The 63,958-nt window shown below is 43.3% G+C and overlaps 2 protein-coding genes and 2 long non-coding RNA genes across 4 annotated transcripts in view; 1 reads left to right on the top strand and 3 right to left on the bottom strand.

Moving 5' to 3' along the window:
• LOC118365204 (ubiquitin-conjugating enzyme E2 Z) overlaps nt 1–204 on the bottom strand; it is an 18,624-nt gene extending 18,420 nt beyond the window's left edge. The window contains exon 1 of the mRNA XM_035747210.2: nt 1–204. This exon is cut by the window's left edge and continues 573 nt beyond it. The gene's annotated coding sequence lies outside the window, so the exon portion shown is untranslated.
• Nucleotides 205–3,570: 3,366 nt separating this feature from the next.
• On the bottom strand, nt 3,571–11,728 carry LOC118365203 (ATP synthase F(0) complex subunit C3, mitochondrial-like). The gene is made up of 5 exons (XM_035747209.2): nt 11,564–11,728; nt 10,096–10,143; nt 4,827–4,907; nt 4,116–4,294; nt 3,571–3,886 (listed from the first exon to the last, which is right to left on the bottom strand). The coding sequence occupies exons 2-5, from the start codon at nt 10,132–10,134 to the stop codon at nt 3,772–3,774; spliced, it is 414 nt and encodes a 137-aa protein (XP_035603102.1). The 5' UTR covers nt 10,135–10,143; nt 11,564–11,728; the 3' UTR covers nt 3,571–3,771.
• A 9,406-nt stretch (nt 11,729–21,134) lies between these two features.
• Nucleotides 21,135–25,008, bottom strand: LOC127914415 (uncharacterized). The gene is made up of 3 exons (XR_008088247.1): nt 24,573–25,008; nt 23,154–23,233; nt 21,135–21,346 (listed from the first exon to the last, which is right to left on the bottom strand). It is a non-coding gene; the product is annotated as an uncharacterized LOC127914415 (long non-coding RNA).
• Nucleotides 25,009–50,806: 25,798 nt separating this feature from the next.
• On the top strand, nt 50,807–57,428 carry LOC118364732 (uncharacterized). Its single transcript, XR_004821645.2, has 4 exons — nt 50,807–52,551; nt 52,622–52,807; nt 56,994–57,120; nt 57,277–57,428. It is a non-coding gene; the product is annotated as an uncharacterized LOC118364732 (long non-coding RNA).
• Nucleotides 57,429–63,958: the final 6,530 nt, after the last annotated feature.

Raw genomic sequence — 63,958 nt, 5'->3', positions numbered from 1 at the left:
GCATTGTATGCCTTTCTTCTCACCTCCAAAAGTAGCTAATCGTGTTTAGCTATGTCTTAAGAACCTACAAACGGTCCGCCAAAAAGTTCATGCTATAATATATTACCCGTCACATTCTCAGTTTTACCAGTCACCAACGCAGTTTGCGGTTTCAGCCTGTTTATCGCTTAGCTTTTTTCTTCGGTTTTCAATAACCATTTCCCCTCCACAGCACAGAATGCATTTACTGCCACCTGGTGGCGATCTTCAGCATTGTAGGTCCACTCTGCGTCCACACCCGATTAGAGAACATTCACCCCATTAAAAAAGGTGGAAATCTGAAAGTAGCCACATATACATTAAATGGTCACAATACATTAAATGGCTACATATGTATGGTTGTGTGTAACCTTTCATTTAACTAGCCACGTCAGTAAAGAACAAATTCTTATTTACAATTACTGCCTACCCTGGCCAAACCCGGACGATGCTGGGTCAATTGTGCGCCGCCTTATGGGACTCCGAATCACAGCCGGATGAGATTGATTTTAAAATCAAAGCAGGGACTGTAGTGACGCCTCTTGCACTGAGAAGCAGTGCCTTAGAACGCCGTTTCCAGTGTGCTGTTACATTTGTATTTGAGGGGTGCGCACCAAGAGCAGTCATTTGTATAATTTTACTTTGTCTGTAAAAACCATCAGCACAGGCAAGTCGGATTAGGTTAAATCAGAAACATTCCTTAATATGTCTGGGCTAAGCTATAGAACAGCGACCGCCATAGAAACAAACGGAACATTACTTTGTCTGTGGTTGCGCCTTTAAAATGCATAAAACCACTCTGTAGCCCAAACCGTTCAAAACTGAAGACCTACATTAACGGAGCTAAACATTTAAATAAATCTGGCCCAGATTGGAGAGATGCACTTAAAAGGGCAACACAAATGAACCACGAGTAAGGAACTATGAAAATATTTGTAATAAACCATTCTTAAATCTATACACATGTTTGTCACAGAAAATCGATAATTGCAGTATGAATCCGATGAAGGTCATTACCACTAAAAACATTTACAGGGACATTTAAGTGCGTAACAATTTGCCACAGTTCAAAATAAATTGGGAACTGACCTAGCGAATAAAACTACTCCCCTCCGTATTTATGTTGACCGTGAAGCTACAACTTTGAATTTGGCGCTATACTCCAGTATTCTGGATTTGAGCTCAAATGTTTTCAGGCAACAGTACATGACGTCACATTTTGAGGGCATTTTCATACATATGTTCTACCGTTAGAATATGTAAGCACTTTTCTATGACCAACTGACCAGATGAAACCTCTCCCGATGTCCTGTTAAATCCACTTTAGTGTAGATAAAATGTGACAAGTTAAAATAGACGAAAGCCTCAAGACCGTGCCATGGAGGATAAATGGGCAAGACAAAATATTTAAGTGCCTTTGAACGGGGTATGGTAGGTGCCAGGCGCACCGGGTTGAGTGTGTTTGCAACATTACTGAGTTTTTCCACTCAGTTTCCCCATGTGTATCAAGAATGGTCCACCACCCAAAGATCATCCAGCCAACTGTGGGAAGCATTGGCGTCAACATTGGCCAAAACACTTGACACCTAGTCGATGCCCTGACAAATTCAGGCCGTCCTGCGGGTAAAACTCATTAGGAAGGTGTTCCGAATGTTCTTTACACTGTATAAACTAACAGGGATGGACAACTTCAATTGGGGCGGGGGCCACAAAAAACTGAACTCAATCACGAGGGGCCGCAATGACTCATGGGTCTGACAGCGCAGACAAAAAAAGTTGTCCTAAAATTCTACACATTGCCATAGGGTGGAGGCAAATGCTTAAAGTTACTCAGCCAAAAAAATAATAATTTTAGAAATCCATCTCAGGACCCTGTGTTTCAAAAATCATTTGTAAAAATCCAAACTTCAGATCTTCATTGTAAAGGATTTAAACAATTTCCCCACACTTGTTCAATGAACCATAAACAATTAGACCTTCACCTGTGAAACAGCTGTTAAGACACAGCTTAGACAGTAGGCAATTAAGGTCAGTTCTGAAAACCTAGGACACTACTAAGAGGCCTTTCTACAGCCTGAGAAACACCAAAAGAATGATGCCCAGGGTCCCTGCTCATTTGCGTGAACGTGCCTTAGGCATGCTGCAAGGAGGCATGCAGATGTGGCCAGGGCAATAAATTGCAACGTCCGTACTGAGATGCCTAAGGCAGCGCTACAGGACGGACAGCTGATCATCCTCGCAGTGGCAGACCACGTGTAACACCTGCACAGGATTGGTACAGCCGAACATCACACCTGCGGGGCAGGATGGCAACAACTGCCCGAGTTAAACCAGGAACGCACAATCCCTCCATCACAGTGCTCAGACTGTTCGCAATAGGCTGGACGGAGGGCTTGTAGGCCTGTTGTAAGGCAGGTCCTCAAGACAGGCAACAACGGCATCTATGGGTACAAACTCACTGGACCAGACAGGACTAACAAGTGCTCTTCACTGACCAGTCGCGGTTGTGTCTCACCGCTGACAAAACTGAAGGTCGGAGTCGCGTTTATCGTCGTAGGAGTGAGCGTTACACCAAGGCCTGTACTCTGGAGCTGGATCGATTTGGAGGTGGAGAGTCCGTCATGGTCTGGGGCAGAGGGTCACAGCATCATCTGACTGCCTGCAGTGACAAGCGCAATCTCAACACTGCATTAGAGGGTAGACATCCTCCTCCCTCATGTGGTTCCCCTCCTGCAGGCTCATCCTGACATGACCCTCCAGCATGACAATGCTACCAGCCGTACTGCTCGTTCTGTGCGTGATTTCCTGCAAGCCAGGAATGTCAGTGTTCTGCCATGGCCAGCGAAGAGCCTGGATCTCAAACCCATTGAGCACATCTGGGATCTGTTGGATTGGAGGGTGAGGGCTAGGGCCATTCCCCCCCTAGAAATGTCAAGGAACTTTCAAGTGTCACGGTGGAGGAGCAGGATAACATCTCACAGCAAGAACTGGCAAATCTGGTGCAGACAATAAGATGCACTGCAGTACTTAATGCAGCTGGTGGCCACACCGTTACTTTTGACCCCTTCTTTGATCAGGGACTCACTCCATTTCTGTTAGTCACATGTCTGTGGAACTTGTTCAGTTTGTCTCAGTTTTTGAATCTTATGTTCATACAAATATTTACAGGTTAAGTTTGCTGAAACTGAACAGTTGACAGAGGACATTTTTTTTGCTGAGTTTATGATAACTGATGATCAACTGGGCCCCACCCCGGTCAGCGAAGCGAACATGCTTACATAGCTGGTCCCTAGACTAATTTACAAACCTAAAAATGCTTTGCTGACATGGTCTGAATTGGGTCACATCTGATGCACACTTACATTATGAAATTGTACCTTGTGTATTCTATTAATTCTAACTCAGCAAGTTGAGACCCAGACTTAATTGCTAAGAAATACCACATCCCTGTACTAGTACATTTAGCTTACATTGCATTCAATGTGATAAGGTAACTAGTACTTTTAGTTTCCCCATCTTTAAGTCCAAACACTGAAAATAAAGACTGACAAGTTTAGTTATCCCAACCATTTATTCAGACAGACCGTCTAAACCAAAGTGAGCTCTTACGTAAAACTTCTGAAAAAAAGAAAACATAAAAGGCAGGATTTGTAGTCGTAGATTTTGTTTGGAATGGCGGTGCCACGGCCTCATGAGCTTCAATTCCCTGGGAGAAAGGTGACGGGGCAGGGATGGGAACAGGGTGTGACTAAATTACATAGCGAACAGGATGAGGAACGCCACCATGAGACAGAAGAGCCCCATGGCCTCAGACAAAGCAAAGCCCAGGATGGCATAGGAGAAGAGCTGCTGCTTCAGGGAGGGGTTCCTGTCAACAAGAGAACGAGGACTGGAAGTTAAGCTTTGGCTGGACGACAGCACCAGTAGTAAATTGTTAGGTAATTATATGAACAGGCTCACAACACTTCCATCAATACTCTTGCGGTAAAACGTTAGCATTTCTCTACCACCCACATAATCACAACTTTTCATCAAGTTTTGCTTCTGAATCTGCTCACTCCCACAAAGGGTTGAATTCCTTTTCATTCATCAGTTACCTGGCATAGCCGATGATCAAGCTGCCGAACACAGTTCCAATTCCAGCCCCTGATCCAGCCACTCCCACTGTGGCGGCTCCAGCACCGATGAACTTGGCAGCCGTGTCGATGTCTCTGGAGACAGCGCTGGTCTGGAACCCCCGGGTTAGAAGAGAAGCCTCACCAACAGGCAATAGGGTCTGGGGAAGATGCAGGGGCAGAGCAGTCAAAATCAGAACATAGAGAAGCTTGAGAATGACATGGAACCGAGACAACCTGACAGGTGTAAATCGTATAAACACCCATCCCTCAAGTTTAAAAATCTAGGCGCACAGAAATTTAGGAGCACTATGAATAGTCTAAAAACCCATAATTTCTCTTCGCACACTGGTGCTCCCAAATTTAAATTCCACGTTGCACAGAAAAATATTGAAGGCGGATAAAGTGGTCACACTGGATAGTCCTGAAGGGACCCGTGGAAATGGTCACAAGGACACATAAGCATGGGCCAAGTTAGTATTTCACCAGACAAGGATTCAAAATGGTCTGGTGTTCAGGATAAATACAACTGAAGAGAAAATAAGGGTTACTGAGGTGTTGAAAAACAAACCTTATGAACAAGTGGCCTTATCACAAAAAGGGGCAATTGGCAAAAGGTTTACACAAATCTAAGCACAGAATTGTGAGCAATGTTAGTCACATGGTTTCATTTTGGTTTGAAGAGAGGCTCACCTGCTGCTCACTTCTGGCTTCAGGTCTGTTGAAGACTGAGACAGAGACTGGCCGGGCGAGGACTCTGGACCCCCCACGCAGCTGCAAGAGACAACTACACATCAGACTCCTAGACAGAGCTTGTTACAAGCTTCTAAGTCTACTTAAGTCATTACTATCAGACTGCCAAATGTAGATTACCCTGAGGTGAGTTCTGGAGCACGCCAAGATTATGACCCTACAGAGTTAGATCTAATAGTCTTAAAGTCTAGGAAGATAGCCATTCTAACAGTCTTGATGCCGCTATCATGATTAGGGTTGCAAAGGGTCAAAAACATTCTGGTAAATTTCCATGGGAAGTTAAGCCTGGGAATTTTGCTTAAATTCATCAAAAAAGTTGAGTTAAATAGTAATTCTAGGTTGTGTGGCAAATTCTGGTTAAACTCCAATTCAATGGAATTGCAACCCTCTGTATGCACAGTGTTTTTTCCCCATCACATGTACAGCGGATTCTCAAGATCTTGCCCACTAATGAGATGCTATTGAGCCCACGCAACTACACTGTCTGAGCCAAGGACTACATGCTTACAATACTGGATGGGGTGAATATATTTTATACAATAATGTTTTGTTAACTGGTAAATAGTAGCCTACAGCAAAGTGTTTAAATAATTTCTAACAATTTCTGCTAGTTAGTTTTAACTTGCTTGAGCCTGCTAACTGAGTTGTTAATTCACCTGTTTCCATACAGGTTTAATTTTAAAACATCTTACAAAAAGAGTTAAAACGGTTAAAAAAAAATCATAATAAGTTTAATTTAACTCTTTTCTAATCTTTACAGGAAAATGCCACAAGCACTGTGTGGGGACATTTCACTACAGTTAATTTAGAAGGAAAAGCAGTGTACATTTGCAAATACTGTGCCAAATCATGTGAAGAAAACAAATGCAGAATCATCTGGCCAAGTGCATAAAGTTCCCTCAGCGCTCACAACCGCTGACAAAAGTCCCTCTACTTCTATGAGAGGTGAAAATTATGAATAAACACCTTATCGATCGCAACAGCTCATGGTCCTCCTGGAATCAGAAGTTGTTTGACTCAATAGAGGAACATAGTCAGAAATGCTGATGGTCTTGCTCGAGCTGTGCACGCAACTGGTTCAGCTCTGACACTCACAGGCAATGTGTATTGGAAGAGATTTCTTGACGTTCTTCGCCCAGCATACACCCCTCCAACCAGACATGCTTTATCTACTCATTTGCTGGGTGCAGAGTTCAAGTGAAGGTCAAGCAAATCAGAGAAAGCAGACTATTGCAATCTCTGATGGGTGGTCAAATGTTTGTGGGCAAGGAATAATTAACTATAGAATCTCCACCCCTCAACCAGTATTCTACAAGAGCACAGACACCGGTCTCTTCAGTGCAGATGCACTGAAGGCAGTCAATGACCTTGGACCATAGAAGGTATTTGCACTGGTGACAGGCAATTCTGCAAACTTGAAGGCTGCTTGGACTAAAGTAGAGTCCTACCCTCACATGACACCCATTGTCTGTGCTGCTCATGCATTAAATCTGTTCCTCGAGGAAATCATTGCACTGAAAAGAATGGATATACTCTACAAGAGAGCTAAGGACATGTTGGGTATGTGAAGAGTCATCAAGTTATAGCAATCTATGTCACCAAGCAAAGTGAGAAGAATAAGAGCACCACATTGAAGCTGCCCAGCAACACCCGTTGGGGTGGTGTTATCATGTTTGACAGTCTCCTGGAGGGGAAGGAGTCTCTCCAAGAAATGACCATGAGTCTGCCGATAGACAGCCCCCATCAAGAGGATCCTACTGGATGATGCATTTTGGGAGAGTGGTAAGCAGCCTGTAGCAGTAGCCATTGCACAGATTGAGGGAGACAATGCCATCCTGTCTGATGTTGACTCTGCTTGCAGATGTAAGAGAAGAAATCTGTACTGCCCTGCCCACTTCACTGTTACTCCAAGCAGAGGAAACTGAAGTGTGAAGACCACTGCCTGAAGCCCATACACACCACAGCGTACATGTTGGACCCCAAGTACGCTGGCAAGAGCATCCTGTCTGGTGCAAAGATCAATAAGGCATGTGGTGTCATCACTACAGTGTCTCACCACCTTGGCCTGGATGAGGGCAAGGTTCTTGGCAGTCTGGCGATGTACACTTCCAAGCAAGGGCTTTGGGATGGATACATTATGGCAGTCGTGCCAACATCTCAGCCACCTGGTAGAAGGGACTTTGTGGATTTGGCGCTCTTTCCCGTTACCTCCATGGGTCTTCCAAATGGACAATGACCCCAAGCATACTTCCAAAGATGTGGCAAATGGCTTAAGGACAAAAAAAAGTCAAAGGTATTGGAGTGGCCATCACAAAGCCCTGACATCAATCCTATAGAAAACATGGGCAGAACTGAAAAAGCATGTGCGAGCAAGGAGGCCTTACAAACCTGACTCAGTTACACCAGCTCTGTCAGGAGGAATGGGCCAAAATTCACCTAACTTATTGTGGGAAGCTTGTGGAAGACTACCCAAAACATTTGTCCCATGTTAAACTATTTAAAAGCAATGCTACCAAATACTAATTGCGTGCATGTAAACTTCCGACCCACTGGGAATGAAATAAATAATTATCTACTATTATTCTGACATTTCATATTCTTAAAATAAAGTGGTGATCCTTACTGACATATGGCAGGGAATTTCTACAAGGATTCAATGTCAAGTATTGAGAAAAACTGTTTAAATGTATTTGGCTAAGGTGTATGTAAACTTCAACTGTATGTTGAAAACATTTTTGGGAGATGCAATGGATCATTGGGGATTATTCAATATTCCCTTTTGTTCAGTGAAATCACATGTGACAAGTCAACTCAATTAAAGTTCCATTCATAAAAAAACAATTTAGTTATATTTCTATTGGAATGATTTAATCATTTGCAATTATGTCTACTTATGATAAGGTACAAGGTTTGTTTGTCTCCATAATGTTATGGTAAATATACCAAATGTAAAAAAACATCACATTGAAATGGTATCAATATAAATGGCATACATTGCCATTAATTCCCACCTCTGAATATCCCAAAATGTGCAACCCTTATGATCAATCCAAATCTTGTCCTTAGTAAAGACTAAGTACTAGAGGCTAATCACCTACATAGTGAGAGGCTAATCACCTACATAGTGAGAGGCTAATCACCTACATAGTGAGAGGCTAATCACCTACATAGTGAGAGGCTAATCACCTACATAGTGAGAGGCTAATCACCTACATAGTGAGAGGCTAATCACCTACATAGTGAGAGGCTAATCACCTACATAGTGAGAGGCTAATCACCTACATAGTGAGAGGCTAATCACCTACATAGTGAGAGGCTAATCACCTACATAGTGAGAGGCTAATCACCTACATAGTGAGAGGCTAATCACCTACATAGTGAGAGGCTAATCACCTACATAGTGAGAGGCTAATCACCTACATAGTGAGAGGCTAATCACCTACATAGTGAGAGGCTAATCACCTACATAGTGAGAGGCTAATCACCTACATAGTGAGAGGCTAATCACCTACATAGTGAGAGGCTAATCACCTACATAGTGAGAGGCTAATCACCTACATAGTGAGAGGCTAATCACCTACATAGTGAGAGGCTAATCACCTACATAGTGAGAGGCTAATCACCTACATAGTGAGAGGCTAATCACCTACATAGTGAGAGGCTAATCACCTACATAGTTTCAGCCCAACACCGTGCATGACATTTGGCATTTGCCAGAGAACACCAAGATTGGCAAATTCGCCACTGGCGCCCTGTGCTCTTCACAGATGAAAGCAGGTTCACACTGAGCACATGTGACAGTCTAGAGACGCCGTGGAGAACGTTCTGCTGCCTGCAACATCCTCCAGCATGACCGGTTTGGCAGTGGGTCAGTCATGGTGTGGGGTGGCATTTCTTTGGGGGGGCCACACAGCCCTCCATGTGCCTGCCAGAGGTAAACTGACTGCCATTAGATACAGAGATGAGATCCTCAGACCCCTTGTGAGACCATATGCTGGTGCGGTTGACCCTGGGTTCCTCCTAATGCAAGACAATGCTAGACCTCATATGGCTGGAGTGTGTCCGTAGTTCCTGCAAGAGGAAGGCATTGATGCTATGGACTGGCCCGCCCGTTCCCCAGACCTGAAGCCAATTGAGCACATCTGGGACATCATGTCTCGCTCCATCCACCAACGCCACGTTGCACCACACTGTCCAGGAGTTGGCAGATGCTTTGGTCCAGGTCTGGGAGGAGATCCCTCAGGAGACCATCCGCCACCTCATCAGGAGCATGCCCAGGCGTTGTAGAGAGGCCATACAGGCACGTGGAGGCCACACACTACGGAGCCTCATTTTGACTTGTTTTAAGGACATTAGAACAAAGTTGGATCAACCTGTAGTGTGGTTTTCCACTTTAATTTTGAGTGCGACTACAAATCCAGACCACCATGGGTTGATAAATTTGATTTCCATTGATAATTTAGTGATTTTTTTGTCAGCACATGCAACTATGTAAAGAAAGTATTTAATAAGAATATTTCATTCAGATCTAGGATGTGTTATTTTAGTGTCCCCTTTATTTTTTTTTAGCAATATATATATATATATCAGGCTGTGTCAGAGGAAGGCCCTAAAAATGGTCAAAGACTCCAGCTACCCTAGTCATAGACTTCTCTGCTACCGCAAAACAAGCAGTATCGGAGCACCAAGTCTAGGTCCAAAAGGCTCCTTAACAGCTTCTACCCCCAAGCCATAAGATGCCTGAAAAGATAATAAAATGGCTACCCAGACTATTTGCATAGTCTCCCCTCCTCCCTTTTTACACTGCTGCTACTCTGTTGATTATCTATGCATAGTCACTTTAACCCTACCTACATGTACTATTATTACCTCAACTAACCTGTAGCCCCACACATTGAGTCTGTACCGGTACACCCTGTATATAGCCTCGCTACTGTTACTTTACTGCTGCTCTTTAATTATGTTTAACTTAACATTTATTCTTCTTAAAACTGCATAGTTAATTAAGAGCTTGTAAGTAAGCATTTCACTGACCTGCTGTCTTTGACACATGTGACAAATAAAAAGTGATATTCCTTACCACTGACTCTTATTTGCTGTGCATCTTTTAGCTAAACAAGATTGTGTGTGTACATGCTAGACCTAGACTGATTAGGCACAACTGGCAGAGCATCAAACAAGTGACATTGTAGTTTCAAAGAATACATACCACAGCAGGTGAGGTGACAAACTTAGCACAGGCGTACATGGCTGGTGCCTGTGAAGAGAGATGAGAAATTACATTTTTTGAACTGATAATTTACGTTATTTTTTTAACAATGGAAGGCATGCACAATTCGTAGCTACAGCCCACCACCGAAACCAGCTCTATGCTGCTAAAGGTAGAGTAAAGGTGACCTGAGCTGTAAGTGTAACCAGTCAAGCATATTTGACCATGTGCATCAGGGAAGAGGATTTGCAAAAAGCAGACTAAAGTCCTGTAGTAAAATCTGACTGTAACCTCGAGTTTATACAATCTTCACACCCAGGCCATATGACCTTTTGATTAAGTGAAATTCCATGAAAAATAGCAAGCCTTGTTTGAATGCGGCAAGACGCCAATGCGTTAAAGAAAAAAAAATATTTCAAAACACTAAATTGGGTGCTGAACTATGATCAACTTCGACATCCAGAGATGTCTAAAGCTAATTAATCCAATTGCGTTGGTAGCGAGGTAGTGTATTAGTGCCTGCGCGCATAAGGCCCAGACAGGCAAGCTAGCCTTCTAGCTATGAATGACTACAAATCTAACTAGCTAAATTCAGTGTAAATGATAACATAATTTTAGTGCAGTACACCCCCGTCGCCATTCCGCCCCTGGGCCGGCAACGTCAACATTAGCACAAAATACAAATGAAGGATTCACCATGGGGAAACCTAAACTATCCCAAATCAAATGTCCATGCGCGAATGGGGCTTATTAAACCCATGTCACATGCAGTGAGGGTAGCAGCGATTTGCAAAAAGGACGAAAACATGAAACGCTAGTTGACTGACCTGGGTAACGTTAGCCAGAGCTAGCTACGTTTAATATACTTCAGGCGGACACTGCTAACGTTAACAGATAGGTGGGAGCAGTTGGCTAGCCAGCGCCAGACGTGAAGGTCAAAAATGACCCAGACACCAATACAGGATTTAAAGACAAGGACGCGGCATTTGGTACAGGACACAAACTATAGCATTTGATAGAACTTGTTAAACGTCCTTCTCAATCCTCAGGGGCATGAATCCATAATGACCGAAAACATGCACTGGTTCACTAGGCCCAGATATGGACGAGCAAGTCAGACATTTTGCAGAAGCTTCACCTCATCTTAGAATCGGTTGTACTCCAATGCATGGTTTCGCAAGTTAACATTTGCATGTTTATTTCCCAACAGTATACGCGGCTGCCCATGTAGACACTTCTCTGGTAAGAATTCAACAGCACGAACACAGTCACTGTAAAATGTCATTCTTGGGAAGAAATCATTGAATGGCCGTCAACTTCACCTACAATGCATGGATAACGTTAGCTAGCTAGCATGCTAACAATTTCTATTCGTCCCAGCAATGCAGACAGGACATTTCAAAATATTCACAACGCGATTATAAGCTTTGCGAAATGACAAAAATATGTCACACCTAAACTAACTCACCTTAATGTTACAGTACACACGGGGTCCTCGATTACTAGCTCTCGCTCACAGCAGCAGTTAATGTGCACTCTGACAACTGTCACCTTGTTATTTATAAGCTTAGTGCATACGTCCTAAACGTCCATTGGACAAAAGGAAACCTCATTCGACTGTGATTTCCTTTTAACTTGTCACTACTTTTAACCTAGCCTATAATGGAGCTTTCAATGAACTACAATAATTGCAATTGGTTGACAGTATTTTTGGGCGGCTGGGGGACTCGAACGCTAAGGTATAGTAAGAATGGACTCGAATCCTATTCCCTTTCCCCATTGGACCATATTTCCGTTAACCTTTCAAACTACATCCAGTGTCCTCGATTTCTATAGGACAGTGTATAGGACGTCCCGCCTACTTCCAAAATCTTAGGAGTAAAGTAAATTCTGTCTGCTTTAAATGACGTGCTGCTTGTAAAGGCTTCATACAATCATCTATAACCATATGTTATACTTTATAAAGGGTTCATAAGTGTGGCATTAATGTGTGACACCAATGTCAAATGTGACATAACCCACTATGTCAAATATGACATAAACATGTGCTTTATAAAGGGTGGCATAAGCAACGCTTAATAATGGCCTTATAAATCATTAAATTGAGGCGTCACAAAGCATGCATCTTGGTAGAGCATTGCAATGCCAGGATATTGGGTTCAATTCTTGGGACCACCCAACCATATAAAAATGTATTAATGTATGACTGAAAGTCGCTTTGGATAAAAGTGTCTGCTAAATTTGATATATTATATTATATTTCCCAAAAACATTTCTAGGATGGCCAAACCTTTTTCCCTCTTGGGTGTATAGTCAATATGGGACCTGACCTCAACTTCCCCAAAAACGTTGTGCTGCAGGATGACACACTTTAAAATGCAGTCATGCAAAGCCAAAACCGTCGGTATGGCTCTTTTAAAATCCATAAAATAGTTTTACCTACTTCAGTTTTTTCCAAAAAACAGTTCTTTTGGTTTTGTTTTTCCAGGTTTCACCATTTTTTTTTCTGATTTTCCACTTTTTTAATAGAAAACAACAAAATTGGATTTTCTGTGTTCACAACAATTCTTAAACCACATCAGGGGATGACATTTGAGGTCTGGGAAAAATCTAAGAATTTCAATTTTTTAATGTTGTTGCCCTTTATTTCAGTGAGCATGCCATTGTTGTTTGGTCAGTGGTTTTCTTTAGTGCAGTAAGCGCACATGTAAAGTGAACACTCCATATTATTCAGAGTCCCGTGAAATTACACCATATACAGTGCCTTCGGAAAGTATTCGGACACCTTGACATTTTCCACATTTTGTTGCTTTACTGCCTTATTCTAAAATGTATTAAATAAAAACAATTCCTCACCAATCTACACACAATATCCCACAATGACAACGCAAAAACAAGGTTTTAGACATTTTAGCAAATTTCTATACAAAATAAAATAACAAATTATCTTATTTACATAACCATTCAGACCCTTTGCTACGAGACTGGAAAATGAGCTCAGGTCCATCCTGTTTCCATTGATCATCCTTGAAATGTTTCTACAACTTGATTGGAGTCCACCTGTGGTAAATTAAATTGATTGGACATGATTTATAAAGGCACACACCTGCCTATAAAGGTCCCACAGTTGACAGTGCATGTCAGAGCAAAGCCATGAGGTCGAAGGAATTGTCCATAGCGCTCCGAGACAGGAGTCGGTCAAGGCACAGTTCTGGGGAAGGGTACCAAAAAATCTCTGCAGCATTGAAGATCCCGAAGAACACAGTGGAATCCATCATTCTTAAATGGAAGGGTAAGCCTGATGGCTTGAAAGACGTTTTGGACACTACAGTGAAAATGATTAACTTTTTTAAAGCAAGACCCCTGAACTCTCGTGTATTTTCTGCACTATGCAATGATATGGGCAGCGACCATGTAACGCTTTTACAACATACAGAAGTGCGCTGGTTATCAAGGGGGAAATTATTGACACTTTTTTTTTAAATTGAGAGACAAGCTTAAAGTTTTCTTTACTGACCATAACTTTCACTTGTCTGACCCCTTGTATGATGAGAAGTTGTCAAATGTGATATAGCGAAGCACCTGAGTGAGTTGGGTGCGCAATTACGCAGGTACTTTCCCGAAACGGATTACACAAACAACTGGATTCATTATCCCTTTCATGCCCTGCCTCCAGTCCACTTACCGATATCTGAACAAGAGAGCCTCATCGAAATTGCAACAAGCGGTTATGTGAAAATTTAATCAGAAGCCACTGCCAGATTCCTGGATTGGGCTGCACTCAAGAGTATCCTGCCTTGGAAAATCACACTTAAGACACTGATGCCCTTTGCTACAACGAACCTATGTGAGAGTGGATTTTCGGCCCTCACTAGCGTGAAAACTAAATACAGGCACAGACCGTGTGTGGAAAATGATTTAAGACTGAGACTCTCTCCAATAGAACCAACATTGCAGAGTTATGTGCATCATTTCAAGCACACCCTTCTCATTAACCTGTGGTGAGGTATTCACAATTTTAAATTTTATATGTAAGATGGTTAAATAAAAAGCAAAGTGATTGATTATTACTATATTATTATTTGTGCTCTGGTCCTATATGTGCTCTTTGTCACTTCCCACGAGTCGTTTTGTGACAAAAACTCACTCCTTCTTATGTTTAATAAATGTATAGTGTATGTGGCAGACTTACAATGAAGGGCTCACCACTCAATGCTGGGGACCGTCGCCGGAGGCCCCGGACTGGGGACCGTCGCTGGAGGCCCCGGACTGGGTAGTGTCGCCAGACGCTCTGGACTGGGTATTGTCGCCGGACGCTCTGGACTGCCGAGTCGCACTGGATACCTGGTGCCGGTACTGTTGGTGCTGGGCTGGAGACATGCACCTCAGGGCGGGTGCGAGGAGCAGGCACAGGACGTACTGGACTGTGCATCGTAGAGCTGGCACAATACATCCTGGCTGGAAGCTCACTTGAGCCCGGCAAGTGTGGGGCGCTAGCACAGGACGCATTGGGCTGTGCAGACGCACCTTAGACACAGTATGCAGTGCCGGTGCAGGATATCCTGGTCCAAGGAGGCATACTGGAGACCAGGAGCGCTGAGCCGGCACCATCCGTCCTGGCTGGATGCCCATTCTAGTCCGGCAACTGCGAGGAGCTGGAATAGAGCGCACCGGGCTAAGAATGCGAACTGGAGACACCGTGTGCATCTCTGCATAACACAGTGCCTGACCAGTTACACACTCCCCACGGTAAGCACGAGGAGTTGGCTCAGGGCTCCAACCTGACTCAGCTAATCTCCTCGTGTGCCCCCACCAAAAAACAATAATTGGGGGTGCCTCTCGGGCTTCCTTGCGATCTGTGTCCCCTCGTATCGTTGGAGTTCCTCCTGTGCTATCTCCACCTGCTTCCATGGCAAGGTCTTGTCCCCTGCCATTACCTCCTCCCAGGTCCAGGATGTCCCCCACTCATCTTTCTCCCGGGCCTAGGATGTCCGCTCCTCATTTACACGCTGCTTGGTCCTTTTATGGTGGGTTCTTCTGTCACGGCCATCATAGGGAGGAGACCAAAGCTCAGCGTGGTATGCGTACATTCTCTATAAGAATGAACACTGACCAAAACTAACAAAACAAATCATGACGCTATACAATGCATGCTGAACAGGCAACTACACATAGACAAGAACCCACAAATACCCTAGACAAAATGGCTACCTAAATATGGTCCCTAATCAGAGACAACGATAAACAGCTGCCTCTGATTGGGAACCAATTCAGGCCACCATAGACATACAAATACCTAGACTTACAAAAAAACTAGACATACAAAAACCCCTAGACAATACAAAAACAAACATACCCAACCTAGTCACACCCTGACAAATAATAAAGAAAACAAAGATAACTAAGGTCAGGGCGTGACAATCTCCGACCCGCCCATAGCTCATTCTCTCCCTCTGCCACCATTGTCAAATGTTGAATGGCAGCTGAAATGCAGACATGAACATTTATTTAAAAAGGTACAATCTGCAATATTACTTCAATTTAATTATAATTTCAATGCATGATACCCATAGATTATTGAATAACTTGAATAACCATTATTAATCATACATTGTACAAAGCCCTTTTTACATCAACAGTTGTCACAGGTAGCCTAGCGGTTAGAGCGTTGGGCCAAGAACAGGAAGGTTGCTGGATCGAAATCCCTGAGCTGACAAGGTAAAAATCTGTCATTCTGCCCATGAGCAAGGCAGTTAACCCACTGTTCCCCGGGTGCCAAAGACGTGGATGTCGATTAAGGCAGCCCCCTGCACCTCTCTGATTCAGAGGGGTTGGGTTAAATGCGGAAGACACATTTCAGTTGAATACATTCAGTTGGACAACTGACTAGGTATCCCCCTTTCCCATAGTGCTTTAACAGTAACCCGGCCTAGACCCTAAGATCAAGCAAAAGCAGAAATACAGTGGCAAGGAGAAAAAAGTGAGAAAGTAAGAAAAACTAGAGGAGCCTGGCTCAGGAGGGAGGCCCATTCATTTTTGTCAGTAGCGGATAGAGGTTAATAAATCCTAACAAATGTAAAGTTTGATCAAAGTTTGATTATATTATACTGAACAAAAATATAAATATAAATACAACATGTGTTGGTCCACATAAACAAAATGCTTATTTCTCTCATATTTTGTGCATACATTTGTTTACATCCCTGTTAGTGAGCATTTCTCATTTGTCAAGATAATCCATCCACCTGACAGGTGTGGCAAACCAAGAAGCTGATTAAACAGCATGAACATCATACATCATACTTGTGCTGGGACAATAAAAGGCCACTCTAAAATGTGCAGTTTTGTCACACACGAATGCCGCAGATGTCTCAAGTTTTGAGGGAGTGTACAGTTGGCATGCTGACTGCAGTAATGTAAGACCACATGGAGACCACATGTAACCACGCCAACCCAGGACCTCCACATCTGTCTTCTTCACCTGCGGGACCGTCTGTGACCAGCCACCCGGACAGCTGATGAAACTGAGGAGTATGTCTGTCTGTAATAAAAGCCCTTTTGTGGGGAAAAACTGATTCTGATTTGCTGGGCCTGGGTTCTCAGTGGGTGGGCCTGGCTGCCAAGTGGGTGGGCCTAGGCCCTTCCAGACCCACCCATGGCTGTACCCCTGCCCAGTCATGTGATATCGATAGATTAGGGTCTAATTTATTTATTTAAATTGACAGATTTCCTTATATGAACTGTAACTTTGTAAAATCGTTGAAATTGTTGCATGTTGCGTTTATATTTTTGTTCAGTATATATCCATACTTTACACAATGTGACTTCTCTTCCCTTTAGATCAACTATCGACAACTTACCTCGTAGCTCGTGTCGACACATTTGTCCCTTTCAAAATCTCTGTGATCAATTTGGTGATCACTTTAGGAGGGTTCAGCCTTTGAAAACAAATTAAGTGGCCCGAATTTTAGCTAGTTACTCTCAACTTGACCAGAATCAGGCAGGTTTATGACTTGGTGGCTTTGATAACTAGTGACAACCCCCTATATTTTTATGGCTAGCGTAGTAGACGTGTTGGTTGAAAATTTCACGAAAATTATGGACGTCCATTGATGGGGGTTGAAGCCGTGCTTTGTTATGATTCTGAATGGTCAGATAGCTAGCTAGCAACAATGGGTGAGTATGTTTTGAATGGCCCCGTGCCCCTTTGGGTGGAGATTTCACTTAAGTACCAATGGAAGGTTCTAAAATGTGCAAAAACCACTCACCCGGGGTACCGGGCCATGCAAAATCAACTTGTCCAATGACAAGAAGATGCCATGTGGGGAATCGTAGGTGGCTCATTTCAGCAAGTTTCATCTTGTTCTTGATAACATGTCTTGTTATGGACTCAGCAGCTAAACTGGTGAAACCCTATTGTATTTGTTAGTGTTCATTATTAGTGGTTCAAATAGTGAACCCCTAATTATTATTATTACTCTCCTTCTTCCATGAGGCAAAATTTAAATGCAAATTCCCATGAGATGGTGAAGACTCGGATGGTGCAACCTTGCATGATGGTAACGAGCCAAGGGCCTAACCCTCTCATGCAATGCCAACATTTTCCAGACTAGTACCTAAAACAACGTGGCCTGTGTTGACCAATTATCATTCAGGTGGGCGTGCTCTGGCATATAAATCAGACACAAATGTTAATATTTTCCAAACACTGTGAAGACTCAACATATTCAATCACATTCAGATCAACCACACGGTGGCACTATAACGGGCACATGTTTATATGTCTTTATTTTTTTTACTCAGAGTGATGAAATTTGGCGCACATACTGAGGGATATGAGTCTAGCTAATCTGCAAAGTATGGTTCAGGTTTGCCTCATGGTGGTGCTGTTGAACAATAAAAAACATTCTTGCAAGCTCATTGGCTCATAGCGGCCATATTGTTTGAGTTAGAGTCATGGGTACATAGATGATATATACCAAGTTTGGTGCCAATCGGTCCAGCGGTCCCGGAAAAGAATACGTTTAAAGTAGTCAACATCATTGAAAATTGTCCAAAAAAACTCAAAAGCATAATATTGCATGGCCTGTTCGATGTAGAGTTCTGATATTTGGCAAGCGTGGTAAACAGTATAGAAGCAGCTCATGCTACGGCAATGTGTCCAATTTGTCCTGATGGTGGCACAGTGAGCACACAGCTGAACTCCGACAACCCTTGCAGCTTTAATTTTGTCTTGATTTTTTTCAGGTTAATGCTAATATGGCTTAAATTCGCTAGCTAGCTAACCAACAACTGTAAGAATGTATTTGATAGACAACAAGTGCTCATTGTGAAAATGTATTTGTTTTCAATAAACGTTTGGCGATGAAATACTGTATATACTGAACAAAAATACGCCCTGACCTTAGAGAGCCTTTTATTTTTCTGTTTTTGGTTTGGTCAGGGTGTGATTAGGGTGGGCATTCTAGGTTTTCTGTTTCTTTGTTGTTTTTGCCATGTGTGGTTCCCAATCAGAGGCAGCTGTCTATCGTTGTCTCTGATTGGGGATCATTGATAAATTGGTATTTTCTGTTTGGGTTTTGTGGAGAATTATTGTCTGTTTAGCTGTTTTGTTTGCCTGGCAGAACTGTCCGCGTTCGTTTTTCTACTTTGTTGCGGTGTTCAGTTTCATTAAAACTCATGAACGCATACCACGCTGCACCTTGGTCTCCTTCTTCAACCCACGAGAGTCGTTACAGTGGCAGCCGGAGGAGGTAGGGAGCTGGTCTGTTTGCCCAATATAAAGGATCAAAACTGGCGGAGGAATAAAAATAGCATAAATAGGAAAGTATACCAGTTTTACTTGAAGACCCGGATGTTGACAACTGTGCCATACATATCGCAAAATTGTTGGGAAGAGATTTTTGATGTACTGATTCCATGGTACAGGATGTGAGTTGATATATATAAAACAACAAGATTCAAGACTTTGTGCTTTTCAGCTAAAATTATTCTTGCCACCAACAAAATGTTGAATATTTGGGCCATAAAATCATTGAAGCTCTAGATTTTGTTGTGAGGATGCAGAATCAATAGACCATTTATTTTGGTATTGCCCTCAGGTAGCCTGTTTCTGGTCTCAGGTTCAGAAATGGCTGAAAATGCATAGCGTTAATCTAAACTTGACCCTATAAATCGTACTGTTAGGTCTGGAGAGACCGGTTCAGTCAATTACTAATGCTCTCAGTAAAAATATTTATCTTCAACACTTTCTGTGGATTCCATTCGATTAGATTGAAAGTATGTTAAACATCACAGCATAGATGAAAGATGTGTTGCGTAGAAACCCGAAGTGGGTGTCCAGCAGCGATGGATGGGATGAGCTGAGGGTTGGTATGTGGAATCGGAGACAAGTGGGAGTGGAGTTGCTGTGTGGGAGATAAAATAAAACATAATAAAAAATTACATTTTAATGACACGAAGTGGCAGTGTTTTTACAACTAATGCCGGTTTGCCTGAGGCTGATGGACGTGCAGGTGTTTGTACACATGCATATACACATATTCTCATTCAAATAAGAACATACACATAATAGTGCCATAAATGCACACAAACATATACAGTTGGCATTGATGTTATGATTTTAGTAGTTCTTTATCCTTTGTTTTACATTTATTTTGTTCTATAACTTTTTTTGCATTGTTTGCTGTTCTGTCCTTTCCTTTTTTCTCTTTAGTTCATCCTCTTAATTGTTGGTGCATTGGGGGGTTATTGGGGGTGGGGAATGGAATTAATTGTATTTATGATTATTTATTTTTTTCCTGCGGGAGGACTGTGGGATGGGGTCTCGAATGGTTGCGGGACAGCTATTGGGGAACTGTGTGGGGGGGATCTTGGAGGGTTCGGGGTTCACGTTTTTTGGCCTGGTGGTAGATCGGTCAATGTGCCCTTGAGCAGGGCATTGACCCTGGATGCTTCTGTGTGTCGTTCTGATTGGGAATCTGTTGGATGACTGGTATGATGTTGTTGAGTGACTTCACTGCAAGTATATTGTATGTTTCGAATATTAAAAAAAAAAAAAAAAACGTTTTACAATAAGAACTTAAATGTTTAAGATAAATATTAAGGCTAGGAAATATTCTGTGCACTGCTCATCAAAGTCAGACTGGAAATGTGGGGGGTGGGGTGCGCAATTATATACTGGCAAATTAAATAGTTGGTAATAAGCTCCAATCAAGTTTTGCCAGTCTGCCATGTATCGAGAATGGTACTTTGGCTATGATGAAGGTCAATCATTGTCACGCCCTGACCTTAGAGCCTTTTTATGTCTATTTGGGTTGGTCGGGGTGTGATTTGGTTGGGCATTCTATGTTGTGTGTTTCTATGTTTTGGCCGGGTATGGTTCTCAATCAGGGACAGCTGTCTATCGTTGTCTCTGATTGGGAATCATACTTAGGCAGCCTTTTTACCTTTTTTAATTGTGGGAAGTTGTCTTTAGTGGCACAAAAGCCCTCGTAAGCTTCACGGTCGTTTTGTTATTTTTGTTGGTGACATTCATTCAATAAAAAACGTAAGCTCAATAGCAATAGTTCCCCAATAGCTTCTTCAGACTATCCTGACAATCATTATTTTCATCTATCGCTTCATCAGAAAACCTTCACAAATATCATATTATTATTATATTATATTATTATTATTATTATTATTATATATATTATATTATTATATTATCATTACATCTATTCATACCTATACTGCTGAAACTATTTACCAATCTATTTTTCCAGCTGTAGTTAACCACAGGAAAATATACATTTTTCACAGGTTGTTAGACAGACTGACATCATAAACCGATGTCCTCCACCGACATATTTGGTGGTGTGCCACCTTACCCTAGAAGGCCTTGTCAGAAGGTGAGTTTAGCTGGTGCATGAAGTCAGGCGCAGGAGAGCAGAATGAGTGAGAAACGTACTTTACTCAAGGTAGCAATTACAAGGTAACAATTACACTTGACCAAAACAAGACGGTAAAGATAACGCAGGGTGAACACAGCACCCGTCAAAATAAACCTAACTGAGCATGTAATAATCCCGCACAACACCATGGGGGAAACAGAGGGTTTAAATACAGGAACAAATAATTGTGAAATGGAAAGCGTGTGAAAACAAACCAAAGGAAAAAGTGGATCGGCGCTGGCAAGTAGACCGCTGACGAACAAGGAGAGGCACCGACTTCGGAAGTCGTGACAGCCTACTTGTTTGAGCAGCCTCTTCTGCAAGACAGAGAGAACATTAGTTTGAAGTGCACACCAAGTGTTTACTTGATAGCTACCTAAACAAATAGCTAGCTAGAACAAAGTGTTAAGATAAATTCATTAAATGCAATACAAACAAAAGTTGTCCAGTAGGCATCTACAGAGGGAGCTAAGAGCTGTGTTGTCAGTCATTTCCCAGCATCTTCAGTAAAAAGGCAGATCCTCAGGAGAGTGCTAGTAAAGTTTTTTTGCCTTAGAAATGACTCTTGCTAAGAAACTATTTCTGTTTTTGTTTTCAATTAAAATGGTCAAAAATAATCACAGGTACTTATATCAAAGGCTATGTCCGAAGAGCAACTTTTGACCAGAGCATATAGGGTCACATTCAACAACAAAAAAAGTGCCATCTAAAAAGGTTCTTCGGCTGTCCCCATAGGAGAAACCTTTGAAGAACCCTTGTTGGTTCCAGGTAGAAGAACCATTTTGGTTCTAAGTAGAACTGTTTGGGTTCCATGTAGAACAGTTTCCACAGATGGTTCTACATGGAACAAAAATGGGGATGGCTTAAGAGCCCTTTTAGAACCCTTTTTTTCTAAGACTAGGGAAAAGGGTGCCATTTGGTACGAAGTAAAGTTGTCTAAAGTGCAGTTCATTTAGGTTTCAACTTTAAACTCAAGCCTGTTGTGGGCCATGCTCCTTTTCCCAGAGCAGCTGGACAGATTTATAGTACACGTCACAAGTTTTGACACCTACTCATTCCAGGGTTTTAATTTATTTTTTACTATTTTCTACATTGTAGAATAATAGTGAATACATCAACTATGAAATAACACAATCATGTAAACAAAGTGTTAAACAAATCAAAATATATTTGAGGTTCTTCAACGTAGCCACCCTTTGCCTTGACAGCTTTGCACACTCTTGGCATTCTCTCCACCAGCATCATGAGATAGTCGCCTGGAATGCATTTCAATTAACAGGTGTGCCTTGTTCAAAGTTGATTTATGGAATTTCTTTCCTTCTTATTGTGTTTGAGCCAATCAGTTGTGTTGTGACAAGGTAGGGGAGGAGGGTATATAGAAGATAACCCTATTTGGTAAAACACCAAGTCCCTATTATGGCAAGAACAGCTAAAATAAGCAAAGAGAAAGACAGTACATCATTACTTTAAGACATGAGGGTCAGTTAATGTGGAAAATCTCAAGAACTTTGAAAGTTTCTTCAAGTGCAGTCGCAAAAACCATCAAGCGCTATGATGAAACTGGATCTCACGAGGACTGCCACAGGAAAGGAAGACCCAGAGTTACCTCTGCTGCAGAGGATAAGTTCATTAGAGTTAACTGCACCTCAGATTACAGTCAAAATAAATGCTTCAAGTAACAGACACATCTCAACATCAACTGTTCAGAGGAGACTGTGTTAATCAGGCCTTCATGTTCGAATTGCTGCAAAGAAACCACTACTAAAGAACACCAATAATAAGAAGAGACTTGCATGGGCCAAGAAAAATATGCAATGGACATAAGACCAGTGGAAATCTGTCATTTTGGTCTGAGTCCAAATGTGCGATTTTTGGTTCCAACTACTGTGTCTTTTTTGAAACACAGAGTAGGTGAACGGATCTCCGCATGTGTGGTTCCCACCATGAAGCATGGAGGAGGTGTGATTGTGCTTTGCTGGTGACACTGTCAGTGATTTATTTAGAATTCAAGGCACACTTAACCAGCATGGCTACCACAGCATTCTTCAGCAATACGGCATCCCATCTGGTTTGCGCTTAGTGGAACTATCATTTGTTTTTCAACAGGACAATGACCCAACATACCTCCAGGCTGTGTAAGGGCTATTTGACCAAGAAGGAGAGTGATGGAGTGCTGCATCAGATGATCTGGCCTCCACAATCACCTGACATTAACACAATTGAGATGGGATGAGTTGGACAGCAGAGTGAAGGAAAAGCAGCCAACAAGTGCTCAGCATATGTCTTCACAATTATTCTACAATATAGAAAATAGTAAAAATAAAGAAAAGCCCTTGAATGAGTAGGTGTGTCACGTTAACTCCCGCTCCCCTTCTCTTGCGCTCATTGTCGCCAGTTCTCATTATTACGTACACCTGTCACCATCGTTATGTGCACCTGCGCCTCGTGAGACTCACCTGGACTCCATCACCTTCCTGATTACCTCCCCTATGTCTGTCACTCCCTTTGGTTCTTTCCCCAGGTGTTATTGACTCTGTTTCAGTGTTTATGTAGGTATGCCACTCGTGTTTCTTGTTTGGTTCAATGTTCATTTATTAAATTCACTCCCTGTACTTGCTTCCTGATTCTTAGAATACACGTTACAGTGTGTCCAAACTGTTGACTCTTTCTGTATATGTGGCCACTGTAGTGACCTTACTCCTGATGTAGGGACCTCTTAGGAACAGGCATTATGCTTATGGCCTGTGCTTGATCATGTGGCCAGTGTTGCGGAGTAGTGAACGAGGCTTATGTAGTTTATCTAGTAATTTAACTATATTTGACAGTAGCTTGGTGGTAATTGAACTAAAATCAAATCTAGGTAAGGTTTTCAGTAGATAATTACTTTTTTGCAGTGTAGCTAACTATTGGAACTACAAATGACTTTAGGCAATACGTTTTATTTTTTGGTATCAGACCTGACTAATTTTCATTTGAAACACAATTTATGTGTTGACCCCAAAGTAATCTGTTCATTCAGTTTGTAGTCTATGACATATCAATTTTTCATACGATAATGTTTCACAAGTAGTTTGGATATAGTGAACTACTTTTTCAAAGCAACTTCAGTTAAGTAAACTATTTTTTCATAAGGATGGCTTTATTGTAGTTTCACTTCTTCCAGTGTGACGTTATTAGTAGCTTGGTAAACTGTTTTCAGAGTAGCTTCCCCAACACTGTCAGTAAACATCATGTAACCTTTTGATTTCATGGCTTTAGCCAATAAGTCACTTCATTCTTGTCCATATATTATTTAATCAACAAATAGTTCCAAGGTAGAAATGTTAACTCCATCCACTTAATTGACAAGGGCTTTGTCTCCACCTGTTGGTGACAATGTGTCTGTACACTACTGTGAATTGGAGCCACTGGTGGTGTGTGCGTGTATATGTATGTGTCCTCATAATTCACCCTTCCTATGGTCTCTTGTGCATGAACTTGAACAGTGCTGTGCCTGTTCGAGTGAAAGGTTATTTTGAACGGGAGTGCAATATACCTGCATACCTTCAGCAGTGATGGTGAACTCTGAGTCTCTTCTCCCCAATGACCTGAGCTGTCAGACCTTTCCTTCTCTCCGTGTCAAGATGTCTATATCATTTTAACTGCCGACCTGAACATGGGCCGCGCTGGATAATAGTGAGGGTATAAATCAGCCCCAAAATATCTCCTTCTCCTCCCAACCCCATTTCACCTCCACTTCCACTTTAAACCAGCATGCCTCCTGTTTCAACCGCCATATTGCTTTCACCTACAGTATCCTGGAGTTTCAGATCAGTGCAGATGAAGAAGAGGAGACGAAGGGAGGTCACGTTAGTCTATTGAGATGCACCCAGTGTGTCCAATCATCTATGACTCATTGATGCCATGTTGATACACCACAAGTGAGGTTCTTGTAATTAATCAACCTCTCTGCTGCTCCTCTGTGCTTGGTCACGCTCTAACAACCCTAACTGCCATTGGACAATAAGCCAAGTATGCGTAACAACTGTAGTACCACTGCTGTAGCCAAAACGGGCATTGACACCCGTGAATATAAAATCTAAAGCTTCTAAAAGAAAGGATTTGGTCAAAACGCCAACATTATCTCTATAAAGTTACTCCGTTACTATTTACAGATGTCAGGAATCTGGATGTATCTTGAAGTTTGTTAGATACAGTTCACCATGCAGCAAGATGTAGTGCAGCAAGATGTAGAACTAATTAATGCAAATCCTCATTTGGTGGGAATACTTTGAACAAACTCAAGTTGACGCATAAAACATGTAAACAAATTCAAAAAACGTCTACATGTGGTGATATTGAAATCTGAAATATTGGTCCTTTTTTTTTTAAAAGGATTGGTATGAAATCATTATTTTATGGATATTCAGTATTTGCAATACAAGGTCACTTTTGCATAAATTTATGCTATTGCATAAATGGAATTGGTGTGTCTTGTGTTTTCAAATTATCGAGGGATAATTGTTGATTAATTTTTGTGATTTATAATGCGTTATCCCTATCACCAAAGTTCTATAGATACAACCATTAATATTATGATTTCCTAGTTGTGCATTTCCTCTATAGTCAGGTTATTTTACAAATAATATGCTAAAATAAAATGTTATACAAACTGAAAAACAGAACTGGGATGATGTTTTTACAACAGAACCTCAAAATAATGTCCTAGTTTTATTTTCCTCTGATGACAATTTTAGTGAGACAGGCAACATTTACGGCAGATAAGAACAAAGGAACGGACCTTTTGGACGTTCACTATGAATTATGAATATGCAAAGCATCTAGATATGGCCATGGTCTGCTTCTCATTCAATACAGTAAAACTCTTGTAAGAGGATACACGAGTAGATCATCCATAATATATTCCTAATTATACAGAATATCATAAAAACGTAGGCATATATTGGGACCCGCATAATTTCTGTCTTCCCTTGTTTTGTTTCTTCATAATTTGCGGGGTATGAAGGAGGGGAGGGGGTATGGGTTCGTCCTGTCCTGAAAATAGCGAGACAAACCCTATTCATATGCGAAGCTGCTTCATTTCAGCAGGAGGAAGATTTGATATGTTTTACAGATGACAAGAGCAATAAATTATGGCGCCTTTACAAGCTGCAGTGAGAGACGCACAGAGTCAGTCTGCATGCTGTTGGGGGGGGAAGAGGAGCGACGTACAAAGGGTGGGGGGTTGCATTTATATGATAGAGATGTAGAAATAACCCTTGAGAATCCCTAATAATTCAGTAGAAGTCAGACTGCAGTAATACCCTATCTAATCCACATTTCATCTCACGTTTATACTGTTCTGGTAGTTATTGAGATTTGCTCATTTGCATTTCAAGCGTTATGATTCTGTAGGGGTGTATGTGCTAATTCAGACCATCAGGTGGCACCATCTTCTCAGTGGTCAGATATGGTCCTTAAAAATTCATTCTAAATAGCTTTTTTCCCCCACGTTCACTTTCATTCTACTTAGTTGTATGAAACCCCTCACTTTTAACCGAATCTGAATATAAATGCTCAGCCTCAATCTATTTCGAAATACCCAGCTATAAACTATGCGTTAACGGGAAAAGCCAGGTGGCAGTTCATCCATCATAGCTCATCATTAGGATGGTTCATATTCATTGCTCATCAATAATCCAACATATTCATCCAGACATTCTCTCACACAGAGTGGACTACCAGGTATTCTACAGCACCGACAATGGCTGTATCCATCCGTTATGCATGACTCAAATCGTTAAATAAATGAGAATAAAAAAATAAATAATGCATGATTCAATCATACACATAATGTACTGGACGCAGAGCCGTCCGGTCATGATTGTCCAGATTTGAGATCTTTAAAACAATTTCAGTTTGATTTATATGAATATTGCAAATTCTCCTAGTCACATGGGGTTGTGAGGGAAGTGGGTTTTAAATATACTTTCCTGTAGCTTGTTAATGACAAACCTGCTCATTAGAGTGGAAGATTGTACCCCCTCAAGGTGCCGTTGACAATTTCAACTTTTGAAATATACACCTTGATTATTGAAGAGTGTGGCTTCAATACTTGAAATACCTGAATCGAATACCTGCATTTCCTGCCACCCAAATCATCCAGAGAGGATCCTTTCCCCCCTCTAATTGGCTCAAGGGGAAGCTCTTATCTTAGTGTCTGCAGTCAGATCAGCTGAACCAGTGTCAAAACTTCAACCAGCAGCTTTGGCTTCTGTAGGTATGTAGGCAACACAGCTCTCCACAGTGCCAGCTGACATCAAAGGGTGAGAATTTCACACTAAAGTCAAACACTGCATGGTGTCGCTACTCACTACGTAGCTTCATGCAAGTCATTGTAAATTAGAGACATAATTCAATGAATGTATAAAAACCATAGAAAAGCCACACTAATCATGTTTTCACAACAGTGGGCACTGTTGGTCATTGGGCAGCCATTTTGGGGGTTGTGAGACCCCTCTTTCTCAAACCCACCGGCATAGACGTGATAAAAAGTCTAATAGGTCTCCATTGTGGGGAAGTTGGAGGCTCTGAGAGGGTTTTACGGGCTGACGGCTGTTGTCCACACGGATGCCGATAAACCCACACTCAGATGTGTAGAGTTTCCCAACCAGCTTAGTGTGTGTGTTTGTGTCTGCACATCTGTAGACGTGCGTGTATGCTTGTGCGTGTGTGTCGAAGAAAGAGAGAGGTGGAGTGGTTGATGGAGATTGAGGAGATATGGTGAATGTCAAGGGGGGAGGGGGGGTGTTCTGATACTGTTTTTTCATGAGGGCTGGGAAAGAGTGAGGAGGTGGTTTTGTTGTTTGTGTTTTGGTGTTTTTATATGGTCATGTGGTGAGGTGTTGGGTTGTGGACTATAGGTTTGTGTGTGTGTGTGTGTGTGTGTGTGTGTGTGTGTGTGTGTGTGTGTGTGTGTGTGTGTGTGTGTGTGTGTGTGTGTGTGTGTGTGTGTGTGTGTGTGTGTGTGTGTGTGTGTGTTGGAGGTGGGGGGCTGAGACAGCTGCAGCTAGGGGGACTTTTCCTATAATCGAAAAGGGGGAGATGGGTCTCACATGGGGCCATGGTGTCGAGTTTCCATCAGGCCCACCCTGGTCGCCATACACATGGGCAGGACGGACTGAGGCCAGAGGCTGGGAGGCCTGGAAACATGGGCCAAAACCCCTGTGTTTCCTGCTGGACCTATATACCCGAAGGCTAAGCCAAGCTGCGAGACTAGAATACCAGACAGCTTACATCAGTGTGTGTGTGTGTGTGTGTGTGTGTGTGTGTGTGTGTGTGTGTGTGTGTGTGTGTGTGTGTGTGTGTGTGTGTGTGTGTGTGTGTGTGTGTGTGTGTGTGTGTGTGTGTGTGTGTGTGTGTGTGTGTGTGTGTGAGAGAGTAAAAAAGGGGAGCGAAAAATAGTGATTACCCGTCATTGCCAATAAAGATGCAACCTTCAATTATGAGATGGCACGCGACAGAACCATAAATATTTTAATTATTAGCCTATTGGGTTGGAATGGAAGCCTTAATTGGTTCTGGTTGAAACAAAAGCCTCCATTGGTTGAATTGGAAGCCTCCACTGGTCCTTCCATGATGGCCACTAGGACTGTTTTAATTACCAATACAATACGGCCCATCCCTCATGAGCCCACATGACGGCTGTACGATAAACAGAACACAGCAGAAATACGGTTGTGAGCTGTGTCCAATTTTGGCCAGAAACGCTTGAGGCTCGTTCACTGTGAGCACTCTGCTGCTGCGATGACGTACACATGATTTTCATGACAATGCCGTAAACGGAGGACGGAAAACGACGTAACACTGACCCACCACAGCAAAACAGTTTGGTAGTGAGATAATCTGTCGGTGAGGTCAAAGGGCAGCCGTGCTTGAAGCCTGGCACCTGAGCCCACAGCGCAGATGGAGACAGCAGAGGATGTTGGTAGGCGGAGCATAGGGTATCGGTTGCGATTATGTTGTAACCAATGGCAGTGGGCATCAACTTATGAAGCCATCTCAGTTTTTTTTTATCCCCTAAAGCAAAAATATAAAACATTTTTCAAATATCACAGAAAATAATTATTATACTTATCCATATCACAATATATGGAAGTAGTGCCAAGCAATTTGATCATGTGTACATTAATGATTTTAATTCCCTCTCAACAGAATAACCATCTCAACGTGTCATAAGCAATGTAAAACTATGGTTGGCATTTTGTCGTGATGGAACTATACTGAGCAAAAATATAAATGCAACATGTAAAGTGTTGGTCCCATGTTTCATGAGCTGAAATAAAAGATCCCAGAAAGGTTCAATATTATATATTATTTCTCTAAAATGTTCTGCACAAATTTGTTTACATCCCTGTTAGTGAGCATTTCTCATTTGCCAAGATAATCCATCCACCTGACAGATGTGGAATACCAAGAAGCTGATTAAACAGCATGATCGTTACACATTTGCACCTTGTGCTGGGGACAATAAAAGACCACTCTAAAATGTGCAGTTTTGTCACACAACACGATGCCACAGATGTCTCAAGTTTTGAGGGAGCGTGTAATCGGCATGCTGATTGCGGGAATGTTCACCAGAGCTGTTGCCATTTAATGTACAATTCTCTACCATAAGCCACCTCCAACGTCGTTTTAGAGAATTTGGCTGTACGTCCAACCGGCCTCACAACCGCAGACCATGTGTAACCACGCTAGCACAGGACCTCCACACCTGGCTTCTTCACCTGTAGGATCGTGTGAGACCAGCCACCCGGACAGCTGATGAAACTGAGGAGTAATTCCTGTCTGTTATAACGCCCTTTTGTTGGGAAGAATAATTCTGATTGGCTGGTCCTGGCTCCCCATTGGGTGGTTCTGTGCCCTCCCAGGCCCACCCATGGCTGCCCAGTCATGTGAAATTCATAGATTAGGGCCTAATGAATTTATTTCAATTGACTGATTTCCTTATATGAACTGTAACTCTGTAAAATTGTTGAAATTGTCGCAAGTCGCGTTTATATTTTTGTTCCTCATTATTGACCCAAAATGAATTGGTTTCCCATAATTATTTTGAAGGGAAACCAATTCAACTGCCACTGTATGTTGTTTCCTCCCATACCCCTACTCATATTTAACCCCTTAACCCTCCATGAACTGACTGAGAATCTGCTAAGAGCCTCAGTAAACACTGCAGGTTCTCTGAGGCCTGTAGCCACAGCTGTAGCAGCTCAACATGGCCTGAGGTATTGGAAAAAGTGGGCCTGGCTGTCAAAATGGTTATCAGTTGCTTGTGTCAAAGGGCCATCTTGGTTAGGGCTGAAGTCGCTAATAAATTGCAAGATGTTGGGAGGGAGTAGGGGAGTGGGCGGTGTACTGAATCACATGCAAGCTCTTTAAAGACCACAACAAGCTCCCTCCCTCCCTACCCCGAGCACCTCCCTTCACCACCCCTACGCCGCGCACCATCAACAATATGTCTTGACTGTGGAAAGTGTAAAATCAATATAATCTTAACAGGCGACTGAAGCTTATTTCTCTGGGCACGGGCTGTGACAAACGAGAGCATGCTAATTGATTAGTGCTCTGAAACGGGGCAATCTCTCAGCAGGTTGATATTAAAACGCAGTGTGTCCGACTGGCCCGATGACCAACGGCATTATGTTTGTAACACCACACAAACACAGCACAGGGACCCTGAGCCCAACAGTGGACCATTCATCCACTGGGTGAATGAATGGATGCTTATTGTGCCCATTCACTGTGAATGAAAAACCCTGTCGACTACTCTGCCGATTCTACAGAAGGGTTATGATTGTCATTATGACTAAGTGCTGACTGCTGATGCGCTGCTGGTTTAATTAGCTGGCTGAGTGAGGAAATTATATTAGAACCAACTCTCTAGGCTATGTTCTACACAATACCAAATAATCTGCTTCATCAGGCCTTTATAGGGAAGTTTGTAGATCTATAGATTTTAGATCTAGTTTTTTAACACTGTCAGAAAGTGTCACAACTTCAAAATATAGACTTTCACATTTTTCCATGATTTCATGCGTTTTCATGCAATGGGTTTATAGTGAGTGGAATTTGTCCAGACCTTGATGGACGATGGGGTGGACACTGACCAGCTTTGAGAGGTGGGATACGTGGAGGTTGGTGGGTGGATGAGGGGGAGGGTAGGGGTCCAGGGTTCTCTCGTCCCCACTGACCATCTGCTGGTGGCGTGGCTTTAGACAAGTAAAACGGAAGAAAGGTGGTGCCACAGCTGCCTCTGACAAAGACAGTCATTAAGTTATAATGTTCACAAAATACACAGTACACAACTGTCCAAAGACAAGCACTGAACTACCACAAAACAACTGGAGCAATTTGTTACTACATTTATTCAGCAGAGGGAAGGGAGGGGAGCTTCTAGTAGACAATGGCAGGCACACACGTTACTGTCAGGCATGGGGGGTGGGGGGGGTTACCGGAGCTACAACCAAAGCCACCCTCCACACACACACACACACACACACACACACACACACACACACACACACACACACACACACACACACACACACACACACACACACACACACACACACACACACACACACACACACACACACACACACACACACGAACACACACTGCACACCTCCTCAGCATTCTTTCCAACAATAACACGGTAATAATGACCACCATCAGAGCGATCGATAGGTGCAGAATCTGGAGACGGATGAGTCTTTTGAAATTCCCCCACCTCCTGACCACACCATTGTCTCCCAGTGTCAGTAGCATCACACTGGGCCCTGCATGGCGAGAGAGAGGAGAGGAGCGGCCCTTTAGCTGCTAGCTGTTTTAATAGGATTAAAGGGACGTAGTAGTAGGCGCGGCCTGTCGCCGGAGCACATTATTACACATTCAGCCTTTCTGTGCTGCCTGCACGGGCGGACGGACGGAGAAAGATGGATGGCCCAGCTCACGTGGCAATTAATAATGTTTTTACAAGAGCGATGGAGCCGTGCAGTTACGGCCACAGAGGCACTCGACGGATCTGCAGGGGTATTGAAATGTGCAGGTGAATTGATTGGTCCATCAGATTTCCTGTAGAAATCATTTGGATTAATTGAATGCGTAAAAGGTTGGGGGGTGGGGTGGTGGAGGAGGGGACCACCTGATTTATAGGCCCTGTTCAGGGCGAAGAAGGAAAATGGCCGACCCAACAGCTAGATATCTGACAGGGTCAGTCAGAGGAGAGTACTGATGGGGGAAGGAAGTAGACTGTAGTGGCTATGTCATGTAGGCTGATAAAGAAGCCATCCCCATAGTTCAGACAATGGGTGTACTGTAAACCCAGCCAAGCAGTCAGTCACTCAAAGAGCATATGTGTGGCTGAAACAGCACTGACGCAAAGCAGTCCATCCATAGCAGGCCCACCCATTGAGCAGCCACCACCCACCACCCAATGGTTCCAACTGGGGCCATGGCCAACTCAGAAGAAACAGCTGGTGTAGGCTACACTCACACCAACTGCTCACTTGGGGTGTTAATATGTTACTATGATACTGAACATTTATTTAATACATTTTATTTGACCTTAATTTAACTAGGCAAGTCAGTTAAGAACTAATTCTTATTTACAATGATGGCCTACCATGAAAAAGTCCACTCTCTGCTAGCTGTTGTGTCCAAACGTATCTCTCCAAACGTTCTGGGTGAACCAAGATTATGTCTAAACTACCAAACTACCGTGCTTTATGGGGATATAGCAGGAGAGGGCCCACCCGTCCCCATTCTGAGATCAAATGTCACAACTCACATCCATATACAGTAAGTAGGCTTACTAGGTCTTAGGAAGGAAAAGGTGAGACTGGTCCAGGGAGCATAATGTGGTGGACTGAATGATACTGTTTATCTTGATTTTTTAGGTTAATCATGGTCTTCAGTCTGGTCAACCAGGACTGGGGTCAAATTGAAGGCAGTCAATTTAGGAAGTAAACTTGACCAGTTGAATAGGTAGACTCATAGAGAATATAGAAATTGATCTGATGCATTAGCCTACACCTTAGCGACAGATTGTTACACCGGATAATGTAATTTGTCCCCAGTATTTTAGAATGTCCATAGTAACCAATACTACGAGGTTTCTGGTTGACAGCGCGTGTAAAAAAAAAGAAGCTATTTGGCGCCTTGATCAAAAAGCCTATCGGGTCATAAAGCTTATAAGCCAATCAAATGACGACGTCCCTTCGGTCTTGAGGGTTAACCCAGCAGACCAGTGAAGAAGAAGAATTCGGGCCAGACATGATTTAAGTAAGAAAATATTTCATATTAAATGCTAACGACAGACAGGCAATAATGACTAGCTAGAATGGCCTTAAGTTGAAGTTGGTGTACAGTGGCACAGTTTGATGTGCACCTACTGTCTACTGTAGGCTAGCTACAGAGTTGTGCCCTCACGTTTCCCTCCATTTCCCAGATGACAGTTTGTCTGTGACTTAGACGGAATTTCAAAGATGAGCTAGCTATGTCATGCATTTTATGGTTGTAGAGTAGCTTACTGATTGATATGAGTAGGCTATGGTTCTGACAATCTGACAGAATCGTTCTGTCTTTTTGGGACAGAGTAGGTGTACACCTGACACATGTAAAGTACAGCTGCGTTATAATTTTGTTTTGCCCCATAGCTGTTCCACGGTGAGAGCAGAAGTGTGGTACTTGACCAGTGGTCATATTTGCGCAGTGCTGTAAGGATTGCTAGGTAGGTTATCAGTTACACACACACATTTTTCCACATCTCAGTTTATGCTTTTAGTCTGAGGGCTGTTGTTACCTTACCTGGGTTCAAACAGACCATCCATCGAACCAGAGGAATAAGGACCAGACATCTCAGGTGGTTACGCTGCTATGGTTGCCAGCCAGGTTGTGTGTGTCCCAGTCTACCCATAGTGTCTCAGCTCCCATCCATCTGCATGGCGGCCAGTTACCTACCTGAGACTTTTATAGTAACCCTTTTGGTTAACCTCAGGGCTTTGATTAGCCCACACTCATAATCTGAGCTATTTAATGTCTGCCCTACTTACCTCAGGTGTCCCTGTGGTTCGCCATGTGGGTACTCCTCACTGTTTACATTCAATGGGGTGTTGGTTAGTAGAATACATCATCTCTACTATTCTAATCCTGGAGGTGAATGTGTTTACTATTGCTATTCTGATATGTAGCCCAGAAGCGGACTCTGTGTCTGGAGCCAGTTGACATTGACACAGCAGTTAAAACTGGTAGCAGAGATGTGGTTGTTCAGTGTTTATTTTGGTAGTTTGTGGTAATGATTCATTCCCAGAACACCCGCAATGCTTTTAATTCAAAGCACATGCAATTTCCTACTTTCTCAAATGGAGGCCAACTAATATTTTATATTGGTCTTGAATGTAAATATTTTGGAACGAATGCTGAATTTTTGAATGAATGCCGAACTTTGATTCAAACCTTTGACTGGTACTGTTAAAATGCAGTACCAGTCAAAAGTTTGGACACACCTACTCATTCCAGGGTTTTTCTTTATTTTTACTATTTTTTACATTGTAGAATAATAGTGAAGACATCAAAACTATGAAATAACACATGGAATCATGTAGTAACCAAAAAAGTGTCTCTCCACTAGTGGCACTCATCAGGAAGAAGCGGTACCTCAAGGCTTCATTTTCTTCCTAATCCAATTGTGATTGTACGCATGTGGTCACACACACATGTACACACGCACACGCACACACACACACACACACACACACACACACACTTCTTACGTCATAAATGTGGCAGTGGTGGCAGCCCATTTGGATCCCAAGGGCCAGCCTGGGCCTCGTCTGAGGGGATGCTGGGAGGAATGTATTAGGGGGTTGGCAGGGAGGGATGTGGCACAGGGGGGTGGGGCCTGGAGGCAGCGTCGGTTGTGTTACGAGCAGCTGCCTGTCTGTAAAGACAGTGGGCGATGCTGCAGCAGCCAGGAGCACAGCTCTCCGGTTACAGTACCTGTCCATAAAACCAGGCCCCTCTTTCCCCTCCAGAGGCCCCCCAAGGTCCCTCGGCACAACCTACAAATCGCACAGGCGACGAAAGCTGCGGCTATGGGGCCACAATCCCACAAACAAGGGGTTATTTTTTATGTCTGCTGCCCGACATTGAGGTTCAGAGATCCAAATAGGATTGGGTGCTGCCGGGTGGTACGGGTGGGTGAGTAGGGGTGTCTGGTGGTGGTGCCAAATAGAGAGATCCCAGAGTGAGCTGGGATCCTAAAAGCAACGACCAGAAATCAATGACGATCCCATGTATTGGTTTATGTTATTATTGCATACCAAATACTGTTATAAACATTTAGTATTTCTATATACATTGATGATACTGATAATAATGACAAAAATTGTGTAGGTAGTTCAAATAATGTCATGTATAAGCAGGCAACGTGTTTTTTACCCAGACCCTGGTTGTCAACATTATACCCACCATAGCACACCACCCAGTTGATCTCCTTGTTAAAATATCTTGCATACTGTATGACATTCAGGAGCCGATGAAGGACCGAGAGAGCAGAGTTAAGTCCGGATTCCTTGTGTAGTCCCCGTGAAGGACAGTTAATGGCGGATTTCTTTACTGCACAGTTTGGCACACCCCTTTTTATTTTTTTTTACTGGGAGAGGAGAAGGCTTAACAGTTCAGAAACTAGTAATAAGCGCCATGTGAACTATACAGGTCCTTAAAATGAGCTCTCAGATGCTGTTTACAAGACCGGTACCTTTTAAGAGTCTGTCTTTTCCAACGGCGGAAAGTCAAATTGCCCTCCTCTTAATTATTGTCAGGGTGCATGATTTTTATGAGGACCAGTCACAATGCGATACACCTGACAATTTAATTTAGACTCTTATTAAAAAGGGAGCGGTTGGTTCTGTCCATTTTATTTATTTATTTTCATTGTCATTTATGTTTTTGTTTGTTTATTTATGTTTTTGTTTATGTATATACAAATACGAGGTTGACATTTGGGGACGCTGATAACATGATTGTGGCTTTGCGGTTTAGCAGCCTCTAGCACTTCTTACTATGAGGTGTGAGCTTTGGCAGTGTGGGCGAGAATCGTGCTCCGTAAACCAGTAGCCAGTAGGTGGTGGTAGTAACACTAGTATGAATCAGACTCCTGTATAGGCCAATGATGTGTATGTCTAGGATCTTGGCTCAGTAACCAGGGGAAGGGAGGGGGGAGAATTGGATGGAGGGGCCTTTGGTGCACTGTGTTTCCTGTTAGTAGGCACTGGGGAACTCAAGCCTTTACAGAAATGACATGCTGCTGACACAGAGCTTCCCGGGAGCAGCTCAGTATAGCTGGATCTTATTGTAAAAGCTTGGGTAGCAATGTGTTTGACTTGAAGTACAATATACAATCAATTTAGAAAGCCCTCCCAATGAAACCATATGTTGATGGAACCATACATTGTTATTACAAGGATTTATAGTCAGTGCAGTACATCCCACTCAAATCTGGATGTTGGGAGAAAATATTTCAATATCATGAATGGAAATGCAGTTAAACTTGGTGCTAGCTGGGTGCTGTTTAGTCAGGGATGGTCAGTGTCTAGTCAGGGATGGTCAGTGTCTAGTCAGGGATGGTCAGTGTCTAGTCAGGGATGGTCAGTGTCTCGTCAGGGATGGTCAGTGTCTAGTCAGGGATGGTCAGTGTCGAGTCAGTGATGGTCAGTGTTTAGTCCCTCTGTCTGTCTGTTTCTTCTCTTTCAGATGACTGTGGATCAACCTGACCAACTGCAAGTTCGAGAGTGGTGAGTACCTCCCTCCCTCCCGTCCTCCTAACGATCAAACCTGATGATTAGCAAAGAGTACACACTGAATGACTGAATACAGTAATGACTAATGATAATCGATCGTGCTTAATCCCTATAGAGCTGATCAATCAATGCCATTGTCTCCATGATGTAGTGCCATTGATCAAGCGTCATTAAAATATCATCAATTGAGCTCATTAACCTAGACCTATTGTTCTCTCAACACTCATGGCCTTGAGCATCAGGTTTTTAGTATGAAGCAAAAGTGTAATATTGTTATCCTGATCGGCAGTGGAATTAAGTGTCAAATTTGTTTAGTACTGTCACAGTCAAATGTTGGTACACCAGTGTGATGACAGATATATCCCTCTTGACTATTTGACCCATAGTACAGTTTCAATGATACACACAGTTAGATATTGGAAAGACCCAATGGTTCTGTCTTGTCACGTTGAAAGTAAAGGAATTATCCCGACACATCAAGTATTTACAGACTCTTCCAAGACGGTCTCGGCATAGGCCAATATGAATAGTTGGCTAACTTACACTACCGTTCAAAAGTTTGGGGTCACTTAGAAATGTCCTTGTTTTTTAAAGAAAAGCAATTTTTTTGTCCATTAAAATAACATCACATTGATCAGAAATACAGTGTAGACATTGTTAATGTTGTAAATTACTATTGTAGCTGGAAACAGCTGAAGGCCAGCATCCCGGAGTCGCCTCTTCACTGTTGACATTGAGACGGGTGTTTTGAAGGTACTATTTAATGAAGCTGCCAGTTGAGGAGTTGTGAAGCAGCTGTTTCTCAGACTAGACACTTGAATGTACTTATCCTCTAGCTCAGTTGTGCACCCCGGGCCTCCCACTCCTCTTTCTATTCTGGTTTGAGACAGTTTGCACTGTTCTGTGAAGGGAGTAGTACACAGCATTGTACGAGATCTTCAGTTTCTTGGCAATTTCTCGCATGGGATAGCCTTAATTTCTCAGAACAAGAATAGCCTGACAAGTTTCAGAAGAAAGTTAATTGTTTCTGGCCATTTTGAGTCTGTAATCGAACCAACAAATGCTGATGCTCCAGATACTCAACTAGTCTAAAGAAGGCCAGTTTTATTTATTCTTTAATTAGCACAACAGTTTTCAGCTGTGCTAACATAATTGCAAAATGGTTTTCTAATGATCAATTAGCCTTTTAAAATGATAAACTTGGATTAGCTAACACAATATGCCATTGGAACACAGTATTTCTGATCAATTTGATGTTATTTTAATGGACAAAAAGTGTGCTGTTCTTTCAAAAACAAGAAGAATTCTAAGTGACCCCAAACTTTTGAACGGTAGTGTAAATGTCCAAAGCAATATCTTTGAGTTGAAGAGAAGCTCAGCCTCCAAAATTAGGTAATGTTGTGTTTAGTAAGGGCTGTATGACTTTCTGTGGAAGAGAGAGAGAGAGAAGGGAAAGGACTATCTGGGCTGGGGAAGAGACGCTAAGAGACCGGCTTTAGGATCATGGGCAAACCGCACATATATACAAGCCCATAAAATTGTGGCATGCTTTGTTGGCAGAGCCAGACGGCGTTCAGACTGCTCTACATTCGGGGCATGTGATGAGAAGGCAGCTGTGCTGTGCCTCCTTTCCCTTCGCATAGGGATTTCCCACACTCTGTGTCTCTGGGTTCAAACAACATACTATAAGTGTGTAAAATGCACAACATGCACTCACATGCAAACACACTCACACAGAGAGGGAGAACATGAGCAACCATGTACACAACCACAGAACTAAGCAGTAAGCATTGCGACCATACCCAATCTGCAACCACAGAACTAAATACAATTGTGTAGTCAAGTACACAGCCACAGATCTACACAATCACAAAACCCACACAACTACACAAGTCCTATCCATTACCACAACCTTTTGATTATGTTATTCACAAACCCAGTACTACACTACCGCACACAATTCAACACAACACCAAAGTAACCCGTGTGATACTCAACCAATGAACCACTTGTGATACTCACATCATGAACCAAACCACACATTTCCTTCACTTCCTACCAATGGCAAATAAAGATCCTTAGATCCGTTGTCTAGTTGAGTGTCAGATGTAAATTATTATTTCCAGAAATTATTAAATGCATGTTCAGTATCTTCAAATATGATGTTGCTAATTTGGTATTGTCTACATATGGACAGTCTGTCAATGGTATCAAGACCAGTAAGTTGATACAGTACTATAATATGAACACATACTGATAATATGATGTAAAGTACCTTCACACCCCTTGACTTTTTCCACATTTTGTTGTGTTACATTTTTTTTTTTTAAGTATTCATGGAAAATAAAACACTAATATACACTACATGATATAAAGTATGTCGAACATCGCGTTCCAAAATCATGGGCATTAATATGGATTTTGTCCCCCCTTTGCTGCTATGACAGCCTCCACTCTTCTGGGAAGGCTTTCCACTAGATGTTGGAACATTGCTACAGGGACTTGCTTCCGTTCAGCCGCAAGAGCATTGGTGAGGTCAGACACTGATGTTGGTCGATTAGGCCTGGCTCGCAGTCGGCTTTCCAGTTCATCCCAAAGGTGTTCGATGGGGTTGAGGTCAGGGCTCTGTGCAGGTCAGTCAAGTTCTTCCACACCGATCTCAACAAACCACTTCTGTATGGACCTCGCTTTGTGCACGGGGCCATTGTCATGCTGAAACAGGAAATGGCCTTCTCCAAACTGTTGCCACAAAGTTGGAAGCACAGAATTGTCTAGAATGTCATTGTATGCTGTCGCATTAAGATATTCCTACACTGGAACTGAGGGGCCAAGCCCGAACAAAAAAAAACAGCCCCAGACTATTCTTCCTCCACCACCAATCTTTACAGTTGGCAATATTCATTCGGGCAGGTAGCGTTCTCCTGGCCCAGATTTGTCTGTCAGACTGCCAAATGGTGAAGCGTGATTCAGCACACCAGAGAACGTGTTTCCACTGCTCCAGTGTCCAATGGCGGTGAGCTTTACACCACTCCAGCCGACGCATGGCATTGAGCATGGTGATCTTCGGACATTGTAACAGTAATCGACAGCACCATGGTGAACAAAAGGACACATTTACAAATATAATCAGTGGGAATAGGGGTCAGGTGTGCGTAATGAAAGTTCCAGAAGGATCCAGAAGGATCCGTGACAAGTTATGTCGGGGCGGCAGAGTAGCCTAGTGGTTAGAGCGTTGGACTAGTAACCGAAAGGTTACCAGCAGCTAGCCAGCTAGCAAACGTCCACCGTCTACCGAATAGCAGCACTGTAGAAACTATTACACTCAACTGAACGACTTGATTAGTGTAGTGTTAGCTAGCTACATAGTTGTCTTTGCTGTCTTCGTATCCAAGATAATTGTGTAGCTTAGAGTGTGTAGTCTTAGAGTGATTATCTTAATTTACCGAGGTTAGCTAGCCAGCTATTTGTCATCCTTAACGTAGGAGACACTGCTAGCTAGCCAACAGCTTGCCAACGTCTACCGAATAGAACTTCCGCACTCAACAACCCGGTCGCATTCCGCTTCGCTCCACAGGTAGTATCACATTTTCATTTCATTTCATTACAGCACAACGGTTTGATTTGTTTGATCGTAGCTAGCTACATAGCTAGCTACATAGCCGTCTTTGTATCAAAGATAATTGTGTAGTCTAGAGCGATTTTCTAGGTTAGCTAGCCAGCTATTGTCGTTCTTTTAACGCAATGTAACGTAATCAACACTGCTAGCTAGCCAGCTAGCCCCCGAATAGCAGCACTGTAGAAACTATTACACTCAACGGAACGACTTGATTAGTGTAGTGTCAACAACGTAGCCACTGCCAGCTAGCCTACAAAGTCAACAACGCAGCCACTGCCAGCTAGCCTACTTCAGCAGTACTGTATCATTTTAATCATTTTAGTCAATAAGATTCTTGCTACGTAAGCTTAACTTTCTGAACATTCGAGACGTGTAGTCCACTTGTCATTCCAATCTCCTTGCATTAGCGTAGCCTCTTCTGTAGCCTGTCAACTATGTGTCTGTCTATCCCTGTTCTCTCCTCTCTGCACAGACCATACAAACGCTCCACACCGCGTGGCCGCGGCCACCTAATCTGGTGGTCCCAGCGCGCACGACCCACGTGGAGTTCCAGGTCCCCGGTAGCCTCTGGAACTGCCGATCTGCGGCCAACAAGGCAGAGTTCATCTCAGCCTATGCCTCCCTCCAGTCCCTCGACTTCTTGGCACTGACGGAAACATGGATCACCACAGATAACACTGCTACTCCTACTGCTCTCTCTTCGTCCGCCCACGTGTTCTCGCACACCCGAGCTTCTGGTCAGCGGGGTGGTGGCACCGGGATCCTCATCTCTCCCAAGTGGTCATTCTCTCTTTCTCCCCTTACCCATCTGTCTATCGCCTCCTTTGAATTCCATGCTGTCACAGTTACCGGCCCTTTCAAGCTTAACATCCTTATCATTTATCGCCCTCCAGGTTCCCTCGGAGAGTTCATCAATGAGCTTGATGCCTTGATAAGCTCCTTTCCTGAGGACGGCTCACCTCTCACAGTTCTGGGCGACTTTAACCTCCCCACGTCTACCTTTGACTCATTCCTCTCTGCCTCCTTCTTTCCACTCCTCTCCCTCTTTTGACCTCACCCTCTCACCTTCCCCCTACTCACAAGGCAGGCAATACGCTCGACCTCATCTTTACTAGATGCTGTTCTTCCACTAACCTCATTGCAACTCCCCTCCAAGTCTCCGACCACTACCTTGTATCCTTTTCCCTCTCGCTCTCATCCAACACTTCCCACACTGCCCCTACTCGGATGGTATCGCGCCGTCCCAACCTTCGCTCTCTCTCCCCCGCTACTCTCTCCTCTTCCATCTTCCATCCTATCATCTCTTCCCTCAGCTCAAACCTTCTCCAACCTATCTCCTGATTCTGCCTCCTCAACCCTCCTCTCCTCCCTTTCTGCATCCTTTGACTCTCTATGTCCCCTATCCTCCAGGCCGGCTCGGTCCTCCCCTCCCGCTCCGTGGCTCGACGACTCATTGCGAGCTCACAGAACAGGGCTCCGGGCAGCCGAGCGGAAATGGAGGAAAACTCGCCTCCCCTGCGGACCTGGCATCCTTTCACTCCCTCCTCTCTACATTTTCCTCCTCTGTCTCTGCTGCTAAAGCCACTTTCTACCACTCTAAATTCCAAGCATCTGCCTCTAACCCTAGGAAGCTCTTTGCCACCTTCTCCTCCCTCCTGAATCCTCCTCCCCTCCCCCTCCTCCCTCTCTGCAGATGACTTCGTCAACCATTTTGAAAAGAAGGTCGACGACATCCGATCCTCGTTTGCTAAGTCAAACGACACAGCTGGTTCTGCTCACACTGCCCTACCCTGTGCTCTGACCTCTTTCTCCCCTCTCTCTCCAGATGAAATATCGCGTCTTGTGACGGCCGGCCGCCCAACAACCTGCCCGCTTGACCCTATCCCCTCCTCTCTTCTCAGACCATTTCCGGAGACCTTCTCCCTTACCTCACCTCGCTCATCAACTCATCCCTGACCGCTGGCTACGTCCCTTCCGTCTTCAAGAGAGCGAGAGTTGCACCCCCTTCTGAAAAAACCTACACTCGATCCCTCCGATGTCAACAACTACAGACCAGTATCCCTTCTTTCTTTTCTCTCCAAAACTCTTGAACGTGCCATCCTTGGCCAGCTCTCCCGCTATCTCTCTCAGAATGACCTTCTTGATCCAAATCAGTCAGGTTTCAAGACTAGTCATTCAACTGAGACTGCTCTTCTCTGTATCACGGAGGCGCTCCCGCACTGCTAAAGCTAACTCTCTCTCCTCTGCTCTCATCCTTCTAGACCTATCGGCTGCCTTCGATACTGTGAACCATCAGATCCTCCTCTCCACCCTCTCCGAGTTGGGCATCTCCGGCGCGGCCCACGCTTGGATTGCGTCCTACCTGACAGGTCGCTCCTACCAGGTGGCGTGGCGAGAATCTGTCTCCTCACCACGCTCTCACCACTGGTGTCCCCCAGGGCTCTGTTCTAGGCCCTCTCCTATTCTCGCTATACACCAAGTCACTTGGCTCTGTCATAACCTCACATGGTCTCTCCTATCATTGCTATGCAGACGACACACAATTAATCTTCTCCTTTCCCCCTTCTGATGACCAGGTGGCGAATCGCATCTCTGCATGTCTGGCAGACATATCAGTGTGGATGACGGATCACCACCTCAAGCTGAACCTCGGCAAGACGGAGCTGCTCTTCCTCCCGGGAAGGACTGCCCGTTCCATGATCTCGCCATCACGGTTGACAACTCCATTGTGTCCTCCTCCCAGAGCACTAAGAACCTTGGCGTGATCCTGGACAACACCCTGTCGTTCTCAACTAACATCAAGGCGGTGGCCCGTTCCTGTAGGTTCATGCTCTACAACATCCGCAGAGTACGACCCTGCCTCACACAGGAAGCGGCGCAGGTCCTAATCCAGGCACTTGTCATCTCCCGTCTGGATTACTGCAACTCGCTGTTGGCTGGGCTCCCTGCCTGTGCCATTAAACCCCTACAACTCATCCAGAACGCCGCAGCCCGTCTGGTGTTCAACCTTCCCAAGTTCTCTCACGTCACCCCGCTCCTCCGCTCTCTCCACTGGCTTCCAGTTGAAGCTCGCATCCGCTACAAGACCATGGTGCTTGCCTACGGAGCTGTGAGGGGAACGGCACCTCAGTACCTCCAGGCTCTGATCAGGCCCTACACCCAAACAAGGGCACTGCGTTCATCCACCTCTGGCCTGCTCGCCTCCCTACCACTGAGGAAGTACAGTTCCCGCTCAGCCCAGTCAAAACTGTTCGCTGCTCTGGCCCCCCAATGGTGGAACAAACTCCCTCACGACGCCAGGACAGCGGAGTCAATCACCACCTTCCGGAGACACCTGAAACCCCACCTCTTTAAGGAATACCTAGGATAGGATAAAGTAATCCTTCTCACCCCCCCCTTAAAAGATTTAGATGCACTATTGTAAAGTGGCTGTTCCACTGGATGTCATAAGGTGAATGCACCAATTTGTAAGTCGCTCTGGATAAGAGCGTCTGCTAAATGACTTAAATGTAATGTAAATGTAAATGTAAGTTCAAATCCCAGAGCTGACAAGGTACAAATCTGTCGTTCTGCCCCTGAACAGGCAGTTAACCCACTGTTCCTAGGCCGTCATTGAAAATAAGAATTTGTTCTTAACGGACTTGCCTAGTAAAATAAAGGTAAAAAAAAAATGTCCTCAAACACTACAGTCCGCAAAAACACTAGAGTTTAACTATAGTAATAGTACAGTATTTAATTTACATATACCCTGCCCATTCCCCTCCACCATATCCCAATTTGTGCCACCCACAAGTGAGAAACCTACATGCCAAGTATAGACCATTTATTGTGGTCCCTACTGGTTATAGAAAAGAGCAGAAGCTCTGAACTATCTGTTCAGACCCCAATCCTATCTACCTACAGGTTATAGAAATGCAACCATGTTCTATGTTAAATATAATAAAACAAAAACACTAGTGTATACTACAGTCTGCAAAAACACTATGGTTTTCCCACTATAGTGATAATACAGCACCCGGTGATGCTTCCATTAGTCAATTGGCACTAACCTGGTTAAACCAAACTGAATGCTGCGCTCACCATCAGGGCATAACATTTACTTTTTTGTCCCCCCCTAGCCACTGTAGGTTAAAAAATCTAGCCACTCAGATTTTCTTTCCAGACAAAATATTTTCTTGCAGCTAAAAAATGGAATAGTATGCTCTGTAATGTTTCTAAAACACTCTAATGTATTAATGTATTACTCGTAAGAAGTAACTAATGTGGTATATTGAATAATATATATTTTTCTTTTAACCAAAATATCACAGATGGGGAGAAAAAAAGTTAACCGGCCATTTCAAGACCAGGAAGTCACCGTGGTAGCGAGACTCAAGTCATGTTTGTGCCTGTGAGATTAAGGTTGCATTTCAAACTCATAAAAGACACACCCTCCTCCATTTACCCTCACTTTATGCCCTTGGGGGAATCCCCGCGGGCATCTTTGTCGTCGGTCCAAACGATTAGCCATACAAGGGAATTTCGCTACGTAAGCCCCTCAGCCCTCGTTTTTGATCCAGTTTGCGAGTGTACAATTATGTTCACTTTCGGAGCCTAAAACGCCCCATAATTCAATTTGCAATGATTGTACATCCGCTACGATAAGTCCGCCAAAACTTAATACCTCAATGTCAATATGGAGAAGAAAACACACAAGTGTAAGTAAAAACAAATGTAAATAAGTTAGAAATTGTGTTATTAATGCATATGACAGATCAAACAAGTCTTGTAAAAGTAATGATGTTTTTGTTTGGTTAGCTTTTGGAAATGGTACAAATAAAACATTTTCCTTCCGAAGTTCCAGCTAGGCAGTTAATTAATTTGCTAGCTATCATACAGTAGGCGTATATTAATAATTATATAGTTAATATAAGTAGACAAGCGATCCATAATTGACTGTAAAAGGAATTCCTTCCTCCCTTGCCCTGCAAGTGTAAACTCGTCAGATGTCATGATACGTCATCAGAAGTGTCCACTTAATTTGAGGGCTGAGGGGAGAGGGGGTTTCTTTTAAGTGTTTGGAATGCAGCCTAAATCTGATTAGTGGAGATTAGTGAAAGTGGTCTTCTCTTCCCTAGCAGTTGAAACTCAAACATAGAAAAACAACCTAGCTTGTGAACAAAACAATGTAAATTAGCCAGGAAACACAAGGACAAAGTCTCGCTGTGGCAGCGAGAGGTGGAGTAGGCTATATAGACTTTCTTTGACTTTGTGCGATTAATTTACCAGCTATGAAACAAAACGGTGCCAATGCTTTCAAAACAGCTGCTGCAGCATTTATTTAACTATAAATGTGATCATACTTGACTTTTTTTTTTTCATAAATCAAATGCTTGCTTTGTGGAGCCCTGACCAACCCCCAGCGTGGCTGGTGAAATCTTACTCGACAATGCCAAAATACCTGTATTTGGCAGGCGGCGGGTGTTAATTGTATGACCTGCTCACCATTCAATCTGGTTTAACCAGGCTATATTGATACACCTTTTACATTAGATAATACACCCTTATCCTTTGATTGCATGATGTCTGTGAATGGAAATCCCAAACTCTTTCTTTGAGGACCGAGGGGAGACGGACACTATTGGTCCTGTACCCTGCAGTGTACTTTGGAATTTGATAATGCTGTCTATTTGTTATCTAAATCAAGGGTTCCCAACCTAGGGGTCCTTACTTGATTAAAAAAATATATTGTTTATACTGATTGAATCTGCATTGATTTAGCCTAGAAACAAGCTGTAAAATGCCAGAGGAAGACACTGCTCAGATGCCCATGGGAATATCTTTGGTTTGTTTCTATGACCTACAGAAGCTGACCTTCTAAAGTCAAAGAAATTTGGGAAGTAATCTTATACAATGTGTGACTGTGTCACTATCAATTGATCGAATCACTTTCTGTAAAAGATAATTAGTATAATTAAATTGAGGGCTCATATAAATGATCCGAATAAAACATATTTGGTAGAAAAAACATTTAGGGAAATCGGGTCGAGACTTTATTTTCCTTATTATTATTATTTGTGTGATTATTATTATTACCATTATTATGTTTTAGCATTAACTAGCCTACCAAAATATGTAATAAGTCTTGTTAAACTACATAGAATTGCAGGAAATAAGCTTCAAAACAAACATTTTCCTTGGTCCTTCAAATTGAACAAATTCAAGCTGGTGTTTTATTTAATATACACTATCTAAACATACCACGTTTTTATATGACATTTTTTAAATGTGAAAAAGGGGGCCCTGGGGGAAATGGTTGGGACCCCTGATTTTAAATTATTTATGAAAGTACAATAGGAGCAGGATGAACTTTATTTTATTTTATTGTACTGCATTTACAAGAAGATGTGAAGAAGAATATGCAGCTGTGTTGGAAAAGGATTTAAACATCTGTGCTTCTTTTTTTTGCAACTGAAGCCTTTTATAAAACTGCCTCTTGTATTAAAATGTCTTTGTCCCTCCCACTACCGCTCCACATTTACAGCGACTTCCAGGCCTACACCAGGGCCAAGAAGCACAAGATGTACAGTACCAGTCAAAAGTTTGGTCACCTACTCATTCAAGGGTTTTTCTTTATTTGTACTATTTTCTATATTATAGAATAATAGTGAAGACATCGAAACTATGAATTAACACTTATTTCAATGTCATTGGTCTTTCATGTGTAGTTTTGTTAGGAATCGTATTTCAAGTTTCAAGTTTTTTATGCCACGTGCACAAGTACAGTGAATTGCCTTTCTGGCAAGCGCTAAACCCAACAATGAAGTATTCAATATTAATGTGGTGCGACAAATAACATTAGGGAAAACAAAAACACACGAGAAATTAAAATAAGAGCACGAGAAGTAATTTAGCTATATACAGGGTCAGTTTCAATACCAGATTTACAATGTGCTAGAGGGAGAGGGAGATATGTGTAAGGGGTAAGGTGACGAGACCTCAGGATACAGTATATGATAAACAGTGTGGCAGCATATGATGATCAAATCAAATTTTATTTGTCACATACACATGGTTAGCAGATGTTAATGCGAGTGTAGCGAAATGCTTGTGCTTCTAGTTCCGACAATGCAGTGATAACCAACAAGTAATCTAACTAACAATTCCAAAACTACTGTCTTATACACAGTGTAAGGGGATAATGAATATGTACATAAGGATATATGAATGAGTGATGGTACAGAGCAGCATACAGTAGATGGTATCGAGTACAGTATATACATATGAGATGAGTATGTAGACAAAGTGGCATAGTTAAAGTGGCTAGTGATACATGTATTACATAAGGATGCAGTCGATGATGTAGAGTACAGTATATACGTATGCATATGAGATGAATAATGTAGGGTAAGTAACATTATATAAGGTAGCATTGTTTAAAGTGGCTAGTGATATATTTACATCATTTCCCATCAATCCCATTATTAAAGTGGCTGGAGTTGGGTCAGTGTCAATGACAGTGTGTTGGCAGCAGCCACTCAATGTTAGTGGTGGCTGTTTAACAGTCTGATGGCCTTGAGATAGAAGATGTTTTTCAGTCTCTCGGTCCCAGCTTTGATGCACCTGTACTGACCTCGCCTTCTGGATGATAGCGGGGTGAACAGGCAGTGGTTCGGGTGGTTGATGTCCTTGATGATCTTTATGGCCTTCCTGTAACATCGGGTGGTGTAGGTGTCCTGGAGGGCAGGTAGTTTGCCCCCGGTGATGCGTTGTGCAGACCTCACTACCCTCTGGAGAGCCTTACGGTTGAGGGCGGAGCAGTTGCCGTACCAGGCGGTTATACAGCCCGCCAGGATGCTCTCGATTGTGCATCTGTAGAAGTTTGTGAGTGCTTTTGGTGACAAGCCAAATTTCTTCAGCCTCCTGAGGTTGAAGAGGCGCTGCTGCGCCTTCTTCACGACGCTGTCAGTGTGAGTGGACCAATTCAGTTTGTCTGTGATGTGTATGCCGAGGAACTTAAAACTTGCTACCCTCTCCACTACTGTTCCATCGATGTGGATAGGGGGGTGTTCCCTCTGCTGTTTCCTGAAGTCCACAATCATCTCCTTAGTTTTGTTGATGTTGAGTGTGAGGTTATTTTCCTGACACCACACTCCGAGGGCCCTCACCTCCTCCCTGTAGGCCGTCTCGTCGTTGTTGGTAATCAAGCCTACCACTGTTGTGACATCCGCAAGCTTGATGATTGAGTTGGAGGCGTGCGTGGCCACGCAGTCGTGGGTGAACAGGGAGTACAGGAGAGGGCTCAGAACGCACCCTTGTGGGGCCCCCGTGTTGAGGATCAGCGGGGAGGAGATGTTGTTGCCTACCCTCACCACCTGGGGGCGGCCCGTCAGGAAGTCCAGTACCCAGTTGCACAGGGCGGGGTCGAGACCCAGGGTCTCAAGCTTGATGACGAGCTTGGAGGGTACTATGGTGTTGAATGCCGAGCTGTAGTCGATGAACAGCATTCTCACATAGGTATTCCTCTTGTCCAGGTGGGTTAGGGCAGTGTGCAGTGTGGTTGAGATTGCATCGTCTGTGGACCTATTTGGGCGGTAAGCAAATTAGAGTGGGTCTAGGGTGTCAGGTAGGGTGGAGGTGATATGGTCCTTGACTAGTCTCTCAAAGCACTTCATGATGACGGAAGTGAGTGCTACCGGGCGGTAGTCGTTTAGCTCAGTTACCTTAGCTTTCTTGGGAACAGGAACAATGGTGGCCCTCTTGAAGCATGTGGGAACAGCAGACTGGTATAGGGATTGATTGAATATGTCCGTAAACACACCCGCCAGCTGGTCTGCGCATGCTCTGAGGGCGCGGCTGGGGATGCCGTCTGGGCCTGCAGCCTTGCGAGGGTTAACACGTTTAAATGTCTTACTCACCTCGGCTGCAGTGAAGGAGAGACCGCATGTTTTCGTTGCAGGCCGTGTGAGTGGCACTGTATTGTCTTCAAAGCGGGCAAAATAGTTATTTAGTCTGCCTGGGAGCAAGACATCCTGGTCCGTGACTGGGCTGGGTTTCTTCTTGTAGTCCGTGATTGACTGTTGACCCTGCCACATGCCTCTTGTGTCTGAGCCATTGAATTGAGATTCCACTTTGTCTCTGTACTGACGCTTAGCTTGTTTAATAGCCTTGCGGAGGGAATAGCTGCATTGTTTATATTCGGACATGTTACCAGACACCTTGCCCTGATTAAAAGCAGTGGTTCACGCTTTCAGTTTCACATGAATGCTGCCATCAATCCACAGTTTCTGGTTAGGGAATGTTTTTATCGTTGCTATGGGAACGACATCTTCGACGCACGTTCTAATGAACTCGCACACCGAATCAGCGTATTCGTCAATATTTTTATCTGACGCAATACGAAACATGTCCCAGTCCACGTGATGGAAGCAGGAGTGTGGAGTGTGGAGTCAGCTTGGTCGGACCAGCGTTGGACAGACCTCAGCGTGGGAGCCTCTTGTTTTAGTTTCTGCCTGTAGGCAGGGATCAGCAAAATGGAGTCGTGGTCAGCTTTTCCGAAAGGGGGGCGGGGCAGGGCCTTATATGCGTCGCGGAAGTTAGAGTAACAATGATCCAAGGTTTTACCACCCCTGGTTGCGCAATCGATATGCTGATAAAATTTAGGGAGTCTTGTTTTCAGATTAGCTTTGTTAAAATCCCCAGCTACAATGAATGCAGCCTCCGGGTAAATGGTTTCCAGTTTGCAAAGAGTTAAATAAAGTTCGTTCAGAGCCATCGATGTGTCTGCTTGGGGGGGGATATATACGGCTGTGATTATAATCGAAGAGAATTCTCTTGGAAGATAATGTGGTCTACATTTGATTGTGAGGAATTCTAAATCAGGTGAACAGAAGGATTCGAGTTCCTGTATGTTTCCTTCATCACACCATGTCTCGTAAGTCATGGGGCATACGCCCCCGCCACTCTTCTTACCAGAAAGATGTTTGTTTCTGTCGGCGCGATGTGTGGAGAAACCCGTTGGCTGCACCGCATCGGATAGCGTCTCTCCAGTGAGCCATGTTTCCGTGAAGCAGAGAACGTTGCAGTCTCTGATGTCCCTCTGGAATGCCACCCTTGCTCGGATTTCGTCAACCTTGTTGTCAAGAGACTGGACATTGGCAAGAAGAATGCTGGGCAGTGGTGTGCGATGTGCCCTTTTTCGGAGGCTGACCAGAATACCGCCTCGTTTCCCTCTTTTTTGGAGTCGTTTTCTTGGGTCGCTGCATGCGATCCATTCCGTTGTCCTGTTTGTAAGGCAGAACACAGGATCCGCGTCGCGGAAAACATATTCTTGGTCGTACTGATGGTGAGTTGACGCTGATCTTATATTCAGTAGTTCTTCTCGACTGTATGTAATGAAACCTAAGATGACCTGGGGTACTAATGTAAGAAATAACATGTAAAAAAACAAAAAACTGCATAGTTTCTGAGGAACGCGAAGCGAGGCGGCCATCTCTGTCGGCGCCGGAAGTACTGTGAATTGTACTGTGAATTGTACTGTATGTGAGTGTGTGTAAATGTGTCAGTCTAAATGTGTGTGCATGTTACGTGTGTGTGTGTTGGAGTGTGTGAATGTGCATAGAGACGGTGCAAAAATAAAAGTAATGTATAGTACAATGTAATGTTTAGTACAATGTAGGATATAAATGCTAACATTTGTTTTCTGTCGGTATTGATATGTTGTACATCATCAGTATGTTGTAAACGTGTTCAAGGGGATTGAGACAGACAGGAACACAATCAAACACAGACACGCAGGCAGACGGACTTAGATAAGATAGACATCTGTCCTTGAACTCAGACCTACAGTGGGTGTGTTCAATCTTGCTCCTCTCCAACCATATTTGTTTACCAGTGATATGGCCCCATTGATGACTCAAGCTACCGTTTTACTAGCTCTTGTCATAAAAGACTTAGCAACAATGCCAAACATTCAAACACTGTGAATGTACTCCTGTTCTCTAGTTCCTATTCGACAGTCTCTGTCTCACTCACTGTCCTCTTTCATGCATCTGACCAACTACACCATTAACAAACACAGTGGGAACTTTGTCTGGGACGAGAAGCAAAAGGTGATCTATTGACACGAGTCTTCCTGGGCGTTCACTTTGATGCTGTATTTGACTATCCAGCTATGGTATTTCACCAAGGTATTCCTGTAGCGTGGGTATTTACTCGTGCTTGGTTCCAGGAGTGAAAGGCAAGCACAATGCCTATTCTTTTAGGTATAAATTCTACATGTTTCCCTCTCATTAGGATAATGGCTCAATCCACTTGAGAAAACCCTGTCGGTCACAAAACAGACCATGCAAATGCTGTCGGAATGAAGCAGCTAGAACAATTAATGTCAGTCTAAAAGCAATGACTCAGAGCTGTCAGTCATGTCCCACTCTGAGACTTATGGCCATCTCTGGCCCAGGTCCCCTGTACCATACTCGTATCAGTATGCAAGAGACACAGCCAGGCTTGTCAGCAGGCCAAGCATCCAATCTTATTTGCAGCATGTGTCACGACTCAGGAGGCTGATATACTGCCGCTCATATTTCATCACTGCCTTGATATGTCAGGCGTATTTTTGCCCCCAAACAAAACTAACTCCAAGAACCTTAACAGTGTGGATAAAGTGAAAAAATCAAGTTGTCTGCAGTTGTACACACAAACAACATTGTGACAGTTGAAAGTGTTTTCGCAAGAAGAGGCAGCGGCATTGGAATAGGTCTATGACATGACGCACAACCGATACTGTATGTGGCGACATTCCTGTCTGTTTGAATGGTCTTTGTCCCGCTCGCTGTCTTTCTCTCTCTCCCCCCTCCCCACAGGAAGTTGACCCATCTGCTGGAGACGATGCACTGATACGGGGAAGGTGTGGGCTGACATCGAGGATGTGGTGATCAAGGCTCTGGTCTCAGCCCACTCAGTGCTCCAGCACAGCTACCACACATGCTTCTCGTACCACGCCGCCTCCAACACCGCCACCGGGGCCTACTTCGAGATCCTGGGCTTCGACGTGCTCATCGACTACCGCCTCAAGCCCTGGCTGTTCGAGGTGAGACCACACACACTCACTTGCTCATGTATTTGTACAGTGTGATATAATTGTGTATTTGTGTGTGGAGATCAACCACTCCACTAGCTTCACTACAGACTCCAGGCTGGACAGAGAGGTGAAGGACAGGCTGCTGTATGACATGATGGTGCTGATTAACCTGAGGGCCTGTGACCGACGCAAAGCTACTGAGGAAAAGAGAGGAGCAGGATCAGAGACTGGCTGCAGCACATCCGCTCCAAGGAGACACGGTGTGGTGAGGACCCTGCAAAACTTCAGTCACAATAGAGTCACAGCACAGTCATTGTAGTCACTTCACTGAGTAATGATAGAGTCACAGCACATACAGTGGGGCAAAAAAGTATTTAGTCAGCCACCAATTGTGCAAGTTCTCCCACATAAAAAGATGAGAGGCCTGTAATTTTCATCATAGGTACACTTCAACTATGACAAACAAAATGAGGGGGTAAAAAATCCAGAAAGTATTGAGATAAACATTTGTTATTGACCAAATACTTATTTTCCACCATATTTGCAAATAAATTAATTTAAAATTCTACAATGTGATTTTCTGGATTTTTTCTCCTCATTTTGTCTTTATGATGTTTTTCATTCATATCACAACCCATTGTTTAGAAAATCATGATGAAAGTGGCCATTTCAGGCCTGTTTTAGACCTGCCTCTTGTCAAATCCTGTTATCAGTGAACCGTGCATGATACAAACAACATCTTTGTGTCGTTATACTCCTTATAGTGTGCTGTAAAATATGGACTATGTCTAGATTAAAATAAAAAAAGAACATACTTTTTTTTCAACATTGAAACAATCAATATGAATACCTCAAAAGTACCCTTTTTTGATTTTGCTCATTTTTATATAGACATTGTTTTAAACGATGTACTCTACAAGTACATCACATTTCAAGAGCGGGTGTTCTGCTACTTTTGATGTTATGATACATCTTATGAGCACTATGAACACAATGAATGCGAAAATTGATTCAAAGGGAACACCCTCTGCTGGTGATTTGCTGAATGTGATCAGTTAATAACCTATAATGTCAATTTGTATATACAGTGCCTTGCGAAAGTATTCGGCCCCCTTGAACTTTGCGACCTTTTGCCACATTTCAGGCTTCAAACATAAAGATATAAAACTGTATTTTTTTGTGAAGAATCAACAAGTGGGACACAATCATGAAGTGGAACGACATTTATTGGATATTTCAAACTTTTTTAACAAATCAAAAACGGAAAAATTGGGCGTGCAAAATTATTCAGCCCCCTTAAGTTAATACTTTGTAGCCCCACCTTTTGCCGCGATAACAGCTGTAAGTCGCTTGGGGTATGTCTCTATCAGTTTTGCACATCGAGAGACTGAAATTTTTTCCCATTCCTCCTTGCAAAACAGCTCAAGCTCAGTGAGGTTGGATGGAGAGCATTTGTGAACAGCAGTTTTCAGTTCTTTCCACAGATTCTCGATTGGATTCAGGTCTGGACTTTGACTTGGCCATTCTAACACCTGGATATGTTTATTTTTTAACCATTCCATTGTAGATTTTGCTTTATGTTTTGGATCATTGTCTTGTTGGAAGACAAATCTCCGTCCCAGTCGCAGGTCTTTTGCAGACTCCATCAGGTTTTCTTCCAGAATGGTCCTGTATTTGGCTCCATCCATCTTCCCATCAATTTTAACCATCTCCCCTGTCCCTGCTGAAGAAAAGCAGGCCCAAACCATGATGCTGCCACCACCATGTTTGACAGTGGGGATGGTGTGTTCAGGGTGATGAGCTGTGTTGCTTTTATGCCAAACATAACGTTTTGCATTGTTGCCAAAAAGTTCAATTTTGGTTTCATCTGACCAGAGCACCTTCTTCCACATGTTTGGTGTGTCTCCCAGGTGGCTTGTGGCAAACTCTAAACAACACTTTTTATGGATATCTTTAAGAAATGGCTTTCTTCTTGCCACTCTTCCATAAAGGCCAGATTTGTGCAATATACGACTGATTGTTGTCCTATGGACAGAGTCTCCCACCTCAGCTGTAGATCTCTGCAGTTCATCCAGAGTGATCATGGGCCTCTTGGCTGCATCTCTGATCAGTCTTCTCCTTGTATGAGCTGAAAGTTTAGAGGGATGGCCAGGTCTTGGTAGATTTGCAGTGGTCTGATACTCCTTCCATTTCAATATTATCGCTAGCACAGTGCTCCTTGGGATGTTTAAAGCTTGGGAAATCTTTTCGTATCCAAATCCATTTACATTACATTTACATTTAAGTCATTTAGCAGACGCTCTTATCCAGAGCGACTTACAAATTGGTGCATACACCTTATGACATCCAGTGGAAGCCACTTTACAATAGTGCATCTAAATCTTTTTAGGGGGGGGGGGGGTGAGAAGGATTACTTACCCTATCCTAGGTATTCCTTGAAGAGGTGGGGTTTCAGGTGTCTCCGGAAGGTGGTGATTGACTCCGCTGTCCTGGCGTCGTGAGGGAGTTTGTTCCACCATTGGGGGGCCAGAGCAGCGAACAGTTTTGACTGGGCTGAGCGGGAACTGTACTTCCTCAGTGGTAGGGAGGCGAGCAGGCCAGAGGTGGATGAACGCAGTGCCCTTGTTTGGGTGTAGGGCCTGATCAGAGCCTGGAGGTACTGAGGTGCCGTTCCCCTCACAGCTCCGTAGGCAAGCACCATGGTCTTGTAGCGGATGCGAGCTTCAACTGGAAGCCAGTGGAGAGAGCGGAGGAGCGGGGTGACGTGAGAGAACTTGGGAAGGTTGAACACCAGACGGGCTGCGGCGTTCTGGATGAGTTGTAGGGGTTTAATGGCACAGGCAGGGAGCCCAGCCAACAGCGAGTTGCAGTAATCAAGACGGGAGATGACAAGTGCCTGGATTAGGACCTGCGCCGCTTCCTGTGTGAGGCAGGGTCGTACTCTGCGGATGTTGTAGAGCATGAACCTACAGGAACTGGACACCGCCTTGATGTTAGTTGAGAACGACAGGGTGTTGTCCAGGATCACGCCAAGGTTCTTAGCGCTCTGGGAGGAGGACACAATGGAGTTGTCAACCGTGATGGCGAGATCATGGAACGGGCAGTCCTTCCCCGGGAGGAAGAGGAGCTCCGTCTTGCTGAGGTTCAGCTTGAGGTGGTGATCCGTCATCCACACTGATATGTCTGCCAGACATGCAGAGATGCGATTCGCCACCTGGTCATCAGAAGGGGGAAAGGAGAAGATTAATTGTGTGTCGTCTGCATAGCAATGATAGGAGAGACCATGTCTCTCCGGCTTTAAACTTCTTCACAACAGTATCTCGGACCTGCCTGGTGTGTTCCTTGTTCTTCATGATGCTCTCTGCGCTTTTAACGGACCTCTGAGACTATCACAGTGCAGGTGCATTTATACAGAGACTTGATTACACACAGGTGGATTGTATTTATCATCATTAGTCATTTAGGTCAACATTGGATCATTCAGAGATCCTCACTGAACTTCTGGAAAGAGTTTGCTGCACTGAAAGTAAAGGGGCTGAATAATTTTGCACGCCCAATTTTTCAGTTTTTGATTTGTTAAAAAAGTTTGAAATATCCAATACATTTTGTTCCACTTCATGATTGTGTCCCACTTGTTGTTGATTCTTCACAAAAAAATACAGTTTTATATCTTTATGTTTGAAGCCTGAAATGTGGCAAAAGGTTGCAAAGTCCAAGGGGGCCGAATACTTTCGCAAGGCACTGTATAAAATGGGCCATATCTTCGAAAGTAGCAGAGCACCCACACTGGAAATCTGAGGTGTTTGAAGAGTATATTATTTCAAACAAATTTAAAAAAGGGTACTTTTTGAGATATTTGTATTTTTGTTTTATGTTTAATAAATTAATGTGAAACATTGTATTTCAGAATTCAGACACACTCCATGTTTTACAGCACACTATCAGGAGTATAATGACACCAATCAATATGTTGTCTGTATCATGTGCTTTTCACAGATCATAGGGTCTTACAGGAGGCATGTGTAGGTCTAAAAAGGGCCTAAAATCTCCACTTCCATCATGACTTTCTCAAAAATGGTTTGTGATACAAATGTAAAACACATATCAAACATCCTTCCTCCCAATGACGCTTCTATGTGAGAATTTCCAGAACAATCTGATATACCAAAATTATTTTTGGGACTTCCTGGCATGGAATCACCCAATTGAGTCATAATACAGTCTGCTGCTCTTGAATCACAATAGTCTGCTGCTCTTGAATTATAATAGTCTGCTGCTCTGGGTCATAATAGTCTGCTGCTCTGGGTCATAATAGTCTACTGCTCTGAGTCATAATAGTCTGCTTGTCACACGCTGATCTGTTTCACCTGTCTTTGTGTTTGTCTCCACCCCCCTCTAGTTGTCGCCCATCTTCCCATTATCCCCTGTGTATTTATACCTTCTTTGTGCAGAGAGCAGTTGCAGGAGCCCCATGAGAAACATAGCCAGAGCAGGTGTCAGAGACTGGGCCTGCTGGGGGAGTCAGCAGGAGACGAGGGTAAAATCCACAAAGCACCCCTCTGCCCCATCCATCCCAATGTGAGTACTATCTGCTGCCTGGTGCTGTGTCCTATGGTTACCTTAACCCCCCCCATATTTTATATATGTTTCTATATATGTTTCTGTTACCTGATCAATAAAACAAACATTGCATTGCCTCCTCAACTCAAAATAAACTTTTTTATGGCGTTGCAGCCTCTGGCCTGCTCCGCTCACTTCCTCCCAGGGTCACCCAGGCGCTGAAGGAGGGGGAGGAGGGGGAGGAAGAGCATCTCAGGGGGCTGCAGCTGAGGGCCAGCCTGCTCAGAGACCTGGGCAGACCAGGTGTTCGTCACAGTGCCACCTATTGTCAAGACTGACTTACGGCAATAGATAGGCAACATGGCAGCCTAGGTGAGCACATCCGAAGTTCACTGTGTCAGCTGTGTACGGTACTATGCATATATGCTGTGCACAGACATGCACATATAAATACCTGAGAAGCTTTTTGAAAGATGTCAGATTATACAGGTTCAAAGGTTAGTAATTATTATTCTTTAGATTCCAATTTAACAACAGGAAAATGACATGTTTCTTTAACAAAAGGCCCAACAATATTTCCTTCAAACATCCCATTACTGTAAATGTGCAAATACCATGTTTTCTACTAAAGATTGAACCAAGCCTTTATATAGGCCTATCCATAAATCCAAACACACATGCTATTTTAATAGCACATAAATGCAAACATATGTTTAGTCATTCAAAATTAATTAAAAGCATATTAATATTCCCAGGGGTGCATATTATAATCTCAGAAATCAGAACTTCAGAGAGCCCCCAGAAATGCTCAATCATTACTGTCCAGATATACTCATCTACAAGTGTAGAGAGAAGAACATCGACAACAACACACAAGGGCATCACATAGGGCCAGTCATGTCTACACACTAAACTAACAATACTAATACTTGTTAGCCACCCAAAACCCCTATTAGAAAATTGAATAGATGCTTGAGAGCTCTACCACAGGGGTATCAAACTCCTGGAGGGCCGAGTATCTGCAGGAAGCACCTTGTCGACAACAAGGCCATCGACCACGATCACTCAAGGGACCTGCTCAAAGAAGAAGCTATGGACTTAGATAACGGCAAGGCTGCTGACCCTTCCATGAACCAGCCAAACCAGCCAATCTGACTTGTTGAGACTGTATGTTGTACTGGTCAACATAACTTCAGGCATGCTTGTGGATTGCATGCTGACACTTGTTTTTACTCTTCCAAAATGATTTTGTCCAGATGAGAATGTGGATGGAACATTGGTTCATCTGTCAAGCCTCATCAAGAGACATTACTCCTCAATAATAATAATAATACCTACATGTTTCAAGCAGACCACCATCGTCCTTGTGCCCAAGGAAGCGAAGGTAACCTGCCTAAATGATTACTGCCCCGTGGCACTCACGTCGGTAGCCATGAAGCGCTTTGAAAGGCCGGTCATGGCTCACATCAACAGCATCCTCCCGGACACCCTAGACCCACTCCAATTCGCATACTGCTCCAACAGATCCACAGATGACGCTATCTCAATTGCACTCCACACTGCCCTTTCTCACCTGGACAAATGGAACGCCTATGTGAGAATGCTGTTCATTGACTACAGCTCAGCGTTCAACACCATAGTGCCCACGAAGCTCATCACCCAGGACAACAACCTCTTCCTCAATGTGAGCAAAACTAAGGAGCTGATCGTGGACTACAGGAAAAGGCGGGCCGAACAGGCCCCCGTTAACATCAACGGGGCTGTAGTGGAGTGGGTGGAGAGTTTCAAGTTCCTTGGTGGACCACAATCTATCGTGGTCCAAACATACCAAGACAGTCTTGAAGAGTGCACGACAATACCTTTTCCCCCTCAGGAGACTGAAAAGATTTGGCATGAGTCCCCAGATCCTCAAAAGGTTCTATAGCTGCACCATCGAGAGCATCCTGATCGGTTGAATCACCGCCTGGTATGGCAACTGCTTGGAATCTGACCGTAAGGCGCTACAGAGGGCAGTGCGAACGGCCCAGTACATCACTAGGGCCAAGCTTCCTGCCATCCAGGACCGATATACTAGGCAGTGTCAGAGGAAAGCCCATAAAATTGTCAGAAACCCCAGTCACCCAAGTTATCGACTGCTCCCTCTGCTACCGCACGGCAAGTGGCACCGGAGCGCCAAGTCTAGGACCAAAAGGCTCCTCAATGTCTTCTACCCCCAAGCAATAAGACTGCTGAACAATTCATAAAATTGCCACCGGACAATTTATGTTGACCCCCCCCTTTTTGTACAGTGCTGCTACTCGCTGTTTGTTTGTTACCTATGCATAGTCAGTTTGCCCCCACCTACATGTACAGATTACCTCAACTAGCCTGTACCGGTGCCCCCTGTATATAGCCTTGTTATTGTTATTCTTGTTGTGTTACTTTTTATTACTTTTTTACATTTTAGTCTACTTGGTAAATATTTTCTTCTTCAACTGCACTGTTGGTTAAGGGCTTGTGCAGTTGAAGTCGGAGGTTTACATACACCTTAGCCAAATCCATTTAAACTCAGTTTTTCACAATTCCTGACATTTAATCCCTGTAAAAATTCCCTGTGTTAGGGCAGTTAGGATCACCACTTTATTTTAAGAATGTGAAATATCAGAATAATAGTAGAGAGAATGATTTATTTCAGCTTGTATTTCTTTCATCACATTCCCAGTGGGTCAGAAGTTTACATACACTCAATTAGTATTTGGTAGCAATGCCTTTACATTGTTTAAATTGGGTCAAACGTTTCGGGTAGCCTTCCACAAGCTTCCCAAAATAAGAATTTTGGCCCATTCCTCCTGACAGAGCTGGTGTAACTGAGTCAGGTTTGTAGGCCTCCTTGCTCGCACACGCTTTTTCAGTTATGCCCACAAATTTTCTATATGATTGAGGTCAGGGCTTTTTGATGGCCACTCCAACACCTTGACTTTGTTGTCCTTAAGCCATTTTGCCACAACTTTGGAAGTATTCTTGGGGTCATTGTCCATTTGCAAGACCCATTTGAGGTGTTTCTTCACTATATCAACATAATTTTCCATCCTCATGAAGCCATCTATTTTGTGAAGTGCACCAGTCCCTCCTGCAGCAAAGCACCCCCACAACATGATGCTGCCACCCCCGTGCTTCCCGGTTGGGATGGTGTTCTTCGGCTTGCAAGCCTCCCCCTTTTTCCTCCAAACATGACGATGGTCATTATGGCCAAACAGTTCCATTTTTGTTTCATCAGCCCAGAGGACATTTCTCCAAAATGTACAATCTTTGTCCCCATGTGCAGTGGCAAACCGTAGTCTTGCTTTTTTTATGGTGGTTTTGGAGCAGTGGCTTCTTCCTTGCTGAGTGGCCTTTCAGGTTATGTCAATATAGGACTCACTTTACTGTGATATAGATACTTTTGTACCTGTTTCCTCCAGCATCTTCACAAGGTCCTTTGCTGTTGTTCTGGGACTGATTTGCACTTTTTGCAACAAAGTACGTTCATCTCTAGGAGATAGAACACATCTCCTTCCTGAGCGGTATGGTGGCTGCGTGGTCCCATGGTGTTTATACTTGCGTACTATTGTTTGTACAGATGAACGTGGTAACTTCAGACATTTGGAAATTGCTCCTAAGGATCAACCAGACTTGTGATGGTCTGAAGGTAGGCCTTGAAATACATCCACAGATACACCTCCAATGGACTCAAATAATGTCATTTAGCCTATCAGAAGCTTCTAAAGCCATGACATCATTTTCTGGAATTTTCTAAGCTGTTTAATGGCACAGTCAACTTAGTGTATGTTAACTTCTGACCCACTGGAATTGTGATATAGTGAAATAATCTGTCTGTAAACAATTGTTGGAAAAATGACTTGTGTCATGCACAAAGTTAGATGTCCTAACCGACTCGCCAAAACTGTAGTTTGTTAACAAGAAATTTGTGGAGTGGTTAGAAAACGAGTTTTAATGACTCCAACCTAAGTGTATGTAAACTTCCGACTTCAACTGTAAGTAAGCATTTCACGGTAAAGACTACACTTGTTGTATTCGGCGCATGTGACAAATAAAGTTTAGTCCTGTAGTCTGAAGCATTGATTGTTATCCACCGCAGTATTTATATCCCATTTGTGGAACTGACTGCTTGGCTGGCTGTCTGGCTGGCTGTTAGAATTAGTAGGAAACACAAGTAGAAGCATTTATTTAAAAAAATAAAAATGAGAGATCTGGTAACTGAAAGTAAAAAAGGTAGGCCTCCATTTGGATACATTACATTGAACGTAGTTATTGTTAGTTGTTGAACACAATCCAGAACCTCAGCAGCCTTTTGTGAATATATCTCTTGTCAAGTCACATAGTTGTCATTAATGTCATATTTACAGTATTAAGTATATTTGAAAGTACTTATAAATTCTTAATTTGCCTCTTGGTTTACATTGTATACCGTATTAACTTGATGCCATTTCAAGGCCTTGGCTGTGAACCAATCCAGACCTTAAACAATCTCTTACTATAAGGCTGCATGTTGAAAGTAAAGGTATAGAAAGCAGTCTGGTTGCAGAGCATTGTGACTGTTGATGCCATTAAAACAAGAGAAAGAGACAGAGGCTATGTTAGCATGTCGTTAGCATGTCCAGCAGCAGGATGTTGTAAATATCACATAGTGGCGTTCCCCATACACAGGCAGAAATGCTGGGTGGGAAGCAGAGATTTTACTGTTTGCTCTTTCTTTCGCTGCTTGGTTTGCCCATAGTTCTCATGTTAGAGAGCTTTTCTTTCCAGTGTCTGTCTGATCTTATTACCCATGCAGACTTCCAGAGGGAAAGAGATTCCCCTCTGTCTGTTCCCATCTAGTGTTTCAATGGCATTTACAGAGGCCGTTCCCTAGCGCTTCATTCCTCAGTCGCTGTTCATATAAAAGACTAAAGTCTTTGCGCTCCGAACCCTGAGATTGTTCTTTGAGTCCTGAGGGATTGTGCAAATCTGGAGTAGCGTTGGTCAAGAAGACGGTATGGGATTGTATTTCAGGCAACAGGGCTTCGCGAAAGTTTTTACTCGTGTCTTACGCCAGGACAGACTGGCCATAATGCATAAGGGTGGTGATTGAGAGACCTTGGACATCATTGCTTCTGTGACCGACATGGATAGGACCGCGAGGTCTCCTCCAGAAATGCAATTCTCCATCCCCTTTGGTCCCAATAAAAGCTGACACCATTCCTGCAGGTTGTGCCTCACAGGCAATTTTAATGAAGGTAAATTGCTAACTAATTTATCCAACAAATAACTGCTTACAAATGTATTTAGTCATTTCATCCAAGGGCACGATGACCACTCATGACTACTCATGATTTATTATTCTAATACAATATTGTTGACATTGCAACAACTTTTTATTTTAGTTCCTTTCCCAATTCTGATACTACTGTTATATATAATGTGACCTCGAAGGTCTTGGTAGACAGTCATATTTAGTCAGGCAAACACATGATCACAACAGAGGTGTAGAGATGAACCCTAGACAGAAGAGCCTTCACAAATGGCTGCTCTTCCCCTTGGTGTCCCGCCAACATAAGCTGTATTCAGACAGACTAATCTCTCCCTATACTTTGTTAAGCACCTGTGCAGGTGTGGAGACCACAGGGTAATCTAAGCCACTGCTGGCCTTTAGAAATAATCTGCCCAGTCATTATGAGTGCTTAGTTAAAAGCAATCAATCTAGACTGATTTCATTTGAAAGGACCATAGGTTTAAAAACTTCCGTTGAACTTCATTTGGTTACCATAATGCATCACGAAATGTACTATACAGTAAGTAGCAAGCGCTTATAGTGCGGCAGTTATTGGTTTGTTTTTGTTCTTTAAGTGCCAAATTGATTTTTCTGTGAACTGTATCCATATCACTGTAAAAGTTCTTGCTTCCAAAAAGATGTGCAATAAAACATTCTTACACATACTATAATATATTCTAAACCGCTCCTGTAGGTAAATCATTAAAGTAGTGTTTGATCTGCATTTGAGAAGGGTGACCTCGCCAAGTTTTAAGACTTGCGAAGTAGGATCAACCTTTGTTTTCCAGTAGCCCGGTTTATCACCTTTTCAAGGGACAGACTTGCAAAGAAACAGTTGTCTGGATACTCAGTTTTTGGGACTACAGTATAGAAAGAATGTTGTTCTGTTCTTCTTGATAACAGCACAGGTTGAGTTGGAGCAGAGTGCGTTGCCCTGATGGTCAACTTGGTAAACCAGTCCTCCAGTCTGATTATCAGGGCTGTGTTTCAATTGGTTGGTTTTGTGTCTATCTCAGCGGAGGGTGAACTCTTCCATCCATGTTTCTGTTTTACAATGTTAACAGAGCTTCATTACAAACATTGTTTTGGGGATTTCTGTCCAAAACATTTTATTACCACTCCACTAACCATTTACAAGATGTGGAGGGTTGTTGTGCTTTGCAGTTTCACGTAATGACACACAGCTGCAAATGTGTCCAGCAGTAGGCTAAATCATTTGTTTTCAGCTTCAATGATAGTTGGATATTTTGATATTGTTTTATTCCCGGACATACAGTATAATATTACTTTGATTATGGCATACATCGGTGAGGGCTTCTATTAGTCATGTTAACCATTCTGTCCATCGCTCTGCCCTTTTTTAATCTGTTCATCATTATCTTCCTATCTGTTGATGTTTTGGCCTGTGCTATAATTGCTCTATTTTTAGACTGGTAAGAACATGCAGCTTCTGAATGTGTAATACAATCTGTAATAACAGGGCACCTTAATGTCAATAAATAGCAATAATGTAATTGATAGCCTCTGTGTCTACAGTCTGTCTGGGATTACTGCTGAATCAGACAA

Source organism: Oncorhynchus keta, chromosome 32, assembly GCF_023373465.1.
Source record: "Oncorhynchus keta strain PuntledgeMale-10-30-2019 chromosome 32, Oket_V2, whole genome shotgun sequence".
Lineage (NCBI taxonomy): Eukaryota > Metazoa > Chordata > Actinopteri > Salmoniformes > Salmonidae > Oncorhynchus > Oncorhynchus keta.
The sequence above is the reverse complement of the archived record's forward strand: the minus strand, read 5'-3'. Positions and strand labels throughout refer to the sequence as shown.

Coding starts and splice junctions, on each gene's coding strand:
- LOC118365203 (XM_035747209.2), bottom strand. CDS start 10,134: ATGTACGCCTGTGCTAAGTTTGTCACCTCACCTGCTGTG. Junction 4,295..4,826: donor AAGCCAGAAGTGAGCAGCAG/GTGAGCCTCTCT, acceptor CATCTTCCCCAG/ACCCTATTGCCTGTTGGTGA. Junction 3,887..4,115: donor TTGATCATCGGCTATGCCAG/GTAACTGATGAA, acceptor TCTTGTTGACAG/GAACCCCTCCCTGAAGCAGC.